The sequence below is a fragment of the Watersipora subatra genome, chromosome 2 (genome assembly GCF_963576615.1).
Source record: "Watersipora subatra chromosome 2, tzWatSuba1.1, whole genome shotgun sequence".
Lineage (NCBI taxonomy): Eukaryota > Metazoa > Bryozoa > Gymnolaemata > Cheilostomatida > Watersiporidae > Watersipora > Watersipora subatra.
The window spans coordinates 39,549,037-39,609,984 of NC_088709.1; the positions used below are offsets into that span (position 1 = coordinate 39,549,037).

General features: G+C 35.7%; 2 protein-coding genes across 4 annotated transcripts; one reads left to right on the forward strand and one right to left on the reverse strand.

The window, feature by feature from the left end:
• Positions 1 to 2,745: 2,745 nt before the first annotated feature.
• LOC137386886 (uncharacterized) lies at positions 2,746 to 38,944 on the reverse strand. Of its 3 annotated transcripts, none has more exons than XM_068073076.1 (18): positions 38,853 to 38,944; positions 37,906 to 37,970; positions 37,686 to 37,749; positions 34,677 to 34,724; positions 32,886 to 33,054; positions 31,326 to 31,413; positions 30,857 to 30,973; positions 30,613 to 30,753; positions 27,337 to 27,474; positions 27,047 to 27,230; positions 20,112 to 20,233; positions 18,885 to 19,076; positions 10,980 to 11,166; positions 10,589 to 10,656; positions 9,034 to 9,267; positions 8,738 to 8,872; positions 8,414 to 8,515; positions 2,746 to 3,219 (listed from the first exon to the last, which is right to left on the reverse strand). In XM_068073076.1, the coding sequence occupies exons 2-18, from the start codon at positions 37,936 to 37,938 to the stop codon at positions 3,127 to 3,129; spliced, it is 2,115 nt and encodes a 704-aa protein (XP_067929177.1). In that variant the 5' UTR covers positions 37,939 to 37,970; positions 38,853 to 38,944; the 3' UTR covers positions 2,746 to 3,126. The 3 variants fall into 3 exon arrangements, with proteins under 3 accessions (XP_067929177.1, XP_067929180.1, XP_067929178.1); XM_068073079.1 differs by lacking the exon at positions 38,853 to 38,944 and adding an exon at positions 38,618 to 38,635; XM_068073077.1 differs by lacking the exon at positions 38,853 to 38,944 and adding an exon at positions 38,379 to 38,449.
• Positions 38,945 to 39,294: 350 nt separating this feature from the next.
• Positions 39,295 to 59,849, forward strand: LOC137387620 (MKI67 FHA domain-interacting nucleolar phosphoprotein-like). Its single transcript, XM_068074098.1, has 8 exons — positions 39,295 to 39,409; positions 45,190 to 45,300; positions 46,780 to 46,888; positions 51,067 to 51,257; positions 52,282 to 52,356; positions 54,131 to 54,237; positions 59,042 to 59,170; positions 59,330 to 59,849. Exons 1-8 carry the CDS (start codon positions 39,353 to 39,355, stop codon positions 59,547 to 59,549), a joined length of 999 nt encoding a protein of 332 aa, XP_067930199.1. The 5' UTR covers positions 39,295 to 39,352; the 3' UTR covers positions 59,550 to 59,849.
• Positions 59,850 to 60,948: the final 1,099 nt, after the last annotated feature.

Sequence of the window (60,948 nt, forward strand, 5' to 3'; positions counted from 1 at the left end):
ACTTTAGAGCAACAAGTACGGAGTGTGACATTCAGCACACTCCCTTCTCTATGTGACAGTCAATTCATAGAAGTCTGGTCTGGAGTTACTAGTGATGAGATACAGTGGGAAACTGATGATATTAAGAAAGGTAATAATGAGATGGTAGTCGTAGAATAATTATAACATAAACATTTACACGTTGAGCGGGTCAAGTAACGATGTTCCTATTAACAATGCGGCTAAGCTACTAAAGGAATTGTCTCACCATGACATGGTTTCTAAATAGCTGTAGGCAATTTCTGTCTTGTTACATTAGATTGAATATTTTCAATAAACTGATAGATCCAATGTGCAACAGGCAACAGAGGCATCATTATTTTATGTTCACAGCTAATACATGGTGTCATGAGTCTGCTTGTTGCTCCCTTGCGCAATGAACTAAAACATTGGAATGGCTAAGCTACACACATACTTTTTACCATTAAAAAAGTATGTGTTTTTACTACTTAGGTTGTTAACCAGTTCTGTTAATATTCAGTTATACTCTAGTCATATCATATTCCTCTCATAGTTTTTCACTTGGTTGTTCAGTTCAATAAAGTTACTGTTTATGCTTTTAGGATCTGCTAGACATGGTCGAGAGCAAATAAAGAGGTGGTTCATTAAGAAAATGAAGAATTTGTCTCTTTGTTGTATCTGTGGATGCAAGGCTAATGGCGAATGATAGCCTGAGATCTATAGCACCTCTAAAGGCTCGTACAAAATGAGGTGTGTTCAGGATTTGTGTTGCTGCTTGTATCCTCCAAGCAACAACCAAGTTGATACGGATGCTGGTTCATGTTTGTTAAGATACGCGAAGGGATATTTATTTACTCTGTGTTATCTTTAGCCAAATTCAGCTTGAGAGAACTCTTTATGGGCTGTGAAACACTCTTAGAGAATTACGCTGTTCATTACAGTTTACAGTATTGGTCATTGCAGTAATGGAGTTATCAGTTCTTAATGGCTTTTCTTTATTTTATGTTTAATAAAAGTTATCATTGTTCTGAATCCCGTCCAATATTTTAAGAAGTCAATATTGACTTACTGAAACTAAAGAAAAATGGTTCCCTCATCCTTGGTGGTGATGATCTTATCAGACTCTGCGCATCTACCATAGCCTTGGGAATCTGTGTGAACACCTTAGGATTTTGTTGGTTCTAGGAAGCCATCAGTTGTAGTAGTAGTAGTAGCAACGGTAGTATTAGTAATAGTAGTTGTAGCAGTGGTAGTATTAGTAGCAGCAACGGTAATAGCAGAGAAAGGGAGATAATACCCAAATGTTGTAAAGGGAGAGAATAGCTAAGCACAGGAGAGGTGCTACTGTCAGCCAGCCGTGCAAAGGCTATGAGGGTGGCTCGGCCTTACTTAGCCAAGATAGATTCACACCGATTTCGCCAGACCGAGGCTAGAGAAGACCGGACCAGCCCATGATCTGCTCGAATGCACAACCGACCGGCCGGCCACTAACTCGCAGAAGACAAGCCGAGCAGCCAGCTAGCATGTAAAAGACCGACCTATTACCGAACCAGCAACTAAAAGGACCTGCCTGATACCGCGTCGACACTGAATGGACCGAGTTGCTACCGAGCCGGCGATTCTGACAGGGGAGCGGAGCCTGTCAACTCGACTACCATAAAAGGAGCCCGAAGAGCAGAGAGCTGCAGAGCATGAGAAAGCCTAATTTCATGCAGTTGTTTGTCACACGTACATTCAATGTAACTGCTTATATATTCAATTTAAACATATTAAGCCTTATATACTCTAGGGGTTTGGTTCTTTGTGGAGTAGTATAGGGTCGCAGCAGATCCTTTACACGTCTTAGTGTTTCAGTAGTTTCGAGGAGATATCAGTAGTCGCAAAAGTAGTAGTAACTAGTAGTAGATAATAAACTGATGTGTACTTTTCATTTTAGATTCACACTTATTTTGATTTGATTGATAGATGACATCGATGAGTAATACCTATTTTTCATTGTTTCGTGAAAGCACTACTGTTGCATTGTTTCATACTGGTTTTCTTCCACTGTCCCTCCATTGAACAATTAGTAGGCACATTTACTATTATACATGTAGGATGTATCTCCAGGAATTGTAGGCGTAATTTCAAATCAGTTCTAGACGAAACCTATTATAGCCCAACTTTCATCTAGGTACTTTTGTAGATTCGAACCTTTTGTAGCCGAATCCTTCTGCAGACACAATATCTCTAACCTATAGATATTGTCACGAAAACATTTAGGCACAGATCGTGCAAAACGATTTGCATTTTTTATACGAGTATGTTTTATATATTTGTATCTTGTTTCAGTGGAAATACGTTCTGCACTATATGTCCATGAGTATACACATCTAGTGTATGCAGTGTGAATTATGTACGACTGGGTGGTCAGAACCAATATCAGCGTAACGTCGATACTCAGTTTTAGTACAACGACTCGAAATAGAGAATAGCATTCTAGGACAACATAGCTAGCGGTTTGAAATTAATATTTGTTAATTATCTTGCCACTGGCTGGGTCACTGGTACTATACGCTCGAGCGCCAAATGTAAATCTGACCAAAAATTTAAGACGCCAATGATTAAACGAACTTGACTTCAAAAACTGTATACTAGATTAGGAACAATTCATAGGGAGGAGAAAATTACCTGTAACTCTTTCCAGAAGCTTCAAGAAGTCTACGATAACCTGATCTTTACGCAATCAAATATCGATGAAGACTGTGCAATTTAACAATAATGTAGATAAATCCACAAGTTTATATAAAAATTCACCTCAAAATATCCACTTAATACAGTAGGATAGTCAATTAGAAGGCTGTATCAAGTACAGCCACATTATACATTGGTCAAGGAAATAATATTAATAGCAATATACAGTCAATCATAAATCATGAAAAAGCTATCGATGTCAGGAGAGAATACCGAAGAATATGCATGCTCTTACACAGAACAACTATGACTAATGTATATACAAGTAGGCAATAAGGAAGATTCAACCAGTAACCAGGTAACAATGATAACCAGTCAGCTACTGGCAGGGTCAGTTACGGCTCCGGCAATGATGCAAATCAAGTCAGTCAACAGAAGTTGCATTTTACAAGTTTAGAGAGTTGCAGCGGGGCCTAAGGTTGTGCCATCACCATTCTGTTGTATGTCAGTAAGGAAAAAAGTCTCGACAGTCTTTTCTCCATTAGCCTAAAAGAGAGAAAGAAACCAGAGATAGAAGAACACTGTGTGTCCTAGTCTTGGGGAACCGAGCAACTAAAAGCCTCTAAAGTAAAAGCCGTTTTACTTTAAAGCATAATCATTGTGAATATCAAGAAAACCATTGTACCAAAGCCGGGCAAGGTTCTGCTGCAAACACTACATGGTCAACTTGCTAGCATGTACATGTATATCTCTATATGCTTAATGGCATTTGTAAAAATATTCTGGTTTTACTTGAACAAAAGTTGCTGGCTATAATACTAATACATTTACACAATTATAATATGTGATAATAGCTTAGGTGGCAAGGCAAAAAACACCATATAAATTTGAAAGTATAAACAAAATAAGTTGTGCTATAAAATGGACAATCAGGGTTTTTTGATGAAAGCTGAGTTGCAGCGCTTCAGGTTTTGCTAAATGCAAACAGACAATTCTATAGAGCGTTTGTATATTTACTAGGTGAATATCCGGCGTTGCCTGGGTCATAAAAAAATCTTTGGGCAGAAAACTCTTTTTAACATATTCAACATTTACCATTCTATATACTTCATATTATTGCAAGTGTTTTTTGTGCAGTTCAAATGAATTAAAAGAAAAAAATACAACAACTGCAAAGGTCTTCAAACTGCAATTTTAAATTTCATATCATGAAAGAGTTTTGTTGCAATAGATCAGAGGAAAAATAAATCTGTAAAGATGTTTAAATCATTAACAAGTAATTGCTAAATATAGTATGTTTTGCTACGATTACAATAAAAAATTATTTGGTATACGATTATATTATTTTAGTTCATTTCGGTGTTGACATCATAAGGTGAAAATAACGTATAGAGTGGTATAGAAACCCATAGTAATTATCTAATGCAATCCCTTCCATGTCAAAATCTTCATCAAAAAATGGTAACAAAACAATATGTTAACCTCACTAGCTATAGCTACCTACAATAACTTTAGTACATTTTGTGGTTATGATTTGCAAGAAAGTGTAACAGTACAATGCACGACGCGCCGAGTACTTACCTTCAAAACAGACGCTGAACGTTGAACCTAACTTATATGAATTTAGTTTACTAGAAACATACTTGAAGGAAGGTTTAGTATGCATGTTAGTAAACTTGTTACCAAAATTGTATCACATTAATTTGTGAAGCCGGTTTACCATAACGAATGACGCCGAACTGAGATACAATCACCAAATTTCAATTTCGACAAAAGCTATTGTTGATATCATTTTTCAGAAAACAAATTAGCCCTAGTGCGGCAAGGACAAAAAGGAGTCGTGTTTCATAAAGTTAAACCATAACTGTCACGTACAAGTTTTATCGTATTTTCTATTTTTCGTATTTTGTATTCAAAATAAAGATTGGTCAGCTAACCTTCTAAGTCATTAAGGCTTTTTTAAAGCGTTTCAATATCCGTCTTGAAAACAACACAATCGGCATTACAAGCTTTGTCCAGAAACATGTGAAGCAACCTAGCTTTTTTAGGAACGGAAGTTAGAGATGTTTAGTCCGATTTAGAATAATTGAGATGGGTGACTTAAAACCTATTATCATCTGAATCCAGCCTGTAAAATAATATCAGTCTTTTATGAAAGGTATATAAACTATTTAAAATTGCTCGTAGCTTGTTACACGACGTTTAAATAGGCTAAACGCCGAGAAAAATGAGCTCAAAAAGCGCGGTTTTATCACAAGCTAGCGTTGTTATCACGTTTTTTTGAGCTCATTTTTAAATATACAATATTAAATAAGTTACCTACCTTTCAGAAAAGACTGAGATTATTTTGAAAGCTGAATTTAGATAATGGATTTTAAAACAACCAACTCTATTATTCTAAATCGGTCTAAACATCTCTACTTAACTTCCGTTCCTAAAAAGCTAGGTTACGTCACATATTTATGGGCGGAGCCTGTTGTGCCGATCGTGTTGTTTTCGAGACCGATATTAAAACGCTGTAAAAAAGCCTTCATTACACTGAAAGTTATGGACCAATCTTTATTTTGAGTACAAAATAGGAATCAGTGTGTCTGATTTACCTAGTAAATACAATGAAAGTTGTACGTGACAGTTATGGTTTAATCGAGTTTCAATTAATGCGTAATTTAGCGCGTACAATCGAGAAAAAGGTGTATACGTTATATAGTAAGATTGCCAATTGTAAGAGCCTTCGTAGACCCCTGGTTAGACATTTGGATTTTAAACTTGCGGTTGCAATCTTCGTGAGTTCAAATCCAGCACTAGAGACTTTAATTCCAAGATTTTAATAGCTACAACTGGACATACTAAACTACAGACAAACTATGATACTTATATATAATTATAGATGCATATTTAGTCTGGTAGCCTAATTTGCCTGACACTCCAGCTGCCAAGCAATGAGTAGGACCATTTGCTGGATTGCCATAGCAATTTCAGTAATCATGCTTTAATGAAGTAACAAATTTATAAAGATTTATGTTGCAGCTTCCCGACATGCTTATAATATAAATATTGATACCGTAAAACCTCTGATCGAACGACTTTGCGCTCTATTTTTTTAACCCTTCCTCTATGGTGACGGTCAAATAGACATCTGCGTTGTATTTTTTAAATGACTCGTAAGAATTTTGGGAAGATAAATTTAGCTCTTTTACGGGCAATGCGAATGTGGCCTACACTTTGGTCTCCCTTGTACATATTGAATGATGTAAAATACTTAGCAATGCATATCTGAATGATCAGAGGAAATGCATGTATACTCACAAGTATATTAACAATAAGATTGGTTTTAGTAAAAAGCATTATATTATCTTAAACAAAGCTCGCCAGAGCTTACCTAAAAAGATTTGCAGCCATAAAAAGGAGACACATTTGTCATTGCCACTACTGCTCGGGTGTAAGCATGCCAAAAAATCATAAATTGTTTTATGAGGAATCGATTAGATTGAAGTTTTCTGCATCAACCATCTTTGCAAACTACACAGACCGCCATTGTTGCACTTCGTTTAATAAGCATTCAAGAACGCGTTTTAAATCTATACATGTAGACGTGTGTCCAGTTATAGCGATAAAAATCTAAGCGCAAAAAACCTGCTTCACACTGAAATTGAACTCAGAAACACCCATTCTGCAAACAGGTGTTTTATCCACTAATAAATTGTAATAATAATAATGAATAATTGGGTACATACTTATTATACTGATTCAAATATACACACTAGCAGAAAATGTCACGATTGTGTGAGAAACCATGACGCATAAGATAACAATGATAAGCACAATGATAAGCACAATGATAAGCACAATGATAAGCACAATGATAAGCTGGCTTATCATTGCTGGCTCACAAGCTGGCTTCAAACAGACGGATACGGCTCTTATTATAGTAAAGATTTAGACTAGCTCAAGTTAGTAGCTATGTTACTATAATTCATTGGGTAAAGAAACTTAGCCAATGGATACTACAATACCAGTCACTGTTTATGAACCATTTTAAATCTTGAGCGAACGTGTAGCATAAAAAGTAAGAAATGTTTTTCAACAATCTGTTTTAGTTATACCTCCAGCTCTCAAATATTTAAACTATGCATAAGAAAAAATGCTTTTTAACAACTTGTTTTTGCTACGCCTTGAGATTTAAAATATTTGAATTATGCATTGGCTGGACACAAAAATAAAGAAACATGTTAATTTTTAAAAGTTAGAATGGTAAATGCTGTATGTGAAATGAGAATTTATTTTTTGCGCAACAACCTTTTTATTACCTGTGCAACGCAAAGTATTCAGTTAGTTATAATTGATAAAAAAATGGCTTCTGTTTATAACTGCATTGTCGGTTTGTTCTGTTTGTCCGTCTGCATTGTTCTGTTTATAACCCAGAACAATGCAGTAAAAACAATACGTCCGATTGTACGGAAATAATTAAGCCTTGATATTGGCCATATTAGCTGATAAATACAAGAAATTAACTTGAGTTGAATTGCAACAAAATTCACATTACAGTTATTTGGTATTAAAAGATTCACCATGTCTTACTCTGCTGCGTTGTTGGTGCAAAATATGTGGAAATGTGATAACAAGCTCTTAAAAGCTAAAAAACGAATAGTTCATCGCAGCCATCACGAAAACGCCGTAGAGTGAAATCAGTTTATTTCTATGATGTAGTCATTACATTTGGTTATTGTTTTGTCACGTGATGTTAAAAACAGCTCGAATGTAATTGAACACGATGGCTTCTGTTTACACTTTAATGCAACCTCATTCGTCAAAATATTTTCACAAATAAACTTCACGCATTCAATAAAACCATGTTTATTGTCCTTACACGTCTATTTCATCATCATTGTAATGATGTCACTTTGAGCACTGATATCTCAAAACCTACCATAAAAATTAGTTTAATTTAACTTTAGCTCGAAGGAGTGCATATCATCCTCTATCAAAAATGACGAACCTGTTGATCACCTGTGATAGTCAAAAATGCTGCAGAAATTGTTCGCGATATTTGGCAGGAAGTATGGGTCACATGATCAGATTACCACTAGATGATTAGACCAAACTGAACGAAACTATAAAGTGGCGAGCATCTGTATTTGATAAAGGCTTTTCGGTAAAACCCGAAGTATTTGTCATAAACTAGTGCTACGAAACGTTTTATATTGAGCCTTTCATTTCCGTGATAACATCACGTGTCAAAACAATAACCATGTCGAGAATGTCATCAAAATAAAGGGATTCCAAACTACAGCGTTTTCGTGATGACTGCGATTAACTGTTAGGTTTTTAGCTTTTAAAAGCTTGTAATCACATTTCAACATATTTTGAACCTACAACACAGCAGAGTGAGACATTGTGAATCTTTTGATACTAAATACCTGTAATGTGAATTTTGTTGCAAGTCAGCCGTGAGGAAAATGCAGAAAATTCACTTTAAATATAGGTTATAGCATTTAAACAGTTTCTTGTCTTTATAAAAGCATTTAGGGCCAAAACCAGACTATTGACATGATTCCACAGTTCATTTTTCCATTTTTAAAAGTATAAGCAAATCCCTTTTAGGAAAATTATCCCAACCCAAAATCATATTTTAAATAAAAAGAATCATTTGACTTGATCCTTGGGCCTCAAGAAGCAACTTCTAAAAAATGGTTGCTTGTTCTTGTTTGACCAAATACAATAAATAGTGCCAATAACTGACCGTTTCGGTTTGATCACTTTCTTCAGTGGCAAGTAGGTTGGCAGGGAGTCCTCCAATCAGATCTGTATCGGCGCTGATGATAGCAGTCTTTGCATTAACATCCTAAAGAAGAGTACCACCAGAGATAGAATAAAGAATGATTATACTAAAGTGCAATGTTTAGCGATTCCAGTCAAGTAGTGACAACTACTTCCACAGACCTGCAAGCAGCATACACTTGTAACGAATATATTGGGTGAAACAAGGTATGATTAGCATGAGGAAAGCGTAAGCGAGAGAATACCTCGATGCATACATCAAGCAGCAAGGGCTGAAGTCACCTACCTCAGCTACGGTCTCTGCAAGGGCCTGTTGAACCAGGTCTCTCTGCGCTTGCTCCGCTTCAACAGGCTTGACAGACTCTGGTGGAGGCTCTACCACCGCTTCAGCTTGAGTCTCCTCTACCGGTTGTTCTAAAGTCTGTAGATTAGTACACTAAATGAACTCAAATAGATTTAGAGGTAAGGAGAAAAAATGGAGTAAACTGCTGCCTTCTGCAGTATATAATAGAGTTGCCCCGATCTTAATATCGGAATCGGAACCTACCTCCCCTACATGCTATTACAATACAAAGGACCTACCTCCCCTACATGCTCTGCAACTGTAGCAACTGTAGGCATGGCCATTTCTTGCGCTGCAGTGGCTTCCTCTTCCTTCTCAGCTGATTGCTTCTTTTCAGATTCTGCTTTTGCTGCTTCTGTTTCCTTGGCAGCAGCGGCCGCTTCGACAGCAGCCTTAGCAGCTGGGCTCGAGGCTGGCTGCGTTACTAACATGATGCCTTCTTTGGTCTGAACAGCTTGTACCACTTGCCCTGCCTGTTGATGAAAGTAATAATAATGTCTATTGCTTCTACACTTCTACTCGCGAGTAGGATTCACAACAGTTTCAGCACTGCTAACACAGATTTTATATAGTATAAAGCACTACATATGAGCTAGACTCATATATTACCATGTTATACATTTTGAACTTATGCAATCAAATACTCTGTCTTTGTAGTGTTACATATTTAAATTGAAATACACCATGAAGACTCGCGGTACACTAATGATTTTCTTTTATATATTGCTGTAAAACTGCATCTTATATTATTCAAATTATCATCAACTAGCTGCACTACCCGGCGTTGCCCGGGTAATAAAAAAGTCTTTGCGCAAAAAATTGATTTGTATTTAACATATAACAACATTTCCCATTCTAACTTTCAAACTATATATCATGAGAAAAGTGTTTTGTGTAGATGAAATAATTTAACAGAAATTAAAAACAACTGTAAAGGTTTTTAAACTTTGTCAAAACACTGTAACTTTCAAACTTCATATCGTGAGAAAAATAAATTAGAAAAATAAAACAACTATTAAGGGTTTAAATGTAAAATAATTAGCAAGTAATAGCTAAATTAAGTCGGTTTTGCTTCGATTACCATAAAAAATGATTCAGTAATGATACAATTAATACGAACTGAGAAAGCAACAAAAATCCTGAATATGTAGAATTAATAATAACAACTCTTGCATGGAAGCATGTGTATATAAAAAAGGTTTGTTCCACCAGAAGCTATCCATCAAAACCTTGAATACGATAAACTTTGGTACCTCTTAATACAAATGGTAAAAATGTAAATGGGTACAAATGTAAAAATGAGATCTCAACAACATCTTACTGTCTTGGGATGACCAAAAGGAGAGAGAATGTCAAGATTCTTCCTACGGTTATAATATTGTCCGCAAAAGAAGAATTGGCCTTGACCTCAAATACAGTAATTGAATCTTACAAAAAATAAATCTTTACAGGGGCATGGTAACGCGTGGGCGCAGTGCTAAAATAATTAACGTGTGCATACGGTATAGGGAATATGATAACATCATTGAACAAGATGCCTTATGTAGCTCGGTAGTAGAGCGCTTAGATAATAAATTTTCAGATGCATTCGTCGTGAGTTCAAATCCATCAGAACACAGATTTTAATTCCAAGAGTTGAATAGTTATAGCTGGAACTACACACATACCCACATACCCACATACTCACAAAGTAACTTTGAGAAATATATAGATTGAGTCCTAGCAATAAATCATCAAGTACAAGAAAGTCATGTTAAAATTTTTGGAGGGCACGAGCCTAAAAGATCCACTTACCCCGACATTGATGACAACTGGTTGGTGCTTAGTAGAGAGTTTTGTCACTACCGTTTTCACCGGTGAACCTGTTGAAAAAATGGGAATATTTAAAATTGACATAAAAAATTACAATAGTAGAAAGATTAAGACTGCTCAGGCCGATGTACAGCATGTAAGATGCCAGCATAACCAATAACATGGGATAACATGCCTGCAGTAACCAATAACATGGGATAACATGCCTGCAGTAACCAATAACATGTGATAACATGCCAACAGTAACCAATAACATGGGATAACATGCCTGCAGTAACCAATAGATAACATGGGACAAAATGCCAGCAGTAACCAATGAATAACACAGGATAACATACCAGCAGTACCTAATAAATAACAAGGGCCAACCTACTAATGGTTTTTTCTTTGCGTTCAGAGGAAGTAGATGTGTCAGCCGCCAAAAGGGAGTCGTCTGCCCCAACCGTAGTGTCAAGCGTGTTGTCAAGATCAGACGGAAGGTCTTTAGCAGGAACAAACATATATTGCTTAATACCTTCCGAGTCAACACCCACCTCATCACCTCTCATTTTCACCAAAACCTAGTGTCAAAAAGATAAATCATTGAAGATGTGGTTGCGTCAAAAAAGTCGATTTAATGAAATTAAGACCAATAAAAGGCTAAAACATCAGCTACAATTTGATGTCCTTTTTGTCTTTATAAACTAACCCTGTCCAGAGATATATGCAATTGAATGAGGCCATGTTTTAAAAAGCCCAGATTCGAGCGGATGTTTCATTCGTGATGTAACGGAGTGATACGTGTAAAAAGAGTCCAACAGCGATAAATATAAGATATCTGCATTAGCCAATAATCAGCACGAAATTTTTATATCTATAGGTCATATTAAATGTTATCGCTCGTAAAACGGTTCGTCTATGATTCCGAAGATTCTAATTGTTAGGGATTTTACTCTATTACTAGTTGGGTACGCGCAGCGACTAGTAGTAGATTCTAGCAGCTACGTGCATCGACATCGATATTCAATTTACTGATTAAACTGACATCATTAATTACATCTTGAATCACTGCACCGACACGTTTTATTGACGAACAACTGAATTGAAACAATACTCAGTTCAGAACGTCAGGTGATTAAAGATTGGGGCAGACAGGTAATGGTTAGAGCTGACAGGCGTCAATAGCTGCAGAGAAAGATGGGATAATGGAGGTAAATTTATATTCAACTTTGAGTATCCCTTACATATACTGTATTCTAAATTACCGGTAATAATTTTAGTACTCATGAATACATCTACTAATAAGTAAAATTATAACTTTTTGCTATCACGAATCATCGTTTCATAACTTTTTAATCGTTTCACCACTTTTTATCGTTTCACCTAGCTATAACATTTGCTAAAAAATTTCTTTGGCATTTATAGCTAGTGAATTAGATTTGTGATTAAAATTTATGTTCATTTCTCACTTGTAGAATGTGAGGAACGTCGATTGATCAATGCTCATCTCTAACTCTCAAAAACAAAGCTTTGAATTGTTGGCTTTGCATATTTATACTTTTGCTCAACATTTATTCATTTTGAAAATTACACTTTCAATCTATTTAACTCTCACATTGAAAGCTTTCCGTAGATACGTGTTAGAACGACATATATATGAATGACATTTATTACATTTGTTTTATTGTTTCAGGATGTTTATGTGGTTCACTAGAGTCGCGTCCCTAGTGAACCGCGTCGGTCTGGAAACTGCCATAAATGGGAAAGGAAGACACGAATGTGGGCTGCACAAACCATAATGTTTGCTGCAGTAGATTAATTTGTTCTATTATATGAGCTGAAACTATGTGAATGGCCAAGACTTGGATGGATGTTTTTAATAAAAACTTTATGCTGCGATGAAAATTTTTTGGTTTGTAAAAATTATATAATAAAACAATATTGTTTAAGACAATGCAAAACACGATTTGCAGAACATATTGAATATATCATAACCCTTTTGCCATCTGTGCTGAAATCTTCTCGAATAGATGGATTTATGAAGTGTAATCAGAGCTGTATTGGCAGGTACTTCTGCTTAGCTCGACTCAATTCCAACAGACCAAATATTAAGTTCAAAAAATCTTATGCTCTACCCTATGAAGTGAAAACAGGTTAGTCCACATGCCCCCAACCAGGTGCAAGAATGGCTTAGTAATCCTTTGCCATAATCGGTGGGTTAATAATTGATTTCAACGAAATTGACGTAGTTTTGTGTTCACTATCTCGGTCAACTCATAAAACCATTTGTTTTGTACTAGAATTAACTAATCAAATGTGACCAGTAAACTTTTTCTACAAATTGATACTGATAATGACTAGATAACGTTGACTATACATGACTTTTTGGAATGCAGTTGGTTTCTCCATATATTCGAACATATTCTTTTCAAAGATGACGGCGTGCTTATTTTGTTTAGTAGCTAGTTTCCAGTGTGGTAGCAACTGAGAACTTAGCTGATACAAAGGCCGCAGTGAAATAAGTTAGCTCGACGACCTAATTACCATAGACCGCAGAATCGTAGTCAGATGTTTACACAGCATTTAGAGGAAGCTAATATGACAAATTTGCAATTTCCCTCATTTGAGGCGTTTGAGCCATTCATAATAGTGCATCTGTAGCTGGATTTAAAATTTGATTTTAGCTGACATGAGCAAATACAAAATAAAATATATGCCAATAGAGCCACGTAGGAAGGACTAGACTTTTATTGCGGTAGCCGATGTGAATATGAGAAATAGAGACAGGTTGTATCACTCGTTACATCATTTTGGGCAAGTCTGGGCATGTATTTTGTCCTGAGCGTTCATACCGCGATCAATTTTTTCGATTTTAATCTTTAAATATCTTGACAATGAGATCGCCTAACACAACAAACAACATATCAACTGATAGACAAAAGATGCTCTCTTTTGAAATCAATTAAAATTTGACACGACCACATCTTTAAGGAGTGCCGATATACTCCAACTAGTAGTCCAACTAAAATTTAATGAATGTACACCATGACAGGATACACCAAGGACAGTAAATAATAAACTATGCTATTTTGTTGCCTTTGTAATTAGTTGCAGTACAAGTACATTCCGTACAAACAGTAACTATTTCATAACTCAACGATTACATGTATTTGTACTGATGAAGGCCTCTTCTATTTTTTGCTAACCACATATTATTACCTTATGCTCTTATATTTCCATTCTAATGTTGCAGTAATGTCAGGAGCGATGTTCAGTGGACGAGTTCACTAGTGCAGTAACATAGCTGCTCAGTCTCTCCCAATGAGAGATCTCATGATTTGGCAGCCATAACGAGGGAACCAACCGGTTTAAAGTTTTTAATAATAATTTTTTATTGCTATTATTTTTGCATGAGATGGGCTTCAAAAGAAAATCTATAGAATACAAAAAAGAAAATCATGGTAGAAAACTTTTAAAAATTTTTCCGAATACCAGTATTAAAATCGCGATTTCAGAAGGGTCTCATATTTTGTTATGCATTAACGAATTGTAACAGCCAGCAAATCGTAAGACTAGCTCTGAGTGTATGCATATTCCAGTGAGAGCCAGGTAAGAGTAACCAGTTTGGAAAAAAGCTTCCCAAGAATGAGCCATCAATTGTACAATTTAAGCATCAATGTGTGTGATATCGACAAAGTTTAGAATATTAAATTACGTAATTCCAAGTGTTTAACAGAGAAAAATTGAAACATGGATGACAGAAATAATCAAGTAAAATACGACTACCAAACTGGCAGCATGGGCAAGCTATTAATGAACCAAAATACATAAACCATTTAGCTGCAGTGACGGACGTGAAGCTCACAGAGAATTAAACATAAATGATAGGAAATGTCTAAATATTTGGAAATGTAAATGCTTGAAAGTGTATATGTTTACAAGTGTAAATGTTTCGAATTGCATTAGAGAAAACGAGTGTTAGAATGGAGCACAATTTCATGAAAAAAGTTCCTACACAAGTTTTAGTCCCAGATCAGTACAATTCAATTCAACTCTGCACTATACCGCAGTCACATGCATATATCAGCTGCCGCATGACTTTCTCACAGCAACCACAACATATCTTATCTTTTGCATTGCAAAGAAACTTTTAAAATAACAGTTTATCTTTAAAACTTTTCTAGTACATGGCCCACTCTTTTTCTTTCCAAATACGATGCTCCACGCGATCATAACCCAAGTCACAAATCTTGCCCCAATGCTTACACAAATACTGTTTTTACATGCAAATGAAGCAGCATTTTATTTAACGGAGTAGCCATCAAATAACAGCTACGAGAAACCAAAACATTTTGTGTTTTGCCCTAGAAAATGTAAGTCACATAGTACACCAACGACCTGATAAAAAAAATCTCACCAACACAGAAAATTTATAAAAATGACTTTACCACCAAAGTAGTTCTTACTTAACTTGATTGTAAATCATCTGGAAACTGTTTAAAAATAACTGCATTTTTCTAAAGGCATTATGACAGATTTGAAGGTCAAAAAACTGTAAAAATATTTTAACAGCTTTCGGTAAACACAAAATCTTTTTATGGACTCCTTGAACGTCGTAGAGAATATTAACAGCATTAGAATCGTTTGCCTCTGTTAAAACAATTCGGCGAAAACTGAATGATCGACAGAGGGATAAAAGAGCTTGATTTTCCTTTATTTCAGAATGGTGAGGCAATAATTTAGCCTAAGGATCTTGATTCTTGAATTTGAATCTTGAATCTATTCAAATAATGAATAACAGCAGATTGAATAAAGTGTGTAAAAGATGACCACTAAACTCACTTTGATACAAATTGTTTCACATGGTATAAATAAGAAAGTTGTTAGATCGTCATTATTTATTAAAACCTGGTAAAAAGATTATCTAACCTAAGAGTCCGATTTTAAATGAAACACATTTATCACAAGATTTATTCAATTTCTACACATGGTTAAAATTAAAAAACTTGGACACGAAGTGATTTATTTTGAACATCGATACTGGCATTGGCCATTAATCCAATGAACATTTGGGTTTAAGGTATCATTCGGTGATTCTAGCGATACGAGTGCTTCCTGAACTAGTCCATTTTATCGAAATTCTCAGCATTTCGTGGCGAGTTGGACAATGGAATTAAGAGGAGTGTTGTTTGAGTATTTTAAAGATAAATTATTGGATATACAGTAGGCGCTCCTACAACGTAAATAATCCGCTCCAGTAACATTATGTTGTAGGGAATTTATGTTATAAGAACAGTAAAATACATGTAAATTGCCTAATCCTTTCCAAACTCACTTCTTTGGCCATGTAAAAAGGAAAAACTTTACTTTACTCTTTTAATTTGTGGGCTGTACTGCAACTGCAGTATTATTGGTTTGCATCGACAATTTTTCTCCTTTTTTGATCAATATCACTGGTTTTCTAGACCATGATTGCGATAATTTTTACTATAAGTTGATGGGGAGTGCATATCTTTGACTTCCTTTACAACAATTCACTTATTTTTTCTAACAGCAAAGTCTATTTTTCAAAGTAAAACTAGTAATAAATATTTTATACATCTACAATATAGCAAAATTGCCAAATATTTTTACTATAAAAAAACGGTACGTGTACTACCTATTCTCTGGCTATCCGTATCTAGAGGGTCAAGGTTAGGATAAGAGAACTTTCGACGATACTTCAACTTGTGCCATTCTGATTGGTAGACTGACGCTGTAACACCGGCACCATCACCTTTGTATTTATAAATAATTGAGCAAACGCCTTATTCTTTGTTTAGTCGACACATGACGATTTATCGTCATGTGTCAACAAACTAGAATGTTGCAAAAGTTGTATACATAATAAATATAATGCCATACGCACATCAATTTTCCATCGCAAGTGGGCCGAGATAAATAAACATTCAACTAAAATTTGAGAACTCACCCGACGGGACAGTTTACGTTATATGGAATCTTTTTACCTTGTACGAAGCAAAAACTTCACATGAATTCTTTATGTTATACGGAATTTACGCTATAGGAGTGTCTACTACATGCTATATATATATGATGAGCAGGGGTGTGGCGAGTTATTTCATCGTTAATTGCTACATTATATCAATCAGAATATTGAATTGGTAATATGATAGATATGATGGTAGATATGATGATATGGTGAATAGCTTGAAACATATTGGATTTATAGTTGAGCAAAATAGCAGATCGGTCAGAGATTTCAGTTATGCAGTGATAGTGTTATATACATATATGTGTGACTGAAAGCTGATGCACTTTGGCACGAGGAAGTTATGGTTGTTATGTAAGAAAGCCTTCAGCACCATGGAGTTAATAAGAGAGATGGAGACCATGGAGATTAAAAGCATAGAGTACCAGCAAATAATTGTCACGACTGCAGCACAACTAACCCATCACAGAGATCAATTTGTGGTAGCCACAAGTGGAGTGCTAAAATCGTATGTTTTCCCTGCTATCACGAGTGACCTTTGGTGAGACAAGCAAACCCACAAAATTGACTTATTAGACCGATAAGCTATAATATTAGGCCACAATGACACAATATGAATAAATTTGATTTTTACTAGATCCTAGATATTACTTTATATACAGAAAAATGTAACACCATGGAATTACATTGGATATAGTGTATAAGCTAATACCAGAATGACCATAAGTAAAGGCCCGTACACACTATCGCTCAATTCAACGTTTATCTGTGCAATGGACTACAACGGTTAGCTATCTTTATGTCATCCCAATGATAAGGTGTACACACAATCACTATGTTTCCATGATGTTACCTGTGCAGTATAAATTATCACAACACAATCACTGTTTCCATGATGCGCAGTACTCCGATGCAGCCCCTCCGAAGTTGAGGGGATTGTACATTTACATACTGCGCAGTGCTTTTCAGCAAATTAGCCAGAGAAAAGAAATTGTATAAATCGAATCGCTGGATGGAGATATGGAATCGATCATGGATACCAAACGTCAGAAACGGTCTTTTTATGCTTTTGTCGTCATTATACTTTTATTTACAATACACAATCACAAGGTTTTACAAACCTTAACACAATTTTTACACATTCACAATGTTTACCTTAACACAATTTTTACAAAGTAATATACTTTTAATAAATATTTATTCAGGTAATATATTATTTAAATGTTACTTTATAACCTGCCACCAAATTTTGGAAAAGTGTTGGTATCGATAACGAAGTCCAGGAAAGTAATCACCTCATCATCCTCGTAGGAGCAGACCATAGTTAAATTTAAGTGAAAAAATATTGGAAGAATAGCAAAAACAAGATAATGTTTTTGGCGAACAGTTTTTTTTAAAACAGTTTATGGCGCTCGAAGAATCTGTCTCCACAGCACGAGAGCTATGCACAGCCACTGCGCAATTGCTGTTTCCTTGCTGCGAATTTGCACTGGCTTCGCACTGATCAGTGCGCAGTGATTTCAGTGCGAAGACGCTGTTTCCATGATTTGGAGAGAGTGCAACTCCGAAGTACTGCGCATCATGGAAACATAGTGTTTGAGCAATTAGCTGTAGGTGATCCGCTATCCATCAACCAATTAGAAATTGCATTGGAGATATCGCAGGTCCTTTTGTTATCTGATTATGGAATTCATTCGCAAGTAGTTCTTCGCCAGGCTTGCGAATATGAATTGACGCCAATCTTAATAACTGTTGAAATTGGATCAGTGCGGTCAACAAACAGCCAATCAATATGCTAATAGTTGCGATCCTCGGTGTCAACGTTCAACACGTTGAAAGTCCATCACATAGTCGCTAGCAACAATTACGTTAACCGCTCATCCATCGCAAAATGATGTCAAAGCAGTCCATCGTTGCGGTTCATCGCACAGCTAATCGTCGATTTGAGCGATAGTGTGTACGGGCCTGTATAACATAATACGTTTTGTAAACCAAAGAACTACCTTCACACATTGAGCTTAGGGCAGTTTAGTAATTGCGCCTGCAAGTTTGTAATCATCAACAAAGTTTGCATTTCTAAAGTATCTTTATACCGCAACTCAGCCAGCTTACCCGAAAAAACCGAAAACTAGAATCAAATAGTCAATTTTCAAATTCATAAAACAATCCCAGATTACTCAAACATGTAGCTTATTCACTGCACCCAAAAATGTATATGTCACATGGGCATGTGAATTAACGCTGGTGTCGAAATCTTGTTTTGTATTGTTTTGTTCAGTTTTGTATTACGAAATCTCCAGAACTTACCATGCCAGAGTCGGGCATTCCATCCTCCCCGGCCAAAATCTCTCCACTCTCAACACTTCCGTCACTGTCATCATCTAAATTGTCATCCAGTGTGATGTCATCAATGCTAGTGAGGCCAAGAAGAGTGGCATCCTCTTTGTTCATGTGGTACTTGCGGATGTGTACAAGCATCATCTTCTTACGAGCGAAGCCCTTCGTAATGAAAATCCATTAGTAGCGGAGAATGTCTGAATTAATACTACAGTCAAACATGGATAACTCAAACTTCACAGGACCGAGCGAAAGCGTTCGAGTTATCAGAGAGTTCGAGTTATCAGAGCACTGTCACAAGTCCATGTATTTATTAGTAGATACAGGTACATATACAAACTATAATATAAAGCAATATATAATCAAAAGCATAAATGGCTTATTTCAAATTAAATGCTTCCAATGTAAAGTTTAAAATTTTTTATCAAAAAGTATAGAGATTTTTCTATCACATGAGATTGGTTTGTTGTTTGAGATGATGTTATTGCCAGGGCGTTTTCTTAGATTAAAATTGGCCAAACTTGATGGCTGTTGAAACGCTCATAAGAAAAGACATCTTTTTCTTTTGAGCATTTTAACCAAGATCATTTTTGTCAGTTTTTTTTAAGTGTATGCGAAGGTTACCTCACTTTTCCTTGCTTTCGAAGGGCCATCGCCAAGCGGATGTTTGGTAAAAATCAAATTTCACCTTTAGAAAACTCATTGACAAAAATATTTTGCCGATGATGGTAATGACAGCGCCTATGACCTACGAAAAGTTAAGGTTTACCTCTATGGCTTGGAATAACGTGATTTTCTAAAGCGATAACAACCGTTTCGGTAGCCGTTGGGCAAAAAACTGTTAAAGTTAAGAAAGTTGAGGTCGAGTTATCTAAAGCAATTTATCATTACGTGGGAACGGACCAAACAAAACCGTTCGAGTTAACCATGTGTTCGAGCTATCCGAGGGCGAGTTATCCATGTTTGACTGTATATGTATTTTGCATGAGACGCTTGCCACATACCAATTTCATAAAACACCCTTTCTACACTTTGACAAAAACCCCTTAATGGAACCAGAAAGCTATAACTTTTGCAACAACAGAATGCCGAAACACTTCCATCAAGAAAGTATTTTGAACAATCTCTTATAAAGTTTGATCTACCAACGACAACAATAAACAACAAAGTATCGATATCTTTGTATATAAAGCCTACCTTTTCACAATAGCCGCATTTAAAAGGCTTTATCTTGAGATGGACACTTTGTATGTGTGAGTCCATGTTGGTCTTACTAGCAAACATCTTCTCACAGAAGGCGCATGTGAAAGGCTTTTCCCCTAAAAAAGATTGAAGAATCTAATAAGAATCGCAAGCTAAGAGGCCAACATAAAAACACCAATGTATCTAGCAACTCTGAGCATATGCTAAGAGGCCAACATAAAAACACCAATGTATCTAGCAACTCTGAGCATATGCTAAGAGGCCAACATAAAAACACCAATGTATCTAGCAACTCTGAGCATATGCTAAGAGGCCAACATAAAAACGCCAATGTATCTAGCAACTCTGAGCATATGCTAAGAGGCCAACATAAAAACACCAATGTATCTAGCAACTCTGAGCATATGCTAAGAGGCCAACATAAAAACACCAATGTATCTAGCAACTCTGAGCATATGCTAAGAGCTTCTCCCTAACTTGGATATAATCACCCTACCTACCATATAGGAATAATATTGCTGGAGAGTGGACTAAATTATCAGTTATCATCAACTGGGTGATTGGGTGGATTTATTGCAACACATTTAAAGATGTAGTTGCGTCAAAAATGAAATTAGGACCCATAAAAGGCTAAAACATCAGCTACAATTTGATGCCATTTTTGTCTTTGTAGACCAACCCTGACCAGAGATATATGCGTTTGAATGAGGCCCTCTTTTAAAAAGCTCACGTTCCAGCGGGTGCCAATTTCGTGACGTCACTAGCTTGTTTTCTGAAACGAAACCACGAGCGATAAATATGAGGTCGCTTCGTTAGCCAATCACGATCGCGAAATTTTTATATAGACCGTAATAAATGTTATCACTCGTAAAACGCGTTGTCTGTGATCTCGAAGATTCTCATCGCTAGAGAATTCATGCTCATCGTTACTGATTCAACGCGTTTCAACAATTACTAAGTTATACATAGTTTTAAAATGGCTTCAAGTTCGAGCGACCGCTACTCAGAGTTATCTGAGCAACGTTTAGTAAAAGATTAGAGTAGACAGCCTATGGCCAAAGCTGACAGGCGTCAGCAGCGTTTTGCTGCAGAAGAAGACAGAATGGAGGTAAATTAACTTAGAGTCTTCTATACTTTAGTAAATGTAATATTTTTTATAGTCATAAATACATATACTAATTAATAAAATGATAATTCTTTGCTATCTCCAATCATCGTTTCATAGCTTATCTGCCGTTTTACCTAGCTATAATATTTTTTTCGAATTTTCTTTGGTAAATTAGAGTCATGATTCCAAATTATTTTCACACGTAGGAAGTGGGTAAAATCGATTGATCATTGCAAATCTTTAATTTCCAGAACCAAAGCTTCGAATCGTTGGCTTGGCGTACTTGTGCCTTTATTAAATGTTTAGTCGTTTTTAAAATTACACTCGCAATCTATTTAACTCCCAATTTGGAAGCTGTCAATAGATACGCTTTAGAATGACATATCTATGAATGACATATTTATTGCATCTACTTTGTTTACATTTACTTGTTTTACTGATTACAGAATGTTTATGTCGTCCCACCAGCCGAAGAAGCTTTGTCAGTGTGGAAACTGCTATAAAGGAGAAAGCAAGACTTGAATGCGTGCTGGATGATGTTTTGTTTGAGTTTGTTGCAGTAGATGAATTTGTCTTATTGTATCAGCTAATACTATGTGAGTGGCCACGACTTGATGAATATTTTTAATAAAAGCTTTATGCCAAGATGAAAATATTTTTGCTTGTAAAAATTATATAATAAAATAATATTGTTGAAGATAATGCAAAACATGATTTGCAGAATATTGTAGTGAATCGGATATGGTATATGGGTGTCCGCAGAACTGGAGAATGTGAGTTCAAATCCAGTTTGCAGCAGACTTCTCATCCTTAAACCCTGTCTATATTCTTTTCAAAGAGGTGGCTTGCTAGTAGTAAGAAACTAGTAAGAAACTAGTACGTAGGCAATAGGTAATAGGCGACATAATGTGGGCGGGGCTTATGGGAGGCTGTATATCGTTTATATGGGTAGCTGCAGAACTGTGCTGATACAAAGACCGTGTTCTACATAAAGTGGCTAGACAGAATTACCGTAGACCGGTAGAATTGGTAGTCGGTACCCAAATGTTTACACAACATTTGGAGAAAGTGAGTAGAACAAACTTTCAATTTTCGTTATTTGAGGCCTTTTAAACATTCATAATAATGCATCTGTAGCAGGATTTAAAATTTTATTCTAGCCAACACGAGCAAATACAAAATAAGATATATGCCAATAGAGCCGCGTAAGACTAGACTTTTATCGCAAATAGCCGATGTGAATACGAGAGATAGAGAGAGGTTGCCAAACGCGTGACATCATTTTTGGCGAGGCTGGGCACGTTTTTGTGGCCTGAGCGTTTTTACGGTGATCAGATTTTTTCGGTTTTAATCTTCAAATATCTTGGCAATGCGATCGCGTAACACAACAAACAACATATCAACTGATAGAGAAAAAAAATGCTTTCTTTTAAGATCAACTTAAATTTTGACGCAACTACATCTTTAAATGAATTTGAACTATTCAAATGACATAAATATGAACCGACTATATCAAAATTACAACTACATATAATTCAACAACATATAATACAACTACCTATAATAAAACAACATATAATACAACTACTTACCCTACAGGATGAATTTATTCGCGGAGTTAAATTTCGCGAAAATTGCCTTTCAAGCATAGTCGCGGATTAATTTATTCGCGGCTGAACACGGTCACTCTTTATGAAGAGTTAACTCTATTGCAGCTAGCAATAGAGTTAACCCTACGCGTGCGCACACCGCGTGTTTCGGTGTGCGCATACACCGAAACGCGATGTACACCACAGCTTGCAACTACGAGTCGATCATGCTAAGCTATAAATTTTTGCGGCGTTCAGAGGTTTTCACGAATATTCATTGATTTGGGGGCCTTTGATGAACCAACAATTTGTGGTAAGTAATGAGTTTGTTCAAAACCATTTACTGATTTAGTTGAATTTTACTTTGGTTCTTCGACAAAACGCAATATTTATTTTTTCCATCCCTACCGCTTCATTATTTGTTTTAGTGCGAGAGAGATTTTTTATCATACACGGAAGCACAATGACTGCAAGGGTGGTAGATGTTATTCTTGGACGATCACCAATCATTCAAGGAGGTCTTGAAATTGAGGTAGAAGTGACTGCAGCTGCTAACGAGGATAATATATGTTTTAAAAAAGGAACAAAAACGTCTTTACGAGTACATATTTTTGGCCAACCGGCAGAACTTTGCAATAGTAAGCCACAAGGAGAGTTCTGATGATAACTTTCTTACCAGTCATGTAGTAGCGAGAGAATCGCCTTTAACATCTACCCAAGACAGTGACATTGCTGCTATTGCCAAAATAATTAGCCAGAGAGCACCATTACACGCTAATATTCACTTATCAAGAGCACCAGTTTAATTTTATTGCTAGACAACCGCCATATGGACAAAACTTTATATTTACTCCATTCATCATTTGTAAAAATTGATTTGTATTTGAAATATTTTATTTGTACACTCAAGTTTGTAATAAATTATAATATATCTATACATGAAATAAAATAAATAATTTAATCATGTTTGCTGCAGCGATATCAAGGAGTTGTTGTCGATGAAGGGGTCTAGGTTGACTGGTTGCTTCTCTGCCAATATTCCTGCCTTGATGAATATTACTACTTGTTTCTGGCTTTCGTAATCGGAGTAGGTTGTTTCATTCTCAATCTGCAGTAAACACTAAAAAGAAAAAATATTAATAAAGTGCAAAAACGTGCTGTGGTGCAGAAGTGCAAAAACAATAGATGAAATATTTAATGAAAGCGATCAGTTTTTAAACAAAAGAATTAACTAATGCAGCTAATTATGGAAAAATGTATCTGCACTGCAAATCAAATACATACCATAATGTCCAGATCAGAATCATGATCGTCCTCAACTTCGGTATTAGAGATTGATGGAGTTGATTTCAATGTAAAAAGACTAGGAAAGATTTTTTGCGATGACGAAGCCATGCCGAATAACTTGTGAAAACCTTGAAAAATTTTGTAGTAAAGTTTGATGCAATGGCAATAAAACTCGAAGCCCGGCGATGATTTTAAAGAAGTTTTGGAACTCGGCTACGTTTAGTACTTCTGCCTAGCGGCTATTTTTGCAATGACACCATTCTGCATATCTTCTGACAAACTTTAAATAATTCTGTAAAGAAATGTGATGCATTGGCAATGGTGTTAGCTCAAAGCCCAGGCAATGATTTTAAAAATGTTTTGGAACTCAACTACGTTTAGTATTTATGCCTAGCGGCTAGTTTTTAATTTGATGCAGTAGTTATTCTCCTTGTGATTAAAAATAGAACTAATTATTCACGGAATTTAGTAATTCGCGGAACTGACTTCGCAAAATCGCGAATTTTTAGAACCAACGAATATTTTCATCCTGTAGGGTATAATACAACAAAATATAATACAACTACATATAATACAACAAAATATAATACAACTACATATAATACAACTACATATAATACAACTACATAAAATACAACAACATATAATACAACTAAATATAACAAAATTCAAACAGCAAATAGACTATCTCACCAGGGTATCATATGATCATTTCAGTTTATTGATTACGCACTGATTGTTTTGGTTGGAACGAAGTAACTCTTGCTAATTAAGCAGCATTTTAATTGTAAGGCGTGTACGCACATACATGTAAGAGCAGATCCAAAGGTCAATGGTAATCATTGCTATCGCTATGGTTATGTAGCAAGATGTTAACACGGGTATAATAGGGCTAGTTGAAAACCTTCATGCAATTAGAAATGTATTACAGCTTTAAAGGTTGACTTGCAACAAAATTCACATTACAGTTATTTGGTATCAAAAGATTCACCATGTCTTACTCTGTTGTGTTGTAGGTGTCAAATATGTGGAAATGTGATTACAAGCTCTTAAAAGCTCAAAAGCGAAAAGCCGCCGTAGATTGGAATCTGTTCATTTATCTGACGTAGTCATTCCAGTTTGGTTATCGTCTTGTCATGTATGTTCTCACGTGAATTTAAATGCCAATAAAAAGCTTAATGTAAAACTTATCGTAGCACTAGTTTATGACAAACACTTCGGGTTTTACCGAAGACCCTGTATCAAATATAGATGCTCGCTACTTTACAGTTTTCTTTTGGCATTATTCAATCGTCAAGTCGTAATCTGATCACTTGTCCCAATACTTCGCAAATGTTTGTGGCTCTTTTCGATTATCACAGGTAAGAAACAGGCTCGTCATGATTATCAGACAATGATATATACTCCTTCGAAGTAAGGTTAAAAAGTTTAACGATTTTTTACGGTAAGTTATCAGATATCAGTGCTAAAAGTGACAGCATTACAATGACGATAAAACAGACGTGTAAAAACAATAGACATGGTTTTATTTAGCCTGTCTTGACAAGCTGTTGTTTTTGCGTAGTTGTCCCCCCGTCGAGCAACAACAGCTTGTCACAAGACGTACTGCACCTGATGCATCAGCTGCACTTATAGGGAGTTGTTCTCTTCCGTCTACGCGGCTTGGCCGCGATGTTATGTCGGTCGCTCCATTGGTAATCATAACGGATTTCACGCAAAAATTTATGTAGAAAAAAAACAAGATTACAACGTTTAACCAAAGACCAGTTTCTGTGATAAACTTTAGTAGAACTTAAGAATAAAATAAACTTAAAATAAAATCCATAAGAGCAAATAAAACTGACTGATACAAAAATAGAAATAAAACTGACTGAGCGCACAAATAACGACATGTTTAGTCGCTGCTGTTGCCTAAGTTCTCAAATTATAATAAAGTTTACTGCAGAGAGGGGTCGCCAGTTAAACGTTCTTATCTTAATTTTTCTACATAAATATTTGCCTGAAATCTATTATGATTACCAATGGAGCGACCGGAATAACATCGCAACCGAGCCGCGTAGACGGAAGAGAACAACTTCTTATAAGTGCAGCTGATGCATCAGGTGCAGTACGTCTTGTGACAAGCTGTTGTTGCTCGCCGCTCGACGGGGGGACAACTATGCAAAAACAACAGCTTGTCAAGACAGGCTAGGTTTTATTGAATGCGTGAAGTATATTTGTGAAAATATTTTGACGAATGAGGTTGCATGAAAGTGTAAACAGAAACCATCCTGTAACAACTACGTCCCACTTGAGCCGTTTTGGAAAGCGAATCCAAACTAGGGCGGTCTCGTGTGGCTGCGATTAACTGTTCGTTTTTGAGCTTTTATGAGCTTGTAATCACATTTCCATATATTTTGCACCTACAACACAACAGAGTAAGACATGGTGAATCTTATGATACCAAATAACTGTAATGTGAATTTTGTTGCAAGTCAACCTTTAACAACATTTACATCCCAAGCCTTTGTACAATCTGATTCAAAATAAGCTATTAATATAGCAATTAATATAGAAAACACCATAATATTACTGATATAGTTAATATAGAAAACACCATATTATTACTGATAATTATAGTTAATATAGAAAACACCATATTATTACTGATAATTATAGTTAATATAGAAAACACCATATTATTACTGATAATTATAGTTAATATAGAAAACACCATATTATTACTGATATAGTTAATATAGAAAACACCATATTATTACTGATAATTATAGTTAATGTAGAAAACACCATATTATTACTGATATAGTTAATATAGAAAACACCATATTATTACTGATATAGTTAATATAGAAAACACCATAATATTACTGATATAGTTAATATAGAAAACACCATATTATTACTGACATAGTTAATGCAATAAAAGGACGGTCTGTAAAACTCACCTGTATGGACACGGATGTGACGCTGAAGATGAAACTTTTTATAAAATTTCTTGTTACATTCTTCACATTCGAAGAGACGCTCCTTGGGCTGATACATCTTATCATGTACCTTGCGAACGTGCCCAATCATGGCACTCCTCGTCTTAAATGACAGGCCGCACCGAATACAATCATGTAAGCGAGCCTAAAAGATTATGCGCATAGGCGTTCAAATAGCGCGAGTAACGGAAATGATGTAGGGTGACGAAAGATCATGCTATATTGATTGATGAAAAAAAGAATTGGCATACCTTCGTATGAACACCAGCTATGTGGGTGTTAAGATTGCCTTTCCACGGTGATGCATACTCACAATATGGACACTTGTTTGGTTTTTCACCCGAGTGAACATTGCGGATGTGTTTGTTGAGGTCATACCTTCTCACAACCTGTCAAGGAAAACGCACATGCATAACAATCGCATATACCTGGTAATATTCAAACAAAATCGGCTCGCACTTCAGTTAAAGGTTGAATGACAGCTCAAAATATAATTGTGTTAACTGTCGCAGATAACATTACAAAACAGGATTTAATGGATTTTAATAAAATTTTTGGTGTACGTTCGATCAAATACTAGGTTTTATCAACATTTTGAATTTCAGTTTGTTTAAAGGGGATTTTATTTCTAGCACAATCCTCAAAACAAGATGCACAAGACTATTAGAGTAATTTTATAACCACAATTCAAAAACATTCGGGAAGCATAAATATGACCTGACTTTTCTAGAGATTACGCAATTAGCTGCAACCTAACCTACATGTGCAGACAATTGATGTCACGAGGAGTTAACCAATTGCTATCACGCAAGGCTTATAATAGTTGTTGCTGCTTATTGCCCAGTGCTCATCTCACATTTGATGTGAATGCTTATTACATACTACAAAGTCTATTTGCAGGAATTATCAGATAAACAAGCAACTATCGAACAGACAGGTAGTAGATTAATAATCACGCCATGTCTATTGTGTACAATTGCTGATACACTAGTCAACTAAAATTGCGAGATTCGCAGTCCACTAAATTATATGCTTTTTTGGAGCACAATTAATGTATCAGGTTTTAGCACAGCAATATGTTTTGTACATTCATTGTGTTTTCTAATACGATTTGTGTAGTGCAGCCTAGTTATAACACGTAATATAACTCTTAACTTAACATAAGTCTTTCAGATTCTGTATTAAAAACATGCCAACATTGCCTTCTGCTAGATTGCCTCCAGTTGCTTTATTCGGTGCACATGTGTTTGCTTTGATGAGTAAAGAGAGAGCCTATTGCTCAGACTGGAAGAATATGCTTTTAGCAAGGGTATGCCATTACTAGAAGATTTGGAGCCTACAGCCTTGCATTCAACTTGGCCAATGTGTTAGCCAAAATTCAACAGCAGCTCAAACAAATTAAAAATTGGGGGTTTCCGATTAAAATCTCCATTCGAGAAACAAACATTGCCAAACTAGCTTGTTGTTTGCCAAAGATGCATTTAAAAGCAACATGATCTTACCTCAACCTTTTCCTTATGACCAACGAAATGAACAAACAAACCGGTTTTCAGGTAGTGAAACATGGCGGAACCAAATGTTTTAATTATAGGTTGTTGTTTGTGCCACGTAGCTCAACTCTCAACGGCTGATCCAAGGTTTGCAAAAGGTTGGACAGTCACACTACTTTGCAATTTTTAAATTTTTACAGTCAGTGCTGGTCCTCACCAGCTGTGATAAGTGATCGACCTACATATCTTGAAATAAAGTTGCTCTTTTTTATGAAGAGTCAACAATCATATAACAAATTGGAACGAAGACATGACAAAATGTGAAAACAAGACAGAAATCAGCAAAAGTGATAGACTTGAATGGATAGTAAATAAACTTGAATAGATTAGTAACAAGCCAAGGTCAATCACTTTTACATTTACATAAAAAACTTGTGAGCAAAGCTAATTTCCTATGACAGCCATTAATGGGCACACAAAAAATATTCAACATAAACAACATACTGTACACTAGGTTGAAAAGCGTTGATTAATACGAAACAGTGCCGTTAGGCACTGTTCCGTTTTAAACAGAAAAGTTGCTGTCACGTTAAAAAGCACCGTCCTGAGTTCTGCGGTCTATACAAAGGTGCGGTCTATGTATTGTTTTATTATCGCTTTTTGAAAAATAAAGCAGATGCGGCTTATATAGGGGCGCGGCTTATATAAGGGCGCGGCTTATATAGGGGTGCGGTTAATATTGGGGTGCGGCTTATATAGGGGTGCGGCTTATATAGGGGTGCGGTTAATAGTCCGAAAAATACGGTAAGTACAAGTAGTGCTATAGTAGCCGATGGAAGCCTTTGGACCAATGAAGCACTTGGACCAATGAAGCACTTGGACCAATGAAGCACTTGGACCGATTAGAAATTAAAGAATAATATTTGCATCTGAAGGTTGCATGCAGCACCATCATTAAGATTTTAATATCATTACACGCTCCTAGATCTCCTAGAGTCCTTATTTTCAAGTTACTGATATGAAAGCAGTTTTAAATCTACCTGCAATGATTGTCATCTTTTAAGTAGCAAGTGTGAAATATTTCATTGTGATATTTTCTACTTGGTAAATATTTACCTAATCAATTATTTTGGTTTCTTATTTTATAAGTTCTTATTTTGTTTTGAAACTTTAAAAGGTCAAATTTGTAAGCTAAAGTCTGATCAGGTATGACTCAAACATATTCTACTAAAGCCCTACATAGTTGTTGTTTTATCATGTCTGAAACCTACAAGTACATAAACTAAGCACTATCGAACGGTTTATAGTAGTGCTGGATAACGATTCGAGTGCATTCAGTTTTTCAATAGTTGTTCTCTCTCAGTTCATCGAATCAAAAGGAGAAGACAACTGCGTATGAACCGAATTTTACATCACGATTCGATTCAGTGTCTGCGCATGCCCACACAGCAGCTTCCTAAGCAAATTTTCGTGAGAGCAAAGATCGGTCAGCAAATGTGTGTAGAGTTTTTTTAAATCCAAATTGTAGCAATAGTCTTGACTCTTGCCAAATTAACTCATGTGATGTTTTGTAGTTAAGAGACTTATATTTGTAATATCTTATTACAGTATTAATCTTCATTGCTTGTATTTGTCCTGAGCATATTGTAATTTTTTTATTTATTCAATTGTTTTTAAATTAATTAATTTGATGTTGATTCATTAAATTTTAAAGATAACATTTTTCAAATTGTATTGGTTAATTAATATAATTGAAAATGTCACCATTACTTAAACATTTTTTGCAAATAATAATTATTAGTTTACTATTTATAAATAAATATACAAATCTCGGTTCGATGTGGTTCATAATGACCATCTGTGTAAACCAAAGTAACAAATCAAGATTCGGTTTCATTCAGTTTTCAAGAAAAAACAACTCTGAAATTGAATGCATAATGCAGGTAGACATCGAACAGCTCCAGTTTATAGTCCGAAAAGTACGGTAAATAGAAAAAAATGTAATCAAGCCAACATGATGGCGATGATGTGACATACCTTCTCACATATAGGACATTGAGTGTTCTTTGGCCGCACAAGACTGTTTCCTCTTTCTCCAGTTGTTCTCCTGTCGACAAAAGGAGGTCGTTCCACTTTACCGACCGTGATAGTAAGATCATCAAGTAGGTTGTTGGAAGTCTGCAATATATCACTGTGAGAGAGCACCTACAAAGCTGTAGCCTCCTTTAAGACAGAGAATAGCATCATTTAGCAAAGACTCAAAGACAGTTAAACTGGTCACCTTTTTGGGAACAGAGCTCTGAACCTTTGCTTCTAAGGACCGTGCTTCTTTGATCTTACTGTCATAATCGGGGTCATCACCATGCTGAGCTCTAATATGTCTCACCAATTGAACAACCTATGGCAGATAAGTATTGAGTTATTCCATAAGGACAGTCACATAACATTTTTAACCTGAACAATAAATGAGCCTGGAGGTACCTGAAAAGATAGATGTGTGAAAATGAATTAAACACAAACACTGATAAGACCGTGAATAGTAAAAACCTGTGATGACTTGCAAGATGAAAGATAAAAAGCTTTGGACAACAAGTTGAATCTGATATAAAGAGCAATGTTAGAATGGTCAGAATAGAATGATTCCTATAACTAAAAATAGACTATAACTATTTCACTGAAACTATGCAACGTCTGTTAGAATAGATGAGAACATCTAGTCATGACTTCAACAGTTGACAGAATATACCTACCTTAGCATCACAAAGTGAGCATTGTATGAGATTCTCGGTATCACCACTTCCTCCCATGTCCTTAGCAGCAGCTTCAGCCTTGCTCTTTCTAAAATATTGCAAAAAAATGTAAGGCTATGGATTAAAAAACGCTGAAAAATTATACGCTCCCCAAATGGTTAATGAAGTAGGGCACCATCGAAGGAATCACAAGCTGAGAGGAGAGTGAGAGGTAACAACACGAGTAGTGAGATACAAAACTATAAGTAATGAAGGAGTAACAAGCAGGTGGTTACACATGCTTTCTGTTTATGGGTATTATTAAATATGAGCATTTTTAGTGATTGACTACATAAACACTAACAAGCTATCTCATATAAAAACACCCGAGTTATCTATATAAGTGATTACTTCTTAAATTTTATAATTAGGAAAATTAGAACTGGCCTCCCCCAGAGAAGGTAAAAATTTTATGTATTGATTATTCACACATTAGTCATGAATCTATCGCAATAGGATTTTCAGATAAGAAATGGAACTATTTTGATTGAGCAGCTCAGTTGATCATATGGTTGAAGATTTCACAAAGACTCTTCTTGGTAGGGTCCAGACATGTGTGAAAACAACATCAAGATTTGTAAGAAATGAAAACTGCCACCATGGCTTGACAAATAAGTTTAGCAGGACAGTAGACTCGAGGATAAATTAAAAAACTAAGAGACTGAGTTAACTACAGAAAACAAAGAAATATGGTTATCAACTTCACTCATTGAAATAAAAAAGGTATTTAGCAAACATTGTAGCCGAATCAGCCAATGGAAACATCAAATAAGTGAGGAAAATCTAATGGATAAAAATTAAAAAAACATTAATATTTTTTAGGTTAATGTTGCAGATTTTTGAACAAACTTTCAGCCAGTTTTACTTTCCAGTCATTCATATTTTATTGATTGGATTCGTGCGCACCTGAACCTCTGCCCAAATTCACTAGTAGACGGTTTATTAAGATGGTCAAGCTTCTCAATTATTCTACTATATAAAGTTAAATTCTTGCTAACGCAAATAAAGGACTACCTTTACCTGCATCCCCTTTAATCAGTCTTATTAATACAAATAAAGGACTAACTCTACCTGCATCCCCTCTAATCAGTCTTATTAATACAAATAAAGGACTACCTTTACCTGCGTCACCTTTAATCAGTCTTATTAATACAATTAAAGGACTAACTCTACCTGCATCCCATCTAATCAGTCTTATTAATACAAATAAAGGACTACCTTTACCTGCATCCCCTTTAATCAGTCTGATTAATACAAATCTTCAAAAAAATATGTACGTTTCTAAGAAGCGAAATGTCCTAATGATGCCCAGTCAAAGTTTGCCATTGAAGGCTAAATCTAGTGCTAGTTCCACTGAACACTGTTGGTGCAAGTATAAATGTACCACAACAATATTCCATGAATACTGCAAGCACAAGATCTCTCCTCTGAAAATGAAAGGTCGAAGAATTTAGTAACTCTACTAGAATTTTCTAAACAACAAACATGATAATACACTTCCTAAGTATAATGGTAACATACTTGGTGGCAGCAGACTTAGTAGGGGCTTTTCTTTTTCTTGAAGGAGATGCCACAACCTCTGGAGGTAAGTCTATTAGGTCCTCCATATTGAGTGTAACCACAGTCGCTTCCGCTTCTTCCTCATCTTCTGCTGGGACACCCTTGGTCCTCCTCCTACCTCGCCTCCTTGCTGTAAACAATGTCACTCAACCAAATCCAAAAACATAGCAGAATCATAATTTTGTTTATCGTAAAGTCTCTAATTGAACGCCATGGCGGTCTATTTTTCAACCCTTCCTCTATTAATAGTTGCGGTCAATTGGAGGCAGCGTTCAAATAGAGGCTGGCGGTCTACTTTTAAAATGGCTGGGCAGAATTACTGGAAAATAAATTAGCTCTATTACGGGCGAAATGAATGTCACCTAGATTTTGCTTCTTTTTTTTCGGTGGAGCGATATTAAACCTTTTGGATGCAATAAATCTGCTAACTAACTTACCTCCAACTTGTCAAAAATCTCTTAATAAAAATGCATCAAGAAACTGCGAAATATCTCTATCAGTTGTTATCTATTGCTTGCAATTGACCCGCGATGATATTATAGCCTGTGCCCTTCTGCGCAAGTTGTTGGCATTTTCAATTTTTATTTACTTCTAAATTTGAAGACATACTTTTATTTTATATGATCTATATTTAACAGTGTTGAATAAACTCTCATTGCACTTATCGAGATGTTTGCTATAGTTTGCAGCCAAAACTGTCTGTTTATGTGCAATAGAAGTGGGGTTATGAGCATCGATCCATTGTAAGCCGTGTTTAATACGATTTTGTGGACACTTTTCTACTGATCACTTGATATGATGGGTTCATAAATATCAAAGACAGTCAAAGTAGCGGTCAAATGGAGTTGGCGTTAAAATAGAGGCGGCGTTAAAATAGAGGTGGCGTTCAATTAGAGGTTTTACGGTATATTATTCAGAAACCAGTGAGACCCAGTCACTGTATAACCTAGATGAATTATACAATTTTATATACAAGACAAAGGGCTATACCTTCAGATGTTGAAAATGGGAGATTATGACAAAGATATCCTGATTTCCACTGAGTAATGGGTTAATAATTATTTTAAAATAGCATCCAATTAGCCATTGCTCACAATTTTTGAAAATTAAAAACTGATTCAGTGTATGCTGTTTGACAGGCTCACAAATCCTGTTGCCAATGGGCAGTTTTATGGAAGTAGAGGTCGTTATATAAGACCACGAACTGAAAATCTATCATGTGGAAAACACAGAATTTGAATTGCTAAAAGCCAAAGTTGTCCTGTATGTGATAAATGATAACTCCCAATTACACAATGAGCAAAGACAAAACACTTGTCTTTTACTGACTTCGACGTACTGACTTTCACTAACAAATAAAACTGAGTGAGACACATTGTATGTCATACCCACAAGAAGCAAACAGGCCAAAAGTACGAGGCCAATGGGACAAAATATGAAAGACCTCTCTGCCTTTCGTATCTAGATAAAATCTTTCATACTTTAAAGCAAACTTTTACAAAACGATGTTTTTAACTCGAATATTTTATATGTAGTCTCTTGCAATTAGAGGTTCCAGTAAGCTAGCAACGGAATAAGGGACTGAACATTTCGAAAAACTTTGACCTTTGTGTATCATTTCAAGATATGTTAGTCCCACGGTATTGTGCTGCATAGCGAGATAAACTTGCTTTCCTTGCAGGCCTATAGGCCCTGTTTACCAGAAGGAAAAATAGAAGCTTGTAAACAAGGAGACAAAGGGTCTACACTTACGAGCTGGGCTAGGTGCTTCTATTTCTGGTTCTTGCTCTGCCGCATCACCTGTAAAAATGAAAACATAACAAATATACTATTTCTATACCATCCATATACATGTACTGTATATATGAATTTCAATTTGTCTTTTGCGTGACTTTTGGTTTCTAGTGTCCCTGTGTGCAGTTATATTTACAAAAGCCTATCAATGAAAAATCCACATAAAACTGGAATTAAACTCATGACGATTGTAACTGCAAGTGTATGTGCAAACACTCACACCTAACCACAAGTGTATGTGCAAACACTCACACCTAACCACAAGTGTATGTGCAAACACTCACACCTAACCACAAGTGTATGTGCAAACACTCACACCTAACCACAAGTGTATGTGCAAACACTCACACCTAATCACAAGTGTATGTGCAAACACTCACACCTAATCACAAGTGCATGTGCAAACACTCACACCTAACCACAAGTGCATGTGCAAACACTCACACCTAACCATAGGTGTATGTGCAAACACTCACACCTAACCACAAGTGTATGTGCAAACACTCACACCTAACCATAAGTGTATGTGCAAACACTCAGTACTAACCACAAGTGTATGTGCAAACACTCACACCTAACCACAAGTGTATGTGCAAACACTCACACCTAGCCACAAGGCTAAGCCTTTCTTATCTTCACAGCCGCATTATCTATGGTCTAATTATTGTGATTGCAGGTTACAAGCCTAAATGCGTATGTACCTTTTATTATAAATTAATATTACCTTTTGCATTTGCTATTCGTTTTAAAAATTTTTGAAAACCATTTCAAACTCCATTACCATTTTTTTAATTTGTAATTTTAGAATGCGCCATTTCAATTTTAAATGTCCTGTTACAATGCGACTGTAACGGCTCACCTTCAATATCCGGTTATTGCAAAGGGTTAGAAATTGTAAAACCGAAAATGTTCACATGGAAATTCAAGCAGGAATTTATTCTCCTCTCTCGGTTGGGTCAGACAAAGTAACACTCAAAGACAGTCCGATATCTTATTTTTACTTTTGTGTCACTATCGAGAGGTAGCAATATCGTCGTATTCAAAATTTTAATGGATAGCTTTTGCAGCAACAGTAACCTTTCTTATACAAAAATTATTATGTACTCATCATTATTATTAATTCAACATAATCATGATTTTATTTTGTTCTATCAGTCCATTTTGATTGTATTCGTATCACTTTTCATTGTAATCATTGCAAAACAGCTAGCCATTACTCATCACTTGCTAATTACTTCACATTTAAAGACCTTTACAGTTGTTTTAGGTTTTCTCTTAATTTATTTAAACTGCACAATACACTTTTCTCATGGTATGAAGTTTGAAAGTTATGATGATAAATGTTGAATTTGCTATATAAAAATAAATTTGCCATACAAAAACTTTTGCATTACCCTGGCAACGGCAGGCACTCAGTAGTGATAAATTAAATTACTGGAGAAATCAGAGTTGGCCTCTGTTAAAACGAATACTATTAGTTTTATGGTACTCGTTGCCAAACGAGGGCCCAACCTACAAGAAACAAGCTGGCTTTCTAGCAAGTTTCTTCCTTGAGATACGAATAATCTTTGAGATATGAGCTGGTTCTCGATGGCCCCTACACTATATGGCCAAGTATGCGAGAGGCCATTTTCGAGAACAGCATCACTTGGTCTCTATCCTCACATAAGTTTGAAAAAGGTTTTGAAAGGTTGGATGAAAGTTGTAATAAAAGTGAGGCAAAAAGACCGCCTAACCAAAAACAGATGCTAAAATAATACAATGATAAAATGAACTTTCGTAAAAAGATTAAAACTGCTTCAGGTGTGTGTTTGGTAAGCTAATTTTGTTGAAGCTTATTTTAAAGTTTTTATTATGTAGGGTCACACAAGTTTATTGCACCGAAGGTGTTGCTCCAAGTCTCTCTCATACAGCTGTTACCCACTACGTCTGCCTCGAACGTAAAAACACCATACAGTAGTGTACATTGATATAACGTACATAAACTTGCAGATCATAACAACTAAGTAGGTAAAAATTTAGAGAATTATTTGTAAGAAACACCTGTCTATTGAAGTCGTTTAAATAAATAGCTCACAAGGAGGTGATCAATTTTTCAATCAAATCAATTGTGTACTATTCAACACTCATGATGGTAGAATATAATTTTATACGATCAATAAAAGTTAGAAAATTACAACATAAGTCGGAATTAGGTTTGAACTATGTTTGACGTAGTAGCAACAGTTGTAATACTTTGAGCGAATGGAAATTTTTGCAACCAAGTTGTCTAACCTTGGTGGTATTTTACAAAAATTTTCAGCTTAAAAAGTTAGCAAAAATTTCTATTTACACGAAGTATTACAAACACAAATTCATACGCTAGTGATGTACACTGCAGATGAATGTTTCGATTAGAAAAATTCTGGCTCCTATTTTTCACCATTTTTTCAAAAAGGAAGCCATAGGAGGTGAATATATCCTTTACATTTTTCTATATAAACTGAAATTATTTTCCTCACATGCTGAATACTTGGGTACAGCGTATTAAAGTGCACAGTATGTAGCGCTATCGGTATAGGCCTTATAAATCTGATTTTGCCAGTATATTATAGGCATAATTGGGACAAAAGAAAACATACATAAACTGAACATAGACCTACATACAGGCATGAACTGGACATAGACCTACATACAGGCATGAACTGGACAATTGACTAAACCAGACCACCCGATACACTTATTAGTCCACATACATTCTAGCTGAGTAGAGTAGGCAGACATAGATGTTTAGATATTTTCAGCAGAGAATCATCGACGAGCTACTTGTACAAAATAAATCAGTCAAACATAGATGAAACACTAACATAGATAAAACACTAACATAAATACATCTTTGTTGATCAATAGTGCAACAAATGAATAGCTACGGATGAAGACCGACTCAAAATTTGAAGTGATGCAAATCGAATGTCTCGTGATACTAACCTTCCTCTTGCTCGGATTGCACCTTTTTGGGCCTACCTACTTTCCGACGACTAGGCGATTCCACCTGAAGCAAAACAAATGACACTTACTACAAACATCAACTGGTTATCATTTACTATTATCAATCTATTAGAAGTATTTACATAATTATTATAATTATATATAGTACTAGCAGAGCTACAACAATGAAAACCCTTATTTTTACATGCAAGAGTCACACCTTAGTCACGGCAGCAGCTTTCTTAGGAGGCATTTCTTTCAACTATCCAGCACTTTTTAATAAACCTACAATATAAATATTATAGTAGTATAAAACGTTGGCACTGTTACAAGATAGATAACAAATCAGGATTTCAATAGACAGCACTTTGGAGCGACTAAAGATGACAAACACACCAACAGGCCTGCCAACCCAAGAGTGGGGAAATGCGTGAGATTTGGTTTTGGGGCAATTGGTGTGTCAATGATAGTATATATAAAAATGTGGAAATTGGGGCAAAAATCTCACGCATTTTTATTTTTTCTTTGGGGTGATTGCGTGAGTTTCACGCCTGATGCGTGAGAGTTGGCAGGTATACACACCAATGAATATTTCAAAAATGATCATAAGCAACTAAGTCGGCTTTGGTAGTAGTCATGCTGAAAGGGTGACAATTTGAATAAAACAAAACGAGAATCGTTAGTCGTACATACGTTGTTTCGAACCATCTGCAGTAATGCTTCAATCAACTGGCATGGATTCTATACATGCCCAAGGGTCGGACATTGGCGCCAATTAACATAAAGTAATTGTTCTACATGGGTTTTGGAAAAAACGGCGGATGATCACTACAATAGTTTTGGTTGGCCAATGCAGATTATTAGTTCATCTTACACGGATATACATGCATCAAGAGACGTGAACAAATAAGATTTTATCCAATTCATAATACCTATTATGGAACGCGCGTGCAAAAGAAGATATGGTGGTAACTGACAACTCCTGTTGGCTGTAAATAAACGGCTACCGTGTCTTACCGTTGCAGGGCAAGAGCAGGCAATAATCAATATAGCTCTACAAAAAGTGAGTATTATCATACACGTTGCAGCATTTACTAGATTGTTTTAAAATAATTTTTAAATACAGATACGTGGTAATAACTATGTTAACAAATGCTTCGAACTTACAACTGTGGAGATCAGCGAGCTGCAGTGGATTGAGCTATCAAACGGAGTTCTCTCCGCTGCTGACGAAAAAGAAAAGATGGCGGAGATTACGCCTAAACATTCTGACGTCACGGTCACTTTTCCGGTCGTTAGCCAATCAAAGAGTTACCTTCTCTTCACGTGCCAATAATTTTTATAATGTCATGGTATTGGAGAACGAGATGAAAACGAGCCAATCAGCGTACTTGTACAGTGCAACAGACAATGACTTCAATCATAGAAACCGTTCAGTGCCATACATTTGAACAAGTAATGCTACCGATGTCGATTAAAATACACGCGCATACATGTACGTTGATGATGTCGCGATTTCACATAAAAACCATCTTTCCTAACGCAAACACGGGGAATTTGGACAACGCTGTAAGTGAAGCTCAAATTGAAAAATACGAGCTATATTATTCACAGCGATCTGTTCGCACGTGTATAATTTTTGATAAATATTTAATCTGCTTACAACTATGAAGAAGGCACCCGAGATCAAAAGAAAGGGACAACTCAACACTGCAGATACAAAAGTACTTACTTATACTACTTGTATTGATAATACAAGTTGGAAGTGTTTGTTTATTTAGAACCTGATCATCATTTTTCCTGCTTTATCTTTCACGTTGATTTTTGTACATTAAATTATTTCTCCTTTTATGATTTAGGCCTATAATTTTTGTGTGACGTTTCATGGTTTTTATTATCGTTAATGTTTTTTCACGGTGTTGTAATATTTGTTTATCTTTCTAATATCTTCACGAATGTTCGCAAATGGTTAAAACTGTTTTCTCAAAAAAGTGACTCGGGATCAGAGTTGGAAAAGACCAGGTTTTTTGGTTTAAACCGGTTTTTATGGTTTAAACCGGTTTTTATAATTTCACCAGTTTTTTTGCTATTTCAAGTCTAATTAACATCACTTACTATAGCTGCATGATTGAGTATTGAACATACATATGTGTAATCATTTGTTAAAGATGGTACGGTGGGAGTTGTTAAGGGACAAAAGAGAGAAAACATGTGAAAATTTCGGGATGAGTCTTTAATCAAACATGATTGATGAAATACAGAGCAGAAGTCTTGTCACATGTAGTGAATATTTTACATACAGCTCTATGTATAAGTAGGAATTTTAATCCAAGTGATTGGGTTGGGCGATAGTGTAGAGCAAAGCATAATGTAGATGCATTGTTAGTGTTTGGAGCAGTGGCAGATGACTCCACTTCTATCATCTAAATACTAGCATCACCGGCTAAATTGGTTTTGTCAGCATAACATTTTGCTACTTGAGCTTCAAGACTATATGCGTGATCTCGCGTTACGACAGCACACCTGTTACATTTTGCCTTAAAACCTTTGCCTTTTGCAGTTCAAGTGAAAAACTGCCAAACGGGATCCTGTTTGCGAGGCATGTTGAAAATTTGAGTCATAACTTTTCAAAACACAAAAAACTTAGTAAACTGAATTTTAACAATCCAACTACTTTGGTTTGTGCCCAATAAATGAAATATTAGTTTGCAAACTTAGAGCTTCTGCCCAAAAGGATTTTATTGTGTTAATTTCTATTTATAAGTAGGCCTAATCCTTTTTCACTGGCCAGACTTGAAAAAGTATTCGTTCATTATTAGAGACGATGATTGGATTAGTATATTTCACATGGTTTTTGTGGTATTGTGGATTCACTTGGTATTTCACTTGATAAACCAATTGAAAATGAAATTCACTAATTCATTGTTGTTCTAGGATTTCATGTAGTTTCAACTTGAGCTCTGCCATCAATTTTCTACTGTGTCCTAAATAAACATCCACAGCTGATAATTACATATAATTGCATTACATGAACCACTAGGAGCTTAAAATATTATTTTTTTCACAAAAAATAAATAAAAACCGAAAAAACCATAAAAACCGTTTTTTTCGGCTGGTTTAAACCACTTGCTTTAAACCATTGCTTTAAACCATTGGTTTAAACTGAGCCAACCCCAATCCCAGCTCGGGATAAGAATAAGTTTAATATTCGCCAATAAAACAGTGTACCATAACAGCTTCTTACCACGAACTGTCAGAGAACATAAATTGAAGATTGCTTGCTAACTGCTCTCGTAACATACCGATGCTTCTAATATGCTGCTATAACATATAGTCGTAACATAGTAAGACACTACTGATAAATGCTGGCTAATGACTTTAATTTATGAGGCGCATCACTTGTTCCTGCTCTAGTGTGTCCGAAAGAAGAAGAGAAGTTGTCCTTTCTGAGCAATTTTCTAAAATGCATATATTTATAGCTCTGCTATACTTTCTTTAAACTAAGAAGCGTAAGATATCTCATCATTTTACTAAATTGCCGAAAGTTTAAAGAACTCTCAGAAATTGTTTTACTTCCAAATTTTACTCAATTATTAGAATGTGCTTTTGATTAAAAGTTAACTAACGACATACCCAGGATATGAAGCTCTATGAAGTAGTGAAAGTTACAAAAATAACAAGCTTCTACTAGTATTGTGGCATAATCGAGTAAATAGTATGCTATTTACTAGTATTAATTGTATATCGAACAACTAATATATACTATAATAGCAATTTTATTGCATGAAATGACTAGAAGATTTGGTTTTTAATCTGATATAGCTACTGTCTTAGATAGTTATGTTGAGATTTTTAATTTGAATCTTTAGTATTGATTTTTGTATATTCTTCATTCATACAATAAGAAAGCTAAATGATAGGTTGAAATGTTGTGAAAATATGGTTACGGACATATGTAAGATTCGCTGCTTGTGCAGAAAATAAACTGATTGGAGCGTTCGTGAAATGTTACTCAATCGTATTGGTTTCTAATAAGTCTATGACACAAAGTCAGACTCCCAAGCTAAGCTAGATGTGTTGTTGATGAACTTCTTAGGTTATCTGAAATTAGGCAATGTGTTGCTGATTTGCCATTAAAAATCAACGGCAAGGTAGCGTAGATCTGGATGATGCATGAGCAAAGAATTACTCATGCTTCATCCAGATCTTTAAAGAATAAGAATAGCTGAATGTAACTGAGTTTTGCTCATTGCATCACTAAAATCAGAATTTTGTTTGGCAAAACAAGTTTTCATCTTCATGAGTCATTTTATGAGTTGAGAAAACACACAAAAATTTCATGACGGAAATGAAAATGCTGTTTTCAAGTGTTAAACACAAGGGCTTACATGTATAACAATGTTATGTACAATGGTTACTATAATGCCATCGCTTCAGTATTACTAGTGAAATTCCCAAAGACTAGGGCTTAGATCTTACAGATATGGCGATCTTTACTGTAATAAGAACTGTATCCGTCTATCCGAAGCCACTCTAATCACACCTCGAGGAAATCGAAAATGGATATTCAGCTTATAAGCCAGGCATGCTAAACAACTGTACCACTCGACCATTTCGCAGCGTAACAGAATATTTATTACACATGATGATCTCTTTCGGCGCATGAAACTGCCAGCGTGCTAGTATTATGTTTAACAGTGTAGTAGTTATATTTGCTTCAATTGTATTTGGTGAAATTACTTAAGAGGTGGGCTTACAGACAAAACAATGTATTTCATAACAGTGTAATGATATGCCTCCATAATATTTAGCAAAAATATTGAAGATTAACAAATATATTTTTATATATATTTTTTTATTTATATTTTTAAAATTACTCCTATGTATACCATTTATATGTAAACATAGTATTTCATTTTTCAGCAATGACTTAGGTGCTAGAAAACCAAACCCAGTTTTTGGAGACGAACATTCATGAAGAAAGTTCTAAGCTGTGACATGAGGCAGTCATTTTTTGGCAAACCGATGCATTCTATATGATTTCAATGCCAATGATTAGCCAATGCGTTTATGTGAGACAAAAGCACTTCTGTTGGCCACCGTTCTAATATATTTTTCCCATCTAGTCGCTAAATTATATGTTTTGATTCACCTACATGGCAGATAATTACAATGCAAGGTCGAAGCTGATTCTACAAATACAGGGCAAGTCTACACTGCCTTTATACATCCTGCATTAACTTCCGAGCAGTGGTTATAGAATTACACCAATTGGCTTGTCCCTACATCGTGTGCAATTTACTAGCAAGAAACTCTTTTCTTACACTAATAAAAGTTTAAAAGAAATTGTTTGTAAAAATCAGCCATTCTTGCATGTCATCTGTTTACAACCCATAACACACGCTCTGTTTATTCTTATATGAATAAGGATGTTGAATAGACAATTTTAAGACAATCTAGTTCAAAAAACACCCAATATTATTATGACTACATGTATATAGCATTGCAGGTGTTTCTGGTTGATATTTTGCAGAGATTGTGAATCATTCCCTTGATTTTTATGATCAGAAAATAAATCAAGAGAATGATTCACAATCTCTGCAAAATATCAACCAGAAACACCTGCAATGCTATATACATGTAGTCATAATAATATTGGGTGTTTTTTGAACTAGATTGTCATAAAATTGTCTATTCAACATCCTAGTCGTAGTTAATCCTAGTCGTAGTTAGTCCTAGTCGTAGTTAGTCCTAGTCGTAGTTAGTCCTAGTCGTAGTTAATCCTAGTCGTAGTTAGTCCTAGTCGTAGTTAGTCCTAGTCGTAGTTAGTCCTAGTCGTAGTTAATCCTAGTTCTAGTTAGTCCTAGTCGTAGTTAATCCTAGTCGTAGTTAGTCCTAGTCGTAGTTAATCCTAGTCGTAGTTAGTCCTAGTCGTAGTTAGTCCTAGTCGTAGTTAGTCGTAGTTAGTCCTAGTCGTAGTTAATCCTAGTCGTAGTTAGTCCTAGTTGTAGTTAGTCCTAGTCGTAGTTAATCCTAGTCGTAGTTAGTCCTAGTCGTAGTTAATCCTAGTCCTAGTCATAACTTTTAAGAAGGCTGTATTGGCATGTGACTGCAATCAACTCACCTATGACTGACCACATTCTGCTCCTTTGGTCTCAAAGCAAACTGCAGCTTACACTACAATTTTTTACAGATACTTTGTTGGGATACGTTTTAACGCATTTGTTCAACGCTTAGTTATAAAAGACTTTTAGATTGAAATTTCTTCATATTATGCAAGTTGCTGTTGGTGTTTGTTGATTTAAAGAGTCCGGTGAAAGTTCACGCTCCTAAACGTTAAATACTGAATGCAAAAGGGTAATGTTAATGCCAATCTTAACCTTTAGCATATGTTGGTGCTGTAAACTGGGTCTATTTGCAAACTGAATTATTTTTCTTCTGCTCTTTTTTCATTGCCATTTTAGATATTCTTCAAATTCTTTGCTAGCTTAGATTTTTAATTTTATGGAAAGTAGGCCTAGTCGTTTAGAACGCCTGAGCTGTAAACAACAGGTTGGGTTTCAATCCCAAAAAGGCTACTGGTGGTGACAGGAATGATATTTAACCACAAATTGCTCTCTGCAACTAGGCATGTTTTCAGTTGTTGAGGTCCTCTTGCAACTGGACTCAGACATGTCCAGCCTAGATCATAGAGCCATTGTTTGTGTAACCATAATCTTAAAAAACACTTACATAGCCTCTGCTTGGAGGGATTGCTCACAGAGGCTTGTAATTATGGCTCTAATTTAATAATCCTTATTGACCGATTGTTTCAAATCGCTTCAGTTGTTTTGTTCAGTTTTTACTGGATTTATTAAACCGCAAAACTCAATATTTCACCTGAACTTTCTTAACTTAACCAGAACTGAAGTAGATTTCTCTCGAGCATTTCCTCTAAAAAACGAAAATTATTATTCGATTGACTCGTAACACCATAACTATTGGCAAAATAAAAGTTACCATAGTAGGAACAAATGAGTTGATTGGCTGTGAATCCATCCATACTTGTGATCAAGACTATATCATGTGTATATGTTTTCTTTCTGACTCCTATCTTCGTTTGAACACTTTGGTAAAAGATTTTTAGTTTATGCTATATTTGGCTCCTTTGAATGCTCAACGATTTATTCATAATAACTTATGCATTGTTATTAGTTGTATTTTGTTTTGACATACTAATAGTTGGTGCATTGCAGCAGTAACATAACATTCTGCAGAGGCTCATGAGAGCTCTCGATGGTTTACTCGGTGCATTTTGTTCATAAGTTAATTGCGGGTGCAATGGAGAAATTGAGAGTTGTGTAGACACTAGGGCATTGTACATATGAGGCTGGGTGATGTAAACAAATGCTATAAGTCTGAAAGTCTCTTATTTAAAATTGATAAACTGCAATAAAATAACAATTCTATTTACTAATCTTCACCCAAAGACTCCTTCCTTAGCAAATAATGCTCTATTTTTAAGGGTGTCGTGTACATTGGACACTTGCCAAAAGGTTTCGAAGAACATGAACTTGTCGGCTATTTCAAACAGTTTGGTGAGGTGAACCGGGTCAGAGTGTCCAGATCGAAGAAGGTAAGAAGGCTTAGATTACTACCATCTTTACAGTCAGCTGTCAAACATTTTGTATTTTAAAAAGTATGAGATATCTCTCATGATATCCTTTCACTAGGTTGTAATTTTCAGTTATTATTTTCTGATGAAATTATCATCTGTGTTTTTAATGTCCGTTGGAAAGATGAGTGAGATATTCGTGATCCTGTGATGTCATGAAATGCTATATCGAAATTTAAATATCACGTTCAGCAAACTACATATATATGTACAAACAGCCCTCATTTGTTCGGATTAATACAGACTGGGTTGTGATTGGACTTTCAAAATTGAGTACGATGGAACCTCTATTTATGAAAGGTTCTACATAGGAAATTTTCAAGTTACGGAACGAATTCTAGTAGGAATTTTGCTCCGACATACAAAAGATACATCAGATACCGTCTGCTAGTTTCGTTCATCGTCAGTTTTTTCATCCCATCGGGATGACTTAGAACTCATTCAGTTTCTTTTGCTAGTGAATGTCAGTAAAGAAAGAGTGTTTTGTTTTTGTTCATTGTATAATTTGGAGTTGTCATACATCGCATACGGAGTAGAACAGCTTTCGTTTCTAGCTATTCAAGTTCGGTTTCCAGTATAATGACAGTTTTCAGTTCATACCGATGTGAATAAATCTTTTTATTTCCTTTTATTAAAAGTTTATTCTGAGCAAAACCAAGCCAACAATCCAACAGCCACCTCTTCTGGCCACCATATAGCGACTCCTGTGGCTTTTTTTAACCTCATTTAAACGGCCAATGTCAAACGTAAAAACCAAACATTGCTCTCATTTCTCTTTTTTTATTTGTCATTATGCATGTTTTCTATTTATGATGTAGTAATATAGTTCTAACATTTATTTGTTACAGATTTTAACCTGTGCATGTATGTATAATTTATACAAATGTTACATTCGAGTTTTGAGGGCTTGGAATGGATTACGACATTTATATTGCAAAATCGTTTTCTACTTACGAAAAGGCTTCTGGAATGAATTACTTTTGCTTGCATTGCGAGGGTTTTTGTTTTTAAAACTGGATTTTTGTTCTTCAAACATAAAAACTTACTGCTCAAAAAATGCAATTTTTTTATCGTGGTTATATTTTTATAAATACATGTATATATAATTTTAAAATGCTGTCAGTTAACCTTTACAAGAATACAACTTAAGCTCCATTATTCTGATTTTACTACCTGAGTGCATTATCACTTTAGTTTATAGTTTTATGTGTTCTTTTTGTGGGATTATTGTATTTCAAAGTATTGAGTAGGGATTACAATAGCTCTAGATTACAAGGGATTACAATATTCTACAATTGTCCTTGAACTGCGAGTTCAAGGACAATTCAATTCGACTGTAACTAGTAGGATTTGTGATTCATTCCTCCTGTTTAGCTTCTAGCTAAGATGTTTCCATTTCATAGTCTTACTCTGCCTTACATTTATTGATTACTATTTCAGACTGGTCAATCGAAAGGCTATGGCTATGTGCAGTTCAAGGATGAAGAAGTGGCCAATATAGTGGCGGACACAATGAACAACTACATAATGTTCCGGAAAAGTCTAAAAGGTGTCACCATATGGATATCCATATTAAAATTGATATAGTTCTAGTATATCAGGATCAGCTCAATACTTGTTTGTAGCGGCTTTAGTTTTTGAGTCTTATCATAGCCCTAGCCGAATGCCTGACCTTGGCAGGGTATTAAAAACCAGCTTATAAACAGTTGCAGGTAGTGTAGTTGCCTGCCACTTGCCATTAGTCTGGCACATTACCAAAGACTAATTTGAGTACGCTACTATCCTTATTGCTAAACTTATCAATATGAGCCAAGAGAGTAAGCTTTAGTAATGTTGCGTGATGCAAAATGCTATGCCTATTTTAACCGACATAACGGCTCATATCGCCTCAGAATTTAATGCATTTCATGTAGCTTAAAGATGTGGTTTCGCCAAATTTGAGCTGATCTTAAAAGAAAGCATTATTTCTCTATCAGTTGATATGTTGTTTGTTGTGTTAGGCGATCTCATTGCCAAGATATTTGAAGATTAAAATCGCAAAAATCTGATTGCGGTAAAAACGCTCAGGCCAAAAAAAACATGCCCAGACTTGCCCAAAGTGATGTCACGTGTGATATATCTGCCAATATATCTTGTATTCACATCGGCTATTTGCGATAAAAGTCTAGTCCTACGCGGCTCTATTGGCATATATTTTATTTTGTATTTGCTCATGTTGGCTAGAATAAAATTTTCAATCTAGCAACAGATACATTATTATGAATGTTTTAAAGGCCTCAAATAACGAAAATTGAAAATTTGTCTTACTCACTTTCTCCAAATGCTGTGTAAACATTTGAGTACCGACTACCAATTCTACCAGTCTACGGTAATTCTGTCAAGCAAACTATGTAGAATAAGGTCTTCGTATCGGCACAGTTTCGTTGCTACCCACACTAACGATATATAGCCTCCTAAAGCCCCGCCCACATTATGCCCATCGCCTATCCTGGGGCTGTATATCATTGCCCTCACCGAAAACTAGTTTCTTACTACCGTAAGTAAAATAAGCAAGCTGCGTCTTTGAAAAGAATATACATAGGGATAGAGTTTTAAGGATGAGAAATCTGCTGCAAACTGGATTTGAACGCCCATTCTCCAGTTCTGCGGACATCCATATTCCGTATCCAATTCACTACAATATTCTGCAAATCATGTTTTGCATTATCTTCAACAATATTATTTTATTATATACTTTTTACAAGCAAAAGAATTTTCATCTCGGCATTAAGCTTTTATTAACAATATTCATCAAGCCGTGGCCACTCACATAGTTTTAGCTGATACAATAAGACAAATTCATCTACTGCAGCAAACTCAAACAAAACATCCTAGTTTATGCAGCACCTATTCAAGTCTCTCTTTCCCATTTATGGCAGTTTCCACACTGACAAAGCTGCTTCGGCTGGTGGGACGACATAAACATTCTGTAATCAGTAAAACAAATGCAATAAATATGTCATTGATAGATATGTCATTCTAACCCATATCTACTGAAAGCTTTCAAATTGGGAGTTAGATAGATTGCGAGTGTAATTTTAAAAATGAATAAATGTTTAACAAAGGCATAAGTACGCCAAGCCAACGATTCGAAGCATTGGTTCTGGAAGTTAAAGATTTGCATTGATCAATCGATTTTCTTCACTTTCTACAAGTGAGAAGTGAACATCTAAAGTCAAATCATAAATCTAATTTTATAGATAAAACTGCCACAGAAAATTTGAAACAAATGTAGCTAGGTGAACCGATAAAAAATTATAAAACTATGATTAGTGATAGCAAAAAATTCTAATTTTATTAATTAGTACATGTATTAATGAGTACTAAAAATATTACCTTTAGTATATTCATCAATCTAAGCCATTGTATTGCTAGATGTTATGGATTAAAAAGAAGCCGTCAAGAACTCACTGTACATACGTATCTCGCACGCGCAGGAAATTACATTTTAGCCTCAAACAAGGAAATATAATCTGAATGTAAACTCAACAGTATATCTATAGGAGACTCAAAGTAAAAGATAAATTTACCTCCATTCTTCGATCTTCCTCCATAGCACTTAACCACCTGATGCCCAGAAAACTCATCACCTTGGCAGTAACTTCACAGCAATTTTTACAATTATGTTGTTCGCCAATAAAACGTGTCGATCGACTAATTCATTAAAGTAACGATGTTAATTAATTTAGTAAATATCGATGTCCATGCGATTTAATAATAGAGTAAAATCCCTAAATTTGATATCATAGATAACGCGTTTTACGAGTGATAACATTTATTACGACCTATATAGAAATTTCGCGCTGATTATTGGCTAATGAAGCGACCTTATATTTATCGATCGTGGTTTCTTTTCAGATGTATCACTAGTCATTTCACGAAAGAAGCACCCGCCGGAATGTGAGCTTTTTAACAGAGGGCCTCATTCAAATGCATATATCTCTGGACAGGGTTGGTCTACAAAGACAAAAATGGCATCAAATTGTAGTTGATGTTTTAGCCTTTTATGGGTCTTAATTTCATTAAATCGACCTTTTTGACGCAACCACATCTTTAATTGGTGAGATATCTGCATGGCGAACAGGACGTTCTGGGATCCAATTCAGCATAAAATAGATATTTTATTCCTAAATTTTAATAGCTATAGCTGGACAGACAGAAACACACACATACACACAAATTTTGAGATTCACGTATATAGATACAACTGGACATCTAGTAATGGCCATATGACTTGATAGTTATATTTACTTGGCCATATATATCGCCAAATATAATTGGCGTAAGGGCGTGTTCCGAGGTACACGCCCTATGCCTTAATTTGACCTTAACTGGCTATAAATAAATCACTTTATCGAAAATCTATCTGGTGTAGTCAGAAGTGTCATAGTTTTGGGTAGTATGAGCTTATATAAATTAGGGCTTCTAGATGCAACTGTCATGTATAACTGTTAGTGTATTAATATATTTTCATTAATAATTGAATTATATTGATTTTATTTTAGTTATAGTAAAATAATCCCGCGACCAAACGAGCGGATGCGAAGTTTGAGAGTTTTATGATAAATGCATGTGCACACAACTTACGAAAATTATTCATTAACAACGTCGCAACCCTTGTTTCAAAATCTCATCAACAAGTTTAACCATCGTTTTGTAGAGTCGTTAAAGTATAATAACGATACAAAACACATATAAACCTATTCAAATATATTACCAAGTCTTTGTAAATTGTCGAAATTATCTTCAAATTTACCCATCTGAACGGATTATACACAAACAGACAAATTAGTTTGGCTGAAATTCTTCACAAAACGCTTGACAAGCTTGGTTTAATAAAAGTTAAGACCGGAAATTGAAACGCCGAGCGACAGAGAATAGAACGATTAAGTCGTGCGCATTTCACAGAAAAATAACGTGCACATTTCACCAGTCTATAGTATTGTCGAATTGCCGAAGGTTTCTGTAATTAACGTAGGAGTACTGAAATCATTTCATGAAAGTTTCATTTTTGCCGATTTCAAAGTAACTGACATTTTAGACACTCTTGAGTGCTTTGGTATTCTAACTGATGCCCAACGCAGTGTAAGTAAAGGAAATGACGATGATTTTTTTTCTAACGATCCTTATGAGGTTATTACGATATTTAATTATAAGTTTGGATAACTACAGAACAATGACTACGTAGTACAGATTTTCTAAAAATCTATATAAATATCACAACTTCTTGATATTGCTAGCTATGACGTTTTGAAATGTAAACAAAATTGTGCATTGGTTTTATATTATTACTATATTAATAATATTGGTTATTCTAATAATATCAGTGCATTTTACTTCTAATATTGGCCAATATTGCATTTCTCCTATTGCAGGGGGAGATATATAAACATATAATCTTTTCCTTTCATCATTGCTATTTGTTGTATATAATAACACCCAGTACATTACAGCTACCATTGCAGTTGTCCTATTGCACTGCAGTGCCATTTGACTGCTAATATTGCATTTCTCAACCATCAGTACCCTTTCTTTTTTTCCAATATCTCTTTGGTCGTGGGCTGTATGACAGTGGAATTTCTAGTAGCTATAATGGTATCAATAATTAGATCTAATAATCATCAGGCAGAGATTGAACAGTGATTCTCTTTGCTTTTTGTTATTCCTTTTATCATCGTGTGTTTATAGCTCATGTTGTGGAGCCTGAAAAAATTCATAAGGACCTTTTCAATAACTGCGATAAGCTCTTTGCACCAAGCAAAGGTCGTCAAAGGGCCATCGCTAGATTCAACAGGACCGCAAAGAAACCCGAGCACTTCAAGAAAAGACAACATCGTCGAGAGATGGCCTTGAAAAAGTTACGGGATCGTGGCTACGAGGTACATATCTTGTTTGACAAGTAATTTGATCATGTATAAAAGAAAAATGGCAACTTCATGCTGTATTCGCTAAGAGAAAAAAAAATTGTAAGCGCTGCTTGAACCAGCTGCATATGAAACCCCCAAAATAATCAGTCCTGACAACGGTGTCAGTGATGTCAGAGGTTGAAGAACATGTTTTATACCGACTTCATGTTTTCAAAATCCTTTACGAGGCGTTTTCTATATTGTCTTGTAGTACCCACCTTCTTTGAATTATCATCTTCTAGTACCCACCTTCCCTCATTATCTTGTAGTACCCACCTTCCCTCATATTATCTTGTAGTACCCACCTTCCCTCGTATTATCATGTAGTACCCCACCCTCCATTTTATTATCATCTTGTAGTACCCACCTTCCCTTATATTATCATCTTGTAGTACCCACCTTCCCTTATATTATCATCTTGTAGTACCCACCTTCCCTTATATTATCATCTTGTAGTACCCACCCTCCCTTATATTATCATCTTGTAATACCCACCTTCCCTCATATTATCTTGTAGTACCCACCTTCCCTCATATTATCTTGTAGTACCCACCTTCCCTCGTATTATCATGTAGTACCCCACCCTCCCTTTTATTATCATGTTGTAGTACCCACCTTCCCTTATATTATCATCTTGTAGTACCCACCTTCCCTTATATTATCATCTTGTAATACCCACCTTCCCTCATATTATCTTGTAGTACCCACCTTCCCTCATATTATCTTGTAGTACCCACCTTCCCTCATATTATCTTGTAGTACCCACCTTCCCTCGTATTATCATGTAGTACCCCACCCTCCCTTTTATTATCATCTTGTAGTACCCACCTTCCCTTATATTATCATCTTGTAGTACCCACCTTCCCTTATATTATCATCTTGTAGTACCCACCTTCCCTTATATTATCATCTTGTAGTACCCACCCTCCCTTATGTTTAACACTAACATACCCTGCAATTATATTGTCAGAATATACGTATTGTAGTATGTTTTTAGATTAAAGTGGCGGATACCAAACCAGTTGATGAGAAATCAGGAATGATTGGTAGAGGCTACAAAAAACTCCTACCGGTAAGGTTAGACATGAAGATAAAAGGCTTGACTGGAGAGCACTTGCTCCTTCAAATAGGCCCCTTCAAATAGTCCCCTTCAAATAGGCCCCTCTTATTCTGTTCAGAAAGCTTACATTCCTACCAGCCAAGTTTCGTTGTAATGTATATTTATTGAGTCATTTATCTACAAATTTATTGATGAAGTCATAATGTGTACTTCTCTTATCACATTGTCCAAGTGACATTGTACACGTGAGCTGGTCCAAGTGACATTGTACAAGTGAGCTGGTCCAAGTCATATTGTACACGTGAGCTGGTCCAAGTCACATTGTACAAGTGAGCTGGTCCAAGTCACATTGTACAAGTGAGCTGGTCCAAGTCATATTGTACAAGTGAACTGTCTATAACATAAAAGGCATGTGACAATGAAAACCTCTTTTTATTTTATTATTACTTCATCTATATTGTTTATTATGTATAGTATATATAAATATATAATTTATTGTTTTTACATGCAATTATGTACATTTATTATTATGTAAATTGGGTGCAATTATGCTACTTAGTATATTGCTGCGGATTACATATTACCTGAAATATTTAACATGAAGTTATCGAACTTTTAAACTACCATAAAACCTCTATTTGGAAGCCACCTTTATTTGAACGCCGCGTCTTATGGAATGCCACTGTACGGGAAAGTTTGAAAAATGCAGCACCACCTTTTAATTGAACGCCACCTCTATTTGACTGCCATCTCGACATTATATGATTTTTGCAAACCATTATAGAATGTGATCAGTAGGAAAGTGTCCAAAACACGGTGCTAACGATGACTCAGTTACATCAATAACAAATGATTCTTTCTTTGTTGCTGAAGTGGTTGCCATGATTTTAATTTAGCGATGTGTACCTGAGAAGATGGATCCTCGCCATCATCAGATCTACACTCTGATTTGAAGTCAATGATGTCTAAGTCCAATCCATTGTTTTCAATTTCATCTATAATGTGGTTTACAATCTCACTTGAAGACTTTAAAGCGTTTTGATGAACGATAAGAATACTCTTCTGGAACACCATACAACATAATAGTAGTCATTGTTATAGTGTACTGAAATTCGTATTCCAACTCTAAATCTTTTACAGTTTTTTCTTCAAAACTTCGAAGCGATGCCATAAAAGTAATTAATAACTGCTAATATTAATTGTTAAGTAATTAATAGCAGCTAATATTTTTACTGAAAGTTGTTCCCTTTTTTACAAAGAAGATACTTTATACTTCTGAATACTTCAATGTACATAGAAAATGGTTTAGCAAAATGCTGACGGCATTATTGTCTCCTCCCGAAGGAGAGTGTAAAATATAGGCAAAATTAGCATTGCTTCGCCCTTGAAAGGGCTAAACTTATTTTCCCAAAATACTGACAAGCTAGTCGAAAAATGCACTGCCACCCTCTATTTGAACATCACCTCTAATAAAGCGCCACTATAGGGAAGGGTTGAAAGATACTGTGCCATGGCATTAAATTTGAGGTTTTACGGTAGCTGCATGAAATACAATGTATAATAGAAGAATGTTCGCTTCAAAAAATAGCGGTTTTGTAATACATAGAGATCATAGGATAGATCAACTTTGTATCTGGGGGTTTCACTGCGTTAAAGCAGTTTGGATTAGCTGTCTCCAAGGTGACAATTGCTATTCTTTATAGGAGATGAAAGATATTTTTTATGTTCGTGAGAGATTTAGCTAGTAATTTATTATGTTTGCATTGTTTTGTTTGTGCATGTGAAGAAGAAGAGTGTGCATATGGCTGAGACTCCTGTGATCATACGAGATGCACACGACTCTGATAGCGACGATGAGATCTCATTCAAGCCTGTACCAGCCGATTTATTGGAGTAGGTTTTTATTCAACTTTGCGAAATGCTGTGTAGGCCTATATTATTATAATTATTATAATATTATAATAGTAGCATAGCACAGTGATGACTAAGGGTGTGTTCACACTAGGACCATTTGTCCTGAGTTGTTTCAAATCTGAGAGAGTTGGAGTTGGAAAGGTTTCTAGTCTATGATTTAAATTGAGTTTACAAAGACTGCATAAACCAACTGAAACTCCTACTATACAAAACGAGTCACACTTTTCAGCCAATGAGATACAACATTGACATCCATTCCATTTTGACCGCTTGTCACCATAAACGCCAAAGGAAGTCACACCATTGCTACATATTAGTACACTAGGAGGTCATCAAAAAGTTGTCAAAAAAGTGATTTATTCCTTTTGAAGGTGAGCTATGTAATAAGAGTGGCATCTGGATCAGAATTTCGAGCTAATTTCAAATATCTGGTTTCTACATCTCTCAGATTTTTTAGCAGTATAGTTAGTATATTATTTTAATTAAATAAATGTCTGTAATGTTTTATGTACTTCTATCAGCAATATGATAATGAAACTGGCATTTAAATACTAAATAATTAGCAATAACCCAGGTTGGAATCAATTCTGATAACACTAAAATATTTATTATTCAAATATTAGAATAAAATTATAATTGTATTATATAATATTTATTCCCAGTTTGGTTGATATTGTGGCAGCTTTACAGTTTGTCCTTGTTATTCTGCAACTCCTATATCATTACAGGTCTGCAAAACAGAATTAAAAGTATTTTTAAAGACTCAAACCATGTATATATAATATTTTAGTATACATATATTCATCATTAATGCTTATTATGTTGAACTGTGTGACATAATATATTATATGGCATACATGTCTATGTATTCTAATCAAACATGAAGCACGCCTCTGGTTACAATACCACTCGAATACTAACCTTCTAATTCAGTCATCTGAGTCTTCTGCATCACTGCTTTTATCTCCATCTTTATTTTTATTGGTACAGCTGCTGCGTCTGCACATGTCCGTACACTTGAGATCTGCTTTGTTGCACTGACAGCGACGAGACTGGCACCCAGTTTTGCATCGACAAACCATGTTCCTGAGCACTTCAGGAGGTGCTGGTTGTCATCTATCTAGCGCTAAGCTCTCCCCCTTTCATAAACCATCCATGTTGCTGTTGCTGGAGGGATGGGGCTTTGATCATGGTTTGCTTGGCTCTTCTCCATATCGCGCCTTAATAGGCAGCCCTAGATATATGGAGATTTAACTCATCTAGTGTGGGTGGTAGGTTTGGTTGTGACGTGCGAGACGGTGAGCAGAAGATCTTATACCGTGCTTCATTGATGGAATTTGTCTCTTCACCATATAATCTGCCTATAAATGTCTCAGTAGATTCTCTTATTGCACCATCAACTTCAAAATCTGTTCCCAATGATTTCAGTGTGTTACAGAATTTAGGATTGTTCCTTAGCAGCTTGAAGAAAGTTTTCTTCTCTTTGGAATAGTATGAACTTACACAATCGCATCCACTTAGAGCATGCAGTCCAAGCAGTGCTTTGCATCGTGAGGGTGTGAGGGCGGTAGACGGACAGCCTATGTTTACATATCTCAACCATTCCTTCTTACCACAACATTAAATGAGCTCTAGTGATGGCAGCTCATCCACTAGAGATAGACAGATTAGGAAAATATTTGTGTCCTGGCACTTGTTTATAACTTTTGAGCCGGGTTTGTCTTCCATTATCTTTGTGATATGTGAATACATGTGTGTATCTGTCTTCTCGTGGTCTGATGTTAAACTATTTATTTGGCTTACAGCGATTGATCTGTCAAGGTCATAGCTGATCATGTGGCATTCTTGAGAGAAAGCTATTACAAGATCTAGTTTCTGCTTCACTGTTGACTTGCTCCATGTATCTTTCAAAATTTCACTAGGGCAGTCTTGTTTGAGCCATTTGTTAAAAATTCAGACTATTTTGGCACTGATTGGTTTGGACCAAACAGCAACCTTCTGCCTTCCTTTCACACTTTACGATTTCTCTCACCTCCTTTAATGCTGATATCAGGGTATGTGTCACAAACAAAATTCACACGACATGTGTGATGCATGCTTACAATACTAACTATCCGTTGCAAAAGCTGACTTGCAACCATGCCAAAAGTTGGAGGAGCTTTCAGGGTCTGAATTTCGGCCATAGCATCAATTACAACAGCGTCAAGAACTGGCAGCTGATCTTCAATATAGAGCCATCAGAGTTAGCCAGGGACCAGCTGATGTTGCCAAGAGAAAATGATTAAACTTTTCTCAAATCCAAATGACGCTGTTGGCTGATCACTATTAAACGGTCAAACAGTCTGTGCGAACACTCGAGGACTTTTTTTGATGGTAATGTGGTGAAGGTTTTGAGCTTGCATGACTTGATGGATGCATTGAAATCAATCTCTTGTGTGCTTAACCTCTTCTGGACAAATTCTGAAAGCTGTTTCTCTCCTATTACATTTGCCGTTTCAAGACCCTGCTTCACTTCAATGGAGGCTTCTGCACCACTGGTAATATGTACTGGTTTGTTGGTTTGAAACGCAAATGGATTTATTCCTGTTGTTATGATGTCTTTCATGACTTCCCTCATTTCCTCATCAGCCTTCCATGCCTTTTCACTTACCTCATAACTTGCTGCATCTGAATCACCAAGCACTGGTATCTTCTTCATGTCTGTATGTACAGCTGTTTGTTCCGGGTGAGATAGTCCAGCATCGAGAACCCGCTGACTTCCTGGTAAACCCTATGATTCCACCATGAGACTATGAGTCTCTGTTAACTGTTTGCTCAATAGATTGATCACAAGCGATAGAGCTTAATGGACAGTGATGTCGTGATTAATAAATAAAATATCCCTTTTTCATAGGAGCCTCATACACCTCGCTATGCAATACTTTCAAGTTAGTCATCTCTGCATAGTACAGCGTCCCACATCTAGCCTAGTTTGTGTGGTCATATGCAAAAAAAACCAAGGAAGGAGCTTTCGAAGTGATTTGTTGTGTGATATCCAGTTGAATTCTCTTGTGGCGTGAATAAAGCTGAGAAGACAGGTCACCATCTCAACATATTCAGACCAGAATTTGAAGGTGGGATTGCTTGTAGAAGAAACCTCGACAAAGTTTTGGAAGGATTGGTGGATACTGGTGGGTCTTTGAGTAGCTGCTGAACTGATTTCTGATTCCCCTGAAAACACAGCTTTTGCGATATCAAGACTAAGTGACTCAATTTGGTTATCAGAGTCGAGCAAGGAAACATATTGGTCCAGCAAAAGATCAAGCATCGACTCTGCTAAGCGTTATGCAGATCATACATGTCATTTATCTATACATTTATGTCCAAATTGTAGGCTATAACACGTCATGTAAACTGCAAAGAGTTAGTTTTGCTGTTCACAAAATGTGCAGACAAAAATGAAAATGTTTTCTTTTTCTTCCAATAAAGTACCATCATCATGGAGTAATCATCATGAATTTGTGAAGTAATAAATATCTAGTATCGCCTCTTCTGGTGTATCACATTCTTTCTGTCTCTTCTCATGTCTTTTCTCAGCTCTTTCTATAACGAGTTTGTAACAAAACTCTTTATAACAGGCATAATGACATAAGTCTGAACTCTCATCAAAGTTCTCAATGCTTAGCAGTTTTTGAGCAATTTCACATTGAATTGTCTCTTCTTCCAAGATCAAACATCTGTTTGAATACTGTTTGGCTGTCTCAAATTTAACTTTAGTCATTCTGCCTAGGGTTTCATTCACAGACGGATCAAGACAGTGAAACAAGCAGTCTTGCTGCATCCTTGGCATAGATTAAGAAATGCTGAGAGTTGACTCACCTAATCTCAAATAGAAGCATTTATTATTTTTCAAGATTATAAAATAGTTTTCTTTGTCTGATATGTAAGGTTTTCCAAGCAAACTTGGAGTTGCCCTCCCATTTTGAAAGTGCTCTCTAGCCCAAAAATGTCGAAACACATGAGTGTAGAAACATTATAATTGAATTCAGCATAAATTTCTGACTATGAAACATCTCTGTTTGATTAGCCCACCCTCTGAAGGAAAAAGCCGAAAGATGAGTTTATGTTCCTACTGTACTATATAATATACGTGCTAATTTTTATAGTAATTAGTAATAATAATGTTCCTCCGAAGCCGGTTTTTGCTATGATTGAACCAGACAAATGATCTGAAAGTGTGTGGTTCCAGATAAAAAATTATGGCTGCAACTCGGTAATTAGTTCTTCAGTCTTAATCAATTTTAATGCCATTTTAACTGATACTTACGGAGAATAGGATACATCGTCATTTCTCTGCTTGTATTTTTGGCGCTGGCGCGAGATATGATTGGTCAGTTTGTTGTGGTAAACCATCAATGAGGGCTGTCAAAAACGGACAAGCATACTATGCAGCATTTACTTGTGTCTCCTCTGTGTCAGTGATAGACACAAAGCAGCTTTTACAACTGATTTGCATTTTACACCAAACTGACTTGAGCAGAGTTGAAGCAACTCCCACAAATCATTGGTGTAAACTCACCTTTACAAATACTTCAATAGTTCTGTTGAGTTGGTTGTGTGAAACAGCTTATAAAGGGATGGTGTGGCTTTGGTAGGTTTTTAGTAAAAGCCATAATTTTCAATAATTTAGCGAGTGTTTTAGATGGAGCCGCATTGGTCACATTTAGTTGGCAGATATTATTAGAGCTTTAATGTTACCAAGGAAAAATGTAGTTAGTTTTTAGGATGTACTTACTATTGCTAGGAAAACAGAGGAAGACATTTGCAAACAAGAACCGACTCATAAAAGGGTGTTTCCAAGGACTCCTATTCCTAAGAAGAACTTACAATCGGTTATTGGTGTGTCGTCACCATTGGATGCTGACTTTGCCAGGTAAATCTCACGCATTGACTGGATCAGTTAGCTCAATGTGTTCCGATTTATATGACTTTTACAGAATTCGTTTTAGACTCTTTAGGAATTGACTCTGAGAAGTCTAGAATACCCATCTTGCTAGCAGCGTATGTACTGATACTCCCTGTATGCTTGTAGCCCAACGTTGTCTTCAAGGGCCAAAAAGTTTTCATCGTCAGATGCCTCACCAGCACTTGCTATCCATACAAGGGTAAAAACTGAAACATCAAAACAGACACACGAAGCCAACAAAGAGGTTAGCCCAAAAACCGTATGCAAGACTCCTCCAACCAGCTCCAAGAAATTCTCTCCTCGAGTTACGCGTAGCGCTGCCAAAAAGCGTAAAGTTCTCACTTGAAGTTTTTATATGTGACCATTTCAGCTGTGACATGCAGAGAAATAGTTGGTGGCTGTTGTATGTAATGTAATCATGTCCATGGTATGACCGTGATCGTGCTTATAATGAATACCTGTATCCTTGAGTATTAGCCTGTCATATTATATTCTTGTATTGCATAGATGCATGGTGTAAATTTATTAAGAATTCTGATATGCTATGTTCATGTTTGATTTGGTTCCTGATGCTTGATAAAATGATGATAAGATGCAATTTTCTCAACCGTAATACAGTAATAGAGATGAATTAAATGAACTGTCATTACGAAGTATTGTCATATATTCCTCTTATAGGCATGACATCAACATCACATACCGTAAATGCAACCATTACATTTTGTCTTGTCCATCCTGCATGCTGAGGAGTCTCAGCTAGTTTCATTACTAATTTATTGAAAAGGTCAATTTTGAAAGAAAAACTAATTTGTATTGGATTTCCCTAAGAATGCAAGGTACCAAGTTATGCATTCAAGGAATACAGGAGTGTAGCTAATAAACACAAGCCTGTTAATTCAGAGATGTAAGCAGGAGGGTAGAGGGATTAACTAGATATAAAATCACTGGATTGAAAAGCTTGCAATGAAAAATCTTTAGCCCTCATTCATATTTATAGTATAGAGGTAAGTGAACCCTCATTTCTAAAATGAAGATTTTTACAAAAGACAAAATGAGTGAAAAACTACTTGATATTTACACTCGACATGCAGTATACATCTATGCTGTATCACATATATTTAGATGACCCTTCTAAGTTAAATTACGCTGATTGATACTAGCCACATGGCCACCCATTGTGAGCTTACTCTATCTCTATTTGGACATCGTACACTGGTGTGGCTATCTTGTTTATGGTTGAGTTTTGTTCTAAGTTTTCTTTTTCCATGACACCATTTAGATTTTAGGGTGTATGTTCTTTCATGCAACGTATGTAATATTTAGTGTTGCTTGTGATAGCACTTGTCTCTCCTGTGAAATACCGATTAGGGCTTAAACTCAATCGTTCATAATACAATGTTATGTTCAGCCATTCTCGTTAAGAACACCTTGTATCATTTTTTTGGTGATTTGTAGTTATCTTCCCTTATTCATAGCCCTAATTTGTAGTTATCTTATCCGTCCATAGCGCAAGTTTGTGTCTATTTTTTATCCTCTTAGGATTATATGCTGCTCCTCTTATTAAGTCCTAGTAATTTACAATGTTGATGAATCATGGTAAATCACTCTGAAATAGCTTGCTTCACTGAATTAGTCATAATTACCGTGTTTTACTCATAATTACAGGTTTTCACCCATAATTAAAAGTAATTTGTTTGCATATAGATTAACTGGAAAAAAACTTATAATGTGCTGATTTTGTGAAT

Excerpts from the sequence above, each read along its gene's own strand:
- LOC137387620 (XM_068074098.1), top strand. The coding sequence starts at position 39,353 with ATGAAGAAGGCACCCGAGATCAAAAGAAAGGGACAACTCAACACTGCA. Across the intron at positions 39,410-45,189 it reads TCAACACTGCAGATACAAAA|GGTGTCGTGTACATTGGACA; the intron begins GTACTTACTTAT and ends TCTATTTTTAAG. Across the intron at positions 54,238-59,041 it reads GTACCAGCCGATTTATTGGA|GAAAACAGAGGAAGACATTT; the intron begins GTAGGTTTTTAT and ends TACTATTGCTAG.
- LOC137386886 (XM_068073076.1), bottom strand. The coding sequence starts at position 37,938 with ATGCCTCCTAAGAAAGCTGCTGCCGTGACTAAG. Across the intron at positions 31,414-32,885 it reads ACTAAGTCTGCTGCCACCAA|AAAGAGCAAGGCTGAAGCTG; the intron begins GTATGTTACCAT and ends GCAATATTTTAG. Across the intron at positions 27,475-30,612 it reads AATGTCCTATATGTGAGAAG|GTTGTGAGAAGGTATGACCT; the intron begins GTATGTCACATC and ends TTTCCTTGACAG.